Genomic DNA, 70,356 nt, shown 5'->3' with positions numbered 1-70,356 from the left:
GGCCTCCTGAGCCCTCATCAAAATCATAGAGTAGGCAGAGCATGCCTCCCAAGGACATCTGCTTGTTTGAAGAAAACCCACAGGGTGAGCAAAACACATAGCCAAAGGAAAAAATTTGCTCATGTGATTGCAGGGGTAATGATAGCTAACGCATGCTAAGCACTTATACTGGGCAGCTGACTGTTTTTTGGGTTTGGTTTTGGGTTTTTTTTTTAAGCACTTAATCCTCACAAGGGCTTTAGGAGGAAAGTACATTATTATTCCCATTTTACAAATGAGAAAATTGAGGCACCGAGTTTAAGTGACTTGCCCAAGGTCACACAGCTAGTGCTGGGCAGAACTGGGCTTGGGGAATTGAGTTTAAGTGGGCTTAACTTCAGCTGATACACATGTCACTTACTAGACCAGCTCTTCCTGCCTCTTGAGATTCAAAGCAAAAGGATATTAGGAGTGGAGCAGTTTATTGTTTGATCCAGGCTCAGCCAAAATCTCTGGCCTTACGTTTCATAGTCTGCCTCAGTTGCCATATGTGGGTCAAGAATTCTGCCTGGGCTCCTACTTCCTGCAGCCACTAAAATAAGTGGAAACAAATGACAGGGAGGGAGGAAAGTGAGCTTCTTTGGGAAAGGAAAGGGCTGATTTATGAAGGGTCATTAAAATAAGTAAGAGCATCATTATGTCCAAGAAAGGAGAAAATGCAGTGACAGTGGAGGAAAAAAGGAAGGGAATCAAAAAAGAGAGAGGCTGGGGCATACTAGGAGGAAGCCAGAGACAGAAGAATTCAGCTGGGATCTATATCTTGTGAGTCTGAGCACAGCTAAATAAGTCAGTGCCTCAACAGAGGAGCAACAGGCCCACCTCTGGAGCCGCCTTAAGGCAGCTGAAGCAAGACTCAGGGAGGAGAAGGGAGAGAGCAGGTGCCTTAGACACTGATAGTTGCTGTAGGTCCCAGTTCAAAATTGTTCATAGTCTAGATGTGTCAGATCTACAAAGATAAGGCTGGGCAAGCCATCTCTAAAGGGCTTTCCAAAAGTCGCCAAACTTCTAGCAAAAAGAAAGTACAAGTAACGAAAACATACATAATTTCTTGTGCTGGTGATTAAGCCAGTTAAGAAATCCTTGGAATCCATTGGAAGGTACTCTTGAGATACCCCTTCTCTATGTGGGCCCAGAACAGATATAGTTTCTACCTCAAGTAGCAGAAAAAGTAAACAGCGCTCAAGGCAAAGACAGCATGCTTTGTAACGTTGAGGACATGATGGGTAGCAGTATGTGGAAGGTGAAGGCTTGAAATGTACACAGCGCACTAGAATGTAGAACGATTTAGAGGGCAATAGATCATATTTATTAGGTAAGAGAAAATCTATATTGATTTTCTTTAATGTTCTTATCATCTAATCCCAATGAAAGATGCCAGATTGCCCTGAAGCTTTCAGTCTGGCTGAACAGTATGAAACCGTTGATACTCAACTGTTTTTTGCCCTATGGAGCAGCAAACAGCGGGATGACTTGCGCCCTAAGTGGGCTGTCTGAAGCTCTTACCGGAACTGGAGGTGGGGGCTGTGGGTGTGGGTATCCAGGTCTCACGCAGAGAGAGATGTCCCTTAAGGAGCTGGCACGGGCAGGTCAAGGGCAGCCTGCTGGCCTGCATAGCAAAGGGCAGCTTTTCTGCCTGCAGGGAGCGTACATTTGCATCAGCACGTCTAAATGGGAATCCATTTGGTCTCCCGCCACAGATTGGGCTGCACGGCCCTTCATTTTCTTAAAATCTGCAAACTTTTCTGCAGAGGCTGCGGCCTCCTGGCTGACTGCACGCTCCCAGGAGTCCTGCAGGGAGCAAGTTGACCAGCACGCTGCTGCCTGCCCAGAATACCAAACAGCCAACAGCAGTGCAGGCTCCCAGTCCTCTGCTGCAGCCGGCTACCCTGGCACAAGCTCCACCCTCCAAGAGCCCTTTCTCTCCCTCCATTGTCACTTTTCTACAAGCCCACTTGTTTCCAGGTGGCAGAAATACGTCTGCAATCCAGCAATATATTTCTAAAACCTTCTCCATGACAACGCAGGGCCGTGAGCAGACTGCCAGATCTGAGCAGCCAGAGAACTGCCCTGGGGGCAACGGCGTAAAGACAGCACAGGGCAGCTGGGGATGCTAAAAGCCTGCCTTAGCAGTGTTGCAGTTTGGGGTTAACACTCCCCATCTTCTGGGGAAGCAGTGAGCCCGTGTCTCCAGATGCCCAACAATGATAATTCATAAACCCTGATGTTAGCACAGAAGCCAAATAGTCCAGGGAAGCTTGGACGTCTTTTCTTCTTGAAAGATCTTTTGCAGCAGAACAAGAAGAGAGAAATGCAGCAAAGAAGGACCTGGGTTTTATAATGGGCTGCCAGTGTTTTGTGATTGTACAAAGTCTTTATATATCTCAAGTGCCATCCAGATGGTATGTCTCACAGATGTCGCCTCCGCACACCTGCCGAAATCACCCCTAGCCCCAGACAATCTCACAGTGGCCAGGGCCTAAGAACCAAAATCTCTATACTTTCCCTCTCCAATATTGAATGACATTAACCTTGGGGCAGAACGCCAGGCACAGCAGAGATGGCTCCTCGAGACCCCAGCATCCACAAAGAAGCTTCCTAGGAGCTTGCTGTCGGGAGTATGGAGGTCATCAAACAAGGGAGAAAGCCAGAGGAGCAAGGGAGGGTCATATCCGTGAGTTGGAAACAGGGGTGAAGACAGAAACCAAACCAGATGGCACCGATTCTCCTTCCCAGCTCTGCCCTTCAATCTAGCTTCTTTATGGCTAAACCAGAGGCAGGACCTCCAGACCTCAGGTTATCCTTTAGCGAGGAGCCAGGTGCTTTCCCTGCCATGCTCACACTGCACCCTTCCCCAGCCTGCACCCCACCTGTTTAAGCAAAGCCCTCACCAGTGGTGTGGTGGCTTAATAGTTTGTCCTCAAAACAAAGGGTACCAAACCTCTGCACTCCGATCTGGGTTCAGAAGGACATACTCATGTCAGAGGCATTGAAATCAGACCATTTGCCACCAGTCAGGGCATCAAGCAAACCCAAACTCAGGGAACCTTGAGCCACCTACCACCATTCTCCTGGGGTTTTCAAATAGGATCAGGACTCCCTCCACCTCCGTTCTCCTGATGGGGTCAGTGCTGAGCTCCTGCTCTGCGGTCAACACCAGCCCTCGCTGCAGGGCGGGGGAGTGGACGTCTCCTCTGGGTTGTTTCCTATGGTCACTTACTCTCCACACAGAGTGAGTTGACAAGGGGGTGCCACAGGCATGTCAGCTTTGACTCTGGGGTAGTTCACGGCTACGGCTACTCTGTGTCATTAAGTACGTTATTTTTATCTCCTAAATTACAGGACTGGCAAAAAACTCGCAGTGCCCAGTGCAAACTGAAAATGCATGGCCTTTCGTTCAAATATTATTAACAATTTCCAGACGGCTACAGCAGAACATTCAACACAGCACAGGACCCTTCTACAGGGCACCGTGAGCTGCACAAAATCTACCCCTATGGAGCCAGGTCTGCCAAATCCTTATCCTTGGTAGAAGAAGCTGTAGCCACACACCAGGAGATAACATTTCTGGAGTTTTATTTTATTTTATTTTAATTTTTGGCTGCGTTGGGTCTTCGCTGCTGCATGTGGGCTTTCTCTAGTTGCAGCGAGCAGGGGCTACTCTTCGTTGCGGTGCGCGGGCTTCTCATTCCGGTGGCTTCTCTTGTTGCAGTACGCAGGCCCTAGAGAGCGTGGGCTTCAGTAGTTGTGGCTTTAGGGCTCAGTAGTTGTGGCTTGCAGGCTCTAGGGCGCACGGGCTTCAGTAGTTGTGGTGCACGGGCTTAGTTGTTCCACAGCATGTGGGATCTTCCCGGACCAGGGATCGAACCTGTGTCCCCTGCATTGGCAGATGGATTTATAGCCACTGTGCCACCAGGGAAGTCTGTTTCGGGAGTTTTAAATTTTAAGAATGATAAGGACTTTTACAGTTGCAAAATTAGACTCAGAGAAAAGAAATTCAGACATCCTATTTTATTGTTTTCCTTTATCTAATTCCCATTCCGATCTTTCCCTACACATGAGTACAAGGGTTAGGGAGTGTTTTTCTGGACCCATCAGACGTGGGTGGTAGGACACAGCCTTTGCCAAGGTGGAAGAACCTGGTTTCTGCCCATTTCATTAACAATCCGCCTTTTTACAAAATTATGCAGTGGTTAAAACTGTAGTCAGACAACCTGGCCTTCAGATCACCTTGAGCAAATTATATAATTTCCCTGAGCCTCAGTTTCCTCATCTGTAAAGTAGAGACAGTAATGGTACCTACCTCACAGGTGGTCGTAAGAACTAAATGAGATAAAAAGTGAAGAGAGAAGAGCACAGTGCATGGCACGTTATATGAGTGCAATAAGTAGCTTTTTTGATTAATCTCATCATTATTTTTTTTAAGTAGGTGCTTCTAAAAGATGAGCTCTGTTGAAACAGAGGTAATCATGAGCTGAACTATTTCTCTTAACCTCACTCTCAGGGGGAAAGTGCTAGAAGGGATACAGAGAGACTGGCTGGAGGTGTCCATGTTCAACCCAAATTGTCTACCCTAACAGCCCATTAGGGTGGGATCATGGACCCTCAACTAACTTCCTGAGGTTTCTCCCCCAAAGCTCAATTAAGGCAGTTCTCTTGCCAATTCACAGACAAAATTAAGTCAACGCATAAAACTGCTTTAATTTTAGATTCCCACCCCCACCGTGAGGTTTTTCTTAAGACTTTGGTGCATGCTTCTGGATATCTAAACTAGAATGTAGACTAAAATGACAACCATTTAAAACCAACGTAAAGTGAGTATTTTTAAATTTAGGACCACAAAGATTCATGACTTCCACATGATTTGTCACCTGAACATGTTTAAGTAAGGTGAACATGAACTTTGGAACAGTGACCTTGCATCAACATTAGCTTATGTGAACTAATCCCAGGCCCTAGGGGATCCCCCTGCTTGATGATTTATTTGAGTGTGGCCTCCCCTCCGACCCCTCCTCACCCTGTGCTCCACTAGGGAGGAAATCTGAGCATGGCCCATCAGGGGTTGAGCCCTAGGAAGCTCAGCCCTTTGTATCCCTCCACAAACATGTGCGATTCTGGCTCAAACACCAGGAACAATTAAACCACCATCATCTCCTTGTCATGGTCAAGGACAAGTCTGAGACGAATGTGGGGTCTGAATGCCCCGCTCTGAGGCAGTACTCCCCTTTTTCTCCAAAGCTCTTTTTTAGGCTAAAAAGAGTTTGCTCTGGGGCAAACTCAACCCCTTAAAGGCTCGCTTACACCCCAGGCTGGGGCTCACTAGACCCACGGAGCCATCAGGAAAGCTGACGTTATTTCTGAGCCTCCTGGGCTGCGGGATCACAATAGTGCATGTTTGGAAGTTTGGGAATGTGGATGATGCTGTGCGTTTGGTCCCCAAATCCAAGGCTGATGGACAGTGAGACAGCCCAACTGTGCTCTTCCGAACCCTCAGGTCGCTATTAAAGCCGCTGTCCACGCAAAGCACCCCAAAGAAAGTCTGACAAAAGAGAAGGAAGCACTAATAAAAAGCAGCAGCATCTAACTGCTGCCAAGGCTCTTGGGAACTGTCTTCAAGGAAATGCTGGCGGGAGGCCAGAGCCCCGGCTTTCAGAGTCAGCTTCCAAGGCCTTGGTCCATTGGATGGTTCCCTCCATACAGTGACCAGAGAAATCCACCAGGGCTGCCCTGCCCCAGATTTGTAAACAGACCTCCCTAGCTGTCTATAAATTGAAAACAAATTACAAAAGAGTTTACATACCTTTTCCAATTAAATTTGATGTATGGATTTTTCCCCCTTTTACCAAGAGACTATTTTTGCCCAGGTTTTCAAGGCAAAAATAATCTAGTGAGACCTAATCAAAATACTCCCAGGTCTCATATTAGGGTGGAGCTTTCCTGATAACAGGGGTCTTATGGTAATGTACCCCATGGACTGGGGTCCAGCACTGGGCTGCACTTAGCCCATAGTTAACAAGCTCCCTGGGGAGCGCTTCTCTCCGGAGCCTAGAGTGGCTGACTGGAGGTGGAAGAAAGCCCTGGGTGTGTTTGGAGGAAGGGAGAGAAGAGTGGAGATTGTTTTTCAGGTTTTGCTTGGGATTAAGCAGTGGAAGTGTTTAAGATCCCTTTAGGCAAGAACCAAGGCAGTTCACAAGTGATTGGCACTACCGTTGATCCAATCAACATTCACTTAATTCTGACTGTATTCCAGATCCTGAGAACAGAGGGCAGGTGAGATCGTGGTCCCTGCCTTAAAGCTCTGCCAATCAGGTAGGGTTGGAAACAAGCCAATAAGTTGTTTTTTTTTGTTTGTTTTTTTTTTTAATTTGCGGTACGCGGGCCTCTCACTGTTGTGGCCTTTCCCGTTGCGGAGCATAGGCTCCGGACGCACAGGTCCAGCAGCCATGGCTCACGGGTCCAGCCGCTCCGCGGCATGTGGGATCTTCCCTGACCAGGGCACGAACCCGTGTCCCCTGCATCAGCAGGCGGACTCTCAACCACTGCGCCACCAGGGAAGCCCAAGCCAATAAGTTTTTACAAGACCCTGTGATGTGTATGCTCCAGTGAGGACACGGGTGAGAGCTCACAGGAAGTGCTGGTCCTGGGAGCAGCAGTAACAGCTTCCTAGAGAAGCGTTATCTAAGCTGAGACTGGAGGGATGAGTAGAAGGCTGAGAAGAGGCTTGTTTTTCTCTTGCCTGATATTCCATAGGCAGGCAGATGGTCCAGACTGGGTAGACAGCCCACAGCACGAGGTTGTCCAGGGCCTGGCTTCCTTCTATCTTACTTTGCCATCTTCTATGGCGTTTTCCTCGCTTGCATAATCAAAGCTAACTCACCAACACTGCTTCCATATTCCAGGAAAAGAGAGAACGTGGAAGACAAACAATTTCCTCTTCTGGGAGTTGCATGCATCACATTTGCTTCCATCTCACTGGCCAGAACTTAGTCATATGGTCGCTTTTTGGCTACAAAAGAGGCTGGAGAATATAATCTCTGGCTAAGTTGCCATGTCTCAAACTAAAGCTAAGAGGGAAAAAGGGGAGAATGGACACTAGTGAACAATTAGAAGTCTTTGTCACAGTGGGAGAAAGAATGGTCTATGCATGTATGCCCTTGTCAAGGGCAAGAGGTGAAAGAGAGTACAATGGACTCGGGGAGGAATGTGCCATACACTATACTAAGTACATTACCTACATGGTTTCATTTAAACCTCATAATCCTACAAATAAAAAGTGTTACCATTTTAATTTTAAAGAAGAGGGAAGTGAAGGTCAGAGAGGTTGGGTGATTTTCCCAAGGTCACACAGCTGTAAAGGTGAAGCCAAGATATTGATCTAGGTCCACCCAGCTCCAGACCTGCTGGTCTCTCCATGAGGCTACAGTGCCTCTCTGTGAAGCCACCTAGAAGGTAGAGGGGAGGCTATGGGAGACTCCAGGAGTCACTGGCTGAATGGTGCCAGTGGTGGGGCACTGCAAGGAATGAGTGAAGACCAGGAGGCAGGGAGGGGACTGGCAACAGTTGGCAAGTGAATCCAGGAAGGCACATCTGATAAAGCCAACCATGTCTGAGTCTAAGAGAATCAGTGTTTAGATTCTGCTTTGAGATCAAATTATCCCTAGTAGTTGAATTCTAGAATCTCAAGGCACTCAGATATAAGGATCTGGTTCCTCAAACCGATCAACAGGATAGTTTTGAATGATCATCCATAGACGTCTAGTCCTACCCGACTCAAAGCAGGAGCCCCTCCCTCAGCGTGCCTGGTGGTTGTTCATCATTGGCAACTCAAACACTTTCAGTGCAGGGGAGCTCACCACCTCCAGCCAGTGTCTGTGTCAGAAAACTCTGGGTACCCTGATCCCCTTCTGAATGGTCCAGCTGAGGGGGAGATGGATTCTACACAGCTGTAGAGGTTGGGTGAGGCCCAGCTATCTGCTGGTGCATTTAATCCATCAATCACTGATTGAAGAGTTCAGGGAGTCCAAGGCCAAGGTTATGTGAATCTCTACACAAGACATTTCTCTTCACTATGCTTGTCCTAGGGCCTTATGAGACAGAGACCCTGGACTATCTGATGTCTGATGGCTTTTCTGACCTCCATGAATGTTAGGCATGTTCATTAATCCTTTTACCCGTAGCCTCACAATCACAACCTTGAAGAAAAATCACTTTGAAATTTGCAACAGATTTGGCCTATGAATAATTCAGCATGGCTCTCGACTCAGGGGAAGTATTCAGTTTCTGAAGCTTCTTAACCTACAGGAGACAGTGGATAGGATGCTGCAGGGATGCATCTGCATCCCTTTGAGTGAATTTGAGTGAATGGATGGGAGGAAGGATGCAGGGAAGGAAGGATAAAAGAAAGGAGGGTGGGAGGGAGTGAAAAGGGAAGGGAAGTCAGGTATAAGACAAATTTCCTTCTTCAAGCAGTCTTAGAAGCTCCCAAGGACTTCAGCTCATGTTGGGGAACAGGCACTGGGGGAAGAATTGTGGTCAGGCTGTGGTGCCAGGCCAACCTGCCTCGAGAGCAGCTACAGGAGAGTAACCATTGAGTGTGGAGCTTGTCCACCGTGGAACCAAACTCGAACACAGGTAGGAACCCGGCACCAGCATGCAGAGCTCCTCCCTGGAATGCCCAAGCCTGTGGGACCCTCCCCCATCCTCCTGTTTTGTCTTGGCTTTGTCTCCAGACTAGAAGAGATAGAAGGAAAGAGATGGGGACTTGGCTGAGTTTCAGCCCCGGTTCTACTTTTCATGGCAGTGGGACCTCAGGCGGGTCACTAATGTGTGGTGTCATCAGGGTAACTTTGTCCGGCTAAGGATGACCGTATCTGGCCAGAGACCCTCCCACTTCCATCACAGGTAGGGTCTCAGCTTACTATCTTGGAATTCTTTTGCTTTTTAAATAAATGCATTTTTTATTATTCACCTCCCACTCCAAGGAGGTGAAGTGGATAGAATTTTTTTTTTTTTTTAAATCCTATCCTATCACAGGTCAAACAAATGCAAACTCTTTACTACTGAAGCTCATTTGCCCTGGTGGACCAGGTTGCCGCATGTAAGGGACTCCCTAATGCAGGCTGAAGGCTCACTTAAGAAGCCTATATTTTTCTCCTGTATCCCCAAACTACTTAACACTCCCATAGAAAGGAAAGGTGAGTCCCAGGAAAAGCATGCCAAGGAAACGTGAGCAAGAATTTCTGTCCAGGATCCAGACAGAGCAGGTCCAATCCACACACCTCAGGCTCACTCAGGGAGGGAAGTCCCCAGGCATGGAGAAGAGCCCAAGGAGGCACCCTTCCCCATCTTGTGGGCCTAGAGTGATGCCTCCTTCCCCAGGCCCTGGATCACCCCTGATATCATCCTGTTCCTTGGGGATGGGAGGAGAGGGTGGGCAGGGCTAGGAAGAGGGAGATTTCAAGCTTCTCTTGAAGCCAGCAGTCTCTGATCTCTGTTTCTCCATCTTTAAAATGGAAATTGTAAAAGCACTAGCCCTGTTTCTTCATGGGCTGAGGCAATGGAGGTGAAGGTATCGACAGCGAGGAGCCTCACAATACTGGCTCTCATTGTGGGGCTGCCAGTCCCTATTTCAGGAAGCCCTTGCTGGACTGGAGATAGACAACGAGCATCCTCTGGCTGCAGCAGGTTCCTTGGAGGGACGCACACTGTGTATGAAATATAGTCCCTGCCTGCAAGTTGCCTAAATGCTTGTCGGGAACAGAACATACTCCTGCAATACCCTGAGGAGCCACCCTGCAACGGTAGACAACCTGGTGCAGGTTCTTTGCTGCAGACTGATGGTTGTATGAGTTAGCGTGCTTGTTCTAGCACCTGAGTCCCCTGGCCTCCCTCCAGTCAGGCTCCTGGCATCCTCCACACCTTGGTGGAGTCACCAGGACTCCCAGCCTGGTCCTTTACTCAGTAGCTCCAAGACCCTTTCAGACACTAATCCACCCTGGGAAAGAGGTTCACGTCAGCCTGGTCCAGATGTCAGTGCATTGTTTACAATGGAAAAGCAGCCCCTCATTTGCACAGAGCCCACATCCTTCCGAGAAGGCATAAATCCATGTAAGGGACCCAGTGAGAGACCAGAAATTTTCCTCATAAAAAGAGTGAAACCAGAGGGTACTGGGCAGCCTCACAAGGCGTCATCTATTACATCATCTATTACATCATCTATTACATCATCTATTACATCACAGTCGCATCGTGGCTGCATCCTACGCCCTTCTCATCCACAGTCTCTTTCTCGCTGAGCATCTTGGGAAGCCTCACTCGCCTGACAGTCCATTGCCTCTTTTCTTTCTGTCCTCCATGAACCGTTCTGCCAAGAAAATAAGTTAAATCACAGTTTATCTGGTGCTGTTCGCACATTGGACATGGACCTCCTTAGTAAGACTCACGGTGAGCCAAACCCCCAAGAACTGCCTCACCCTCCCGGGCTGCGAGCCCCAGGGAGCAGCAGTTCCCTCTGTGACTGGCCATACTGTAGTCACTGTCCGAAGGACCAACTCTATTTTTCAGGAGAGACTTCACCCCCCAGCCAAGGAACTTAGTAGCAAACAATCTCTTAGGCCCTGATTCTCAACATTTTTAAATTCATAGTCCACAAAGATTCAAGCAAGCTTTACTACTATCTGTGGTTTGAAGGACAAAATGCTGGATGATGACAATGACGATGACGATGTTTAAATTCTATTAGAATATTGGGTGTAGCTGCCCCCAGTCCATGTGCTGACACCCTGCCCCCTCCCAGAAGGAGGTTCCCTTCTACCCCCCACATTGTTGTAAATTACTGTTTGGGGGTCACCTCTTCAAATGGACCTTCTCACTTGTGCTGCAGGAATCAATTCTACAAGCGTTGGGAGTGCCAGGCTCTACGCTGGTATCGCCAGCCTGTTTGTGGGTGGACGGGGGGTGGGGAGAGGCAGAGTTTCAGATGGAATAGCACAAAATTCAATAGTGAAAGAGTGTTGGTTTCTTTTTTTTCTGTGTTGGAGTTCTGAGAGTGGATCTGGGGGTGAGGTGTGGCATCTCACGGAATGTAGGAAGATCTTTTCAGCTGTAGAAGGAAGGATAAGGACCCTCTGCAGGGAGTCGAGGGAATACTGGAGAAGGCTGTCTGGTGCACCTGGCTGGACCTGGCGGTGCCGCAAACGGAGAGGTAAGGGTTGGGTGGGGTGACCCAAGACAAATAAAAACCCCTCTCCTTGGTTCCTTTCACACCTTTGAAAAGGTGGCTCAACCTGGCCACTCCTGGGCTCCGCCTCTACAGTCTACACAAAGAGTGGCTTTTTCCCAGTTTCCTGTGGAGGACCTAATGGTCTCTTTCCTGCGGCGCTGGGAGGGCAGGTGGAGCCTCTCTGGGAGTTTTCTCATTATTAATTATCCCATGAAGCCCCCAAGGCTTTGTCTCCGCTGCGAGTGAGAAAAATGAGTCGTGAGCATCCCCAACGCTGTGTAAGTCATGGGCAAGAGTGAGGCTATTTTCCCATGGGTTGTTTTTCTGGGTGAAGCCACACTCCTGTACCAGTGTGCGCTGTGGGGAGCTGGGAAGGCTGACTGCCGCTCATCTGGCCCGAGTAGGTGAGAAGATAAGGTCCTCAGGTGCTGCAGCAGTAGCCACGGGGAGGAGAGAAGCCAGGGAGTGGGGTTGGGTGAGGCTACCAAGGGGGCGCACAGGGAGGGGCAGCGGCAGCAACGCCCCTCATGGAGTGGATCAAAATGCGGCACGGTGGTAGGGGACCCTCACAGGGGTTCCTTCTTCTCCTGGAGGCTAGAAATCAGCGGATGATCAAAGTAAAAACTTTCAACTCTCATCTCAGATTTTTATGCTTTTTTTTTTAAACGTTGGAGGTTTGCAAGCGTTGAAAACCTCTAGGCCATGGCATAATAATCTCAGAGGACAGGCTGGGATGCAACCTTGTGAGGAGGTTAAGAAACCTGTCCCTGGGAACCTACCAGAAGTGGTCTCTAGTTCTCTGTCTCCCCTTTGTCCTCTCCTGGAACGCTGGTTCTGAGCATATCAGCCTTGTTCTCAGTCTTTCTGGCAGGTTCCTCCTCTTGTTGGGGTGCCCCAGGGTCAAACCTTTGTCCTGACCTTCACTCACTCCCTTGATGGTCTCACCTAGTTTCACGGTTTTAAATACCATCAGGATGGGATGACTCCCAAATTTATGTCTCCATCCCAGCCTCTCTCCCAACACCAGGCTTAAATATCCAATTACCTTCCTGATACATCCACTTGGATATCTAGCAGACATCTCACATGCAATATATCTAACATGGGAACACCTGATCCTTTCCCCTAAACCTCCTCTACTTGCAGCCTTCCACATCTTAACTAATGGTGACTCCATTCTTCCCACTGTCCAAGCCAAAATCTTGGTGTAATCTTGACTCCTTTCCTCTCCCACTCCATATCCAATTTGTTAGGAAATCCTGTGGATTTTCCCTTCCAAATAGATGCAGAATCTGACCGCTTCTCACTGCCTCCATTCTCATCATCCTGGTCCAAGCCACTGTTATTCCTTATCTGGATTTCTGTAAGCGTGTCCTAACAGGTCTTCCTGTTTCTACATGGTCTAGTCTCAATACAGTACCAGGTTGTCATTTAAAACATAAGTCTGATCATGCCGCCCCTCAGCTCAACCTCCTGAGATGGCTCCCATCTCTCTCCCAGGAAAAGCCAAAGTTGTCACATGGCCCACAAGGCCCTGCATGATCTGGTCCTGTCACTCCTCTAACTTCACCTCCTATTGCTACTGTCCCCTTGCTCACCCCACTCCGGCCACACTAGCCTCCTTGCGATCTCTCTAACACCTGGACACATTCCCACCCCAGGCTCTTTGCAATAGCCATTCTGTTGCCTGGAATGCTTCCCCCAGGATATTCCAATTCCCTCACCACTTTCAATCCCATCTTCAAATTTCACCTTCTCAATAAGGCTTATTTTGGACTGAATTGTGTCCCCCACCCTGCCCCTGAGTTCATATGTTGAAGCCTTAACCCCCAATGTGATGGTATTTAGAGATAAGGCCTAAAAAAGAGGCAATAAAGATTAAGTGACATGATGAGGGTGGGGCCTTCATCCAATAGGGCTGGTGTCCTTTTAAAAAGAGGAAGAGACACCAGAGCTCTCTTTCCTTGCACACACAAAGAGGTCATGTAAGCACACAGAGAGATGGCGGCCACCTACCAGGAGAAAGAAGAGGCCTCAGAATGAAACCAAACTTGCCTGCACCTTCATCATGGACTTCCCAGGGTCCGGAGCTGTGAGATATAAATTTCTGTGGTTTAAGCCACCTGATCTGTGGCATTTTGTTATGGCAGCCCTAGCAGACTGATCCTGTTTCTCTATTACTATTGCAATCTGCCCACCCTTCCTTCCTGGGGCTCCCAAACTCCCTTACCTTGTTCTACTTGTCCGATTTACCATAGCCCTTAGTGCTATGGTAAAAAATTATATAATTTATTTTTTTCTTATATTTACTGTTTACTGTCTGTCTCCCCTGCTAGAGCATAAGCTCCATGAGGGCAGGAATTTTTGTCTGTTTCATTTACCAGTGTATCCAAGTGTTTGGAACAGTGCCTAGTGAAACCGAAACGGTGCAACTCAGGTTGGGACTTGAACCCATGGCAGGGACTCGGACCCAGTCAAAACTCAGATTGGGACTTGAACCCATGGTCTTCTAAGAAATTTTTTTTATATATATATAAATTTATTTATTTATTTATTTTTGGTTGTGTTAGGTCTTCATTGCTGTGCGCGGGCTTTCTCTAGTTGTGGCGAGCAGGGGCTACTCTTGTGGTGCGCGGGCTTCTCATTGTGGTGGCTTCTCTTGTTGCGGAGCACAGGCTCTAGGTGCGCAGGCTTCAGCAGTTGTGGCTCATGGGCTCTAGAACACAGGCTCAGTAGGTGTGGCGCATGGGCTTAGTTGCTCCACGGCATGTGGGATCTTCCCAGACCTAGGGCTCAAACCCGTGTCCCCTGCACTAGGCAGGCAGATTCTTAACCACTGCGCCACCAGGGAAGCCCAACCCATGGTCTTGGTTTTTTTTTCAACCCATGGTCTTTTAACTGAGATCACACACCTGGTCTCAGGACTTAATGAAGCTCAGGTTCTTGATGTCTCATCACAGAAAGAATTCAGTGAGAGACAAAGTGATAGGTAGGAAGTGGATTTGTTTAGAGAGAAACACACTCCACAGACAAGAGTGTGGGCCATCTCAGAAGGCGAGAGCAGCGCCTGGGTGTGGGGTTGTCAGTTTTTATAGGGTGGGTAATTTCATAGGCTAATGAGTGGGAGGAATATCCCAGCTATTTCGGGGAAGGGGTGGGGATTTCCAAGAATTGGACCATCGCCCACTTTTTTTTTTTTTTTTGCAGTACACGGGCCTCTCACTGTTGTGGCCTCTCCCGTTGCGGAGCACAGGCTCCAGACGCGCAGGCTCAGCGGCCATGGCTCACGGGCCCAGCCGCTCCACGGCATGTGGGATCTTCCCGGACCAGGGCACGAACCCGCGTCCCCTGCATTGGCAGGCAGACTCTCAACCACTGCGCCACCAAGGAAGCCCCATCGCCCACTTTTTGACCTTTAGTAGTCAGCCTTGGAACTGTCATGGCACCTGTGGGTGTGTCATTTAGCTTGCTCAAGGTCTAGTGGAAGTCGATCATCCACCATCTTGGGCCTAGTTGGTTCTAACAAGTTTATGTCATGTCCTCAGGCTAAGTCATTCTTTTAAAGGTTGTGCCCTGCCCCCTTCCCTCCTGTTTCCCTAGTGCATAAGGGATATTCACTAAGTCTTGTCAAATGAAGGGATGAGTCACCTTTTTTGAAGGTGCAAAAGAAACCAAGGAACCAAGGAGAGGGTTTTTTATTTATCTTGGGTTTGCTTGTCTCTAAAGGGAAAGCAGCCCAGCCTGGCGGGGGGGTGGGGGGGCGGGGGGGCGGGGCGGGGGGGGGGGGGGGGGGGGGGGGGGCGCGTGCGCAGATGTGCTGGGCAGGTGTGGCCGTGGCCTCCAGCACCCAGAGGGACAAATGAGGCTCAAAAGGCTCAAGCACGGCCACTTGGCTGGTGCTCTCCTAGACTGAGAGTCATGTAGATGGGAGGAGCTGTCACCCACTTTGTTTAAAGAAGGAGCCAACATTCTCCAATGGAAGCAGGAAGACGGTCCAAGCACACAGCATGCGCAAAGGCACCAAGGCATGAAGCCATCTGGGAATACAGATTTGCAAGGAGTGTGAGTGGAGGAGAGTGAAAGCAAAGCAGAGAGTCCAGACAAGACGAGGTCTTGAGGACAAGGAATGTCAGGTTCAGGCACTTGAGCTTTATTCTGTCAGCAATCACGGACCACTATAGGACTTAAGGCAGAGAAGCAGCCTGATGGGATTTACTTGCTAGAAAGATCACTCCCTGAGTGCAGAACACGAGTCTTTGTTAACCGATAACAGGCAGAGCTACCGCCAAGCCTCCCTTGCAACCACAGGGAGGGAAACCTAAACCCCACTCCAACCCCCTCTACTCAGAGTGAGACAGCCCAAATAGCTGGGCTCTGTCTTTCTTTGGCTCTTAGCAAGAGAGGGACTTATCTATAGGCAAATACCATTCAAAACACTCCAGCCTCAGTCTTTTCCTTAAAACACTCCCATCAGGCTGTTGCCATGACAACCATTGCTGACCCAGCCTCCAGGAAGCTATTGGAGTCCCGAGAGGATGTGGTCCTGCTGCGGGCTGCTGCTCGTCAACTCCTCAACAATGCTCGCCCAGTGATGCAACAGTCCCGCTGGCTACAGTTCACACACACACCCACAACCCTCCCAGTCCTCTGCATCTGTCCTGTGCACATATTCTTCCCACTCACCTCTGTACTGGTGGATTTCCTGACCAATCACAGATCCAATTCTCCCCACCTACAACAATGATTCAGCCAAGAGGTGGGCATATGACCTGAATTGCAGGACCAGTTCATTCCTTGGGATGAATACAGGGAACCTCAAAAAAGGAGTTCCCCTTCCTCTAGGGTGCCAAGCTGGGGCTGGCAGCGGCCATGCCCTCTCCCAGATGTTTGCGGTGGGAAGGCGAAGTCAACACACAAATAGAAGCAAAGATAAGCAGAAAAGAGAACCAACATCCCGGCGGCCGAGTCTCCAGTTCTAGGCCCTAAGCCCTGGCTCCTGTCACTCATGCTTTGATTGAGTCCTTCCCAGCCTCCAAAGCCAATATGTTCTGTCACGGGAAGCAGAATTGTCCCAGATGGGCCCTCCCTCTTTCCAAGTGAATTCTCCTCAGGCACCGCCCATCCACCTCTATCCCCCTTCTGAAGAAATCCCCTCCCTCTCTGTGCCTTAATTTGCAAAGCTCTACAATGGAGACAATTCATCTTGTTCCCAACCTCCCTTCATTCTAAGAACTGTTAATGGAACAAGAGGAGACAGAAAAGGCTTGGAAGGCTCGGAAACTCAGGAATATGTCACAGGATTCAGGAAATGACAGAAATGGTTCATGCTGAAGAGACGTGAAGGGACAGAAAGGGCCCAACCCTGCCAAGCTGGCCTGAGCGGGGTGACAAAACTGTGGGCCCGGCACTGGGCACTGGGCGTGTGGGCTGCTCCTGGCATCCCAGCCACTGCCAGGCTGCTGCCAGCGAAGAAGGCATCTGGTTGCCACACAGGGTGAGAGGACAGCACGGCCCCCAGCTTTCCTCACCTTCCCAAGGATGTCCCGCTAACATTAGGTTTCAGTTCCTCAGCCCTGACCCAGAGGCTTTACCCTGAGTACCAAAGGGAACAAGTTCCTCTGTGTGTGTGAAGGACAGGGAGAGACTTTCAAACAAGCAGCGTAGAAATGCTGAATCCGAGGCAGAGAGCATGAGGAAGACCATCAGGCTTCACCCAAGCAGCGTTCACGTGGTCCCTCCTAAGTGCGGAGGTGGCCCTCTCACCTCAGCACAATACCTGTTTGCAAAGGTTTACGGTTCCCAAAGGTCTCCCTTACTTCAGCTCTCTGGATCCTCTGAACAGCCTCTGAGGTAGTAAGGGCAGACATTACAGCCACAGTTACTAGTGAGGAATGTACACTGACAACTGAGGAATCCAGCGCCTAGAAACGTTAAGTAATTTGCCCAAGTCACACAACTTATAATTCGTGAAACCTCAACTCTGCCATGGGACTCCATTGCTCTGTTCTCCCTCCTGGAGACTGGAGCCCTGTGTCCCGAGACACTAGCATATACGTCCCTGAGCAAAAGCGAAACTTTCCCCTCTTAGCCCTCTGGGCAGGCAGAGTGGTGGTATGGGCAGTGCTAAGTGACGGGGCTTCACAGACACTCCAGAAAAACGTCTGCCCCAAAATAGCTCAAGTAGAGATCCATGGTTTAGGATAAGCGCCACAGCCTCCATTAACCCCATCAGCTTATAGCTGGTTACCCATGGGGCTAATATTCTGAGTCATGGACACCTTCCTATTTGATAATGGGTCTGATATTCAGGACCAGCATCCCCAGACAGAATGTGGTAGGATAAGCAGGTTGGTGTTTTGTTTTGTCTCCTTTTGGGAGGCTCTGAGCTGCTGGGACTCTCCCCGATCTCCACAGTGTCGCTTACAGTAAGGGGTACCGACCGCTGGCTGCTCGTCAGCGTCCACGTTCGCCTTTTTCCTGGTGCTCAGCCAGGCTACGTTTCCCAGACTCCCCTGCAGGGGAATGTAGCCATGTGATAGTTTCAGCCAATTAAATGAGGACAGAGGAGCTCTGAGCCATTTCCAGGCCCAATGGAAAGGCATTAGGGATGGCTGGAGACTATGACACCAGGGCAACTTTGGAAGCCTTGGGTTGATAGCGAAAAATTGGCCGCTATGCAGTTTCCTGAATGACATATATAGGACACTCCACAGTCAACCTGCACAAACAACCAGGCTCTGTCTCTTGTTTCCTGTCATCTCCCCAGCACCAGAGCAGGGCTCGGCACGTAGTCCATATCATCCAACATAAGACATCATTAGATATAGGGCACACCATTATTCTATGTACCACTAAGAAATAAAGGGTGGGGACTTCCCTGGTGTTGCAGTGGGTAAGAATCCACCTGCTAATGCAGGGAACACGAATTTGATCCCTGGTCTGGGAAGATCCCACGTGCTGCCGAGCAACTAAGCCCGCGCGCCACAACTACTGAGCCCGCGCGCCTAGAGCCCGTGCTCCACAACGAGAGAAGCCACCGCAATGAGAAGCCCGCACACCGCAACAGAGTAGCCCCTGCTCACTGCTGCAACTAGAGAACGCCCGCGCGCAGCAACGAAGACCCAACGCAGCCAAAAATAAATAAAGAAATAAAAGAAATAAAGGGTGTCATCAAACTATGACACTATACTTGCACTCGGAATTTTTTTAACTAAATTTATTTATTTGGTTGCACCGGGTCTTAGTTGTGACATGCAAACTCTTAGTTGCGGCACGCGTGTGGGATCTAGTTCCCTGACCAGGGATCGAACCCGGGCCCCCTGCGTGAGGAGCGTGGAGTCTTAACCACTGCGCCACCAGGGAAGTCCCCCCAGAGTTTTTATTTTACACTTATTGAAAGAGCTTTTTTAGATTTGGTTAGTCATAGGTTTTCATCAGATATCACTCTTGTGCATAATAAAATGGGAAATAGAAGTGAAATAAGTGAGCTAAGGCATTTCTAGAACTTCTCATCCCAAATCTGACTCCTCTCTCTTTGACTAAGAGTGACGGTGACCACATTTTTTCCACACAGTGCCACCTTCTGAAGCATCAAGAGTGTCAGTGATGCAGCATTTCTCAAAAGACTCCGTAAAAGAGCTAAGTGTCATAGGTGCTGGGCTCTTAAGCCAGTTTTACAGTTGTGTGGATCAGCTCTATCTCAAGCACTGCCAAACAAGTCTGATTCGCCAGCTCCCCGGCAACCATCTGATTATTATCTGTTAAGTGCACCTCCGTGAGTATTTCGGGGGTTTTTTTTTTTCACCAAACTGTTGATGCCCGTTCAGCACATTTTGATGCTGGGACTTCTGATGCCCGCAAAGGCAAGGACAACCTCATCAAGGCTGCTGTACGGCCAGCAGCAATCAGAAGCTGCCATCGACTTAAGATACATCCCAATTTCGGAGATTTTGAGTTGGGGTGCGTGTGTCATAGAATTTTAAAGAATATGATTGTAGACTCTCAATAAATATTTGTTGAATGAATGAGTAGATGAATTCTAGTTCCCAGTCTGACTGAAAAAACGCCTTGACTTTCTTAGGAAAAGGTCTTCAGGGGCTTCCCTGGTGGCGCAGTGGTTGACAGTCCGCCTGCCGATGCAGGGGACACGGGTTCGTGCCCCGGTCCGGGAGGATCCCACATGCCGCGGAGCGGCTGGGCCCGTGAGCCATGGCCGCTGAGCCTGCGCGTCCGGAGCCTGTGCTCCGCAACGGGAGAGGCCACAACAGTGAGAGGCCCGCGTATCGCAGAAAAAAAAAAAAGGTCTTCAGACTTTGGGATCACACAACAAGTCTGGTAAAGCTAAGGTGATTATGCTCCTTTTTCGCAAATAACAGAAAACCCAAGCAAAATGACCTAAACTATAAGGAAAGATACATCAGCTCACGTAACAAGGAGTCCTGAATAGGCAGATCTAGTGTCAGTTAACTCAGTGACAACTCAGCAGGGACCAAGGCTCCTTGCCATTGTTCTGCTCAGTTACCCTAGGCACGCTGGCTTGGGCCTCAGGTCAGCTACCCCCATGGTCACAAGTTGGCTGCATTAGTTCTAGGTGTCATATCCAGACATGAAATGTCCAGTGGAGGAAAAGGGACTGTATCTTCACCATGACTCTCTTTGAAAGTGAGAAAACCTGTCCCCCAGCAGACTTCTCATCTCATTGGCCAGCCTGGCCCACACCTAAAACAGTCTCCAGCAGAGAAGTGGGGTCACCAGAATTCAAGAAGGCGTTTTAAAAATTTTTTTATTTTATGAAGGAGTATAGCTGATTTACAATGTCGTGTTAGTTTCAGGTGAACAGCAAAGTGATTCAGTTATACATATACAAGTATCTATCCCTTTTTCAAATTATTTTCCCAGTCAGGTTATTACAGAATATTGAGCAGAATTCCCTGTGCTATGCAGTAGGTCCTTGTTGGCTATCTTTTTTTTAAAAAAATAAATTTATTTATTTATTTTTGGCTGTGTGTTGGGTCTTCGTTGCTGCGCGCCTACTTTCTCTAGCTGCGGTGAGCGGGGGCTACTCTTCGTTGCGGTGCGCGGGCTTCTCATTGCGGTGGCTTCTCTTGTTGTGGAGCACGGACTTTAGGCACGTGGGCTTCAGTAGCTGTAGCTCGCAGGCTTAGCTGCTCCACGGCATGTGGGATCTTCCCGGACCAGTGCTTGAACACGTGTCCCCTGCATTGGCAGGCAGATTCTTAACCACTGCACCACCAGGGAAGTCTCGGATATCTATTTTGAATATAGCAATGTGTACATGTCAATCCCAAACTCTAAATCTATCCCTCTCCCACAAGGAGGATTTTGAGAGCGTCTAATTTCACATCCTCATTTAATCAAGGGGAGGTCAGATGGCTTGCCCCTCTCTCAGGGTTAATCACTGGCTTTACAGGAACACACGGGCCTCTAGATTCCCAGCCCAGGGCCTTCCCATGGGCTGCTTACTTCCACCCTGAGAGGATTCTTCTGTTCCAGAGGACACTGGGCTGGGGAGGGGGAAGGGCAAAGGAAGGTGAAGGTCAGGACACTGCCAGCCTGGAAGTGGTTGGAGACAGTGAGAAAAGGCCTCACTGCTTTGCAAAGCCCTTAGGATGAGAAGCTCTGACCCACAGGACCTCCTATACTGGACTAGCCACACTTTCAGAAAGGAAGAGTTCTAGGGAGACTGTCAGTTACCAAGCCCCTGAATCAATCCCTTAAGAACCCTAGATAGAAAATATCTGTGTGGAGACTCTGGGCCTAGAACATAGAGGAGCTCAGTATATTTGTTGAAGGAAGGAAGGGAAGGAGGAAGCTCACTGAAAATAATTTATATGTAACAATTTACATCTTTACATATAATATTTTACATACTAATATTCCACATTAATATTACATATGCTAGAAAGAACACTGGCCATGAACTCAAATACCTGAAACTCCATTTAGAAGCTGTGTGACCTTGGGGTTCATTTTTCTGTAAATCAAGGAGAGGGATGTTGTGAGGACAAAAGAGAGAAATCAGTGTGAAAGTGCATGGTTCACAATAGACTGAATACATGTTGGCTGTAGCAGAGACTTTTGTTTCATGTCTTAAAGGGGAGAACAGCTGGGAGACTCACACCAATAATGCGGAACCTCGGCCTTGTCACAAAGCCCTCCCTTTTCTTTGAGAGCCTCAGTTCACTTTCCCACTGGAATTTGCTGGCCCAGCTCAGAGCATGCTGCCATCTGCTGGGGACAAGGAGGAGGTGAACACCAAAGCATCCCTTGACATGAAGCCATCACAAGGAGCAACCTGGAAAAAGGGAAGCATAGGGACCCAACTTCCGCTCAGCTGTGACTCTCTTACCCTTTAAGAAGGGCAGGGCCCTCACCCCTGGACAGCAATTTATGAGAAAAATAAGATGTCTACCCATTTTTCTTTTTAAAAGTAAGTGATAGGATATTATTCAGGCTTAAAAGGGAAGAAAATTCCTACGCATGCTACAACATGGATGAATCTTGAGGACATTATGCTAAGTGAAATAAGCCATCACAAAAAAGACAAATATTGTACCATTCAACTTACACGAGGTAACTAAAGTCCTCACATTCATAGAAACAGGAAGTAGAATGGTGGTTGCCAGAGGCTGCGGGGGAGGGGAAATGGAGAGTTGTTAATGGGTGTAGAGGACTTCCCTAGCGGCCCAGTGATTAAGACTCTAGGCTTCCACTGCGGGGACCACGGTTCGACCCCTGGTCAGGGAACTAAGATCCCACATACTCCATGACACAGCCAAAAAAAAAAGTGGTGTAGAGTTTCAGTTTTGCAAGATGAAAAGTTCTGGAGATTCATTGTACAACAATGTGAATATACTTAACACCATTGAACTATACACTTAAAATGGTAACTTTCATATATATACATGTTTTTAAATTTATTGATTTTTGGCTGCATGTGTCTTCGTTGCTGCGTGCGGGCTTCTCATCGCAGTGGCTTCTCTTGTTGCGGAGCACGGGCTGTAGGCGCGCAGGCTTCAGTAGTTGTGGCGCAGGGGCTTAGTTGCTCCATGGCGTGTGGGATCTTCCCAGACCAGGGATCGAACCCATGTTCCCTGCACTGGGAGGTGGATTCTTAACCACTGCGCCACTAAGAAGGTTCCCAAAATGGAAACTTTTATGTTATGTATACTTTACCACAATAATAATAAAAAAAAGTGATAGGGATAATAAGCACATAGTAGGTGCTTGACTTCATGCAATAGAATCATAATAAATATTTGTTGACGGAAGATGGGAAGAAGTGATGCTGACAGGTGATCTCAGACGCCAGGGTGAACATGAGAACGGACATCTTCCCTTTCCCAGGACAGCCTTCCAAGTGACCTTCTCCTTGGGGTGATAAATCAGTTACCCTTCCTGTTCTCATCTCAACCCTAAACTTTCCTCTTCTCATCCCTTCTGACAACAGCATGGCTCCAAGTTCAACCTAAACTGGAACATCAACTTCCTGGAACTGTATCTTCCTGGTCAGTGCTGTCGGTGGTGGCCATGTCTTTGTTGATTCCATGGCTGCAAGTTCTCAGATCATAGAACTTCAAAACTGCAAGGGCTCTGAGCAGCCTCGTGAGATTTAAGAGATTTATGTCCTATCTAATAAAAATATATAAGTACAAAAAACATTTAAAACAGTGGCTTATCAAAAGCTCCAGAACAGGAAGCAGTGAGACAACGCTAACCAGCCCCACCCCCTGGGGAGCAGCAGGCAGAGTGTGGGACAAGTTCCTCCCCTCAGCACCTTGTGATGGGGTCACTGCCCTGCAAGAGGAAAGGCTCTCATGTGGTGTCACTCCAAGGCCCATCGGTCCTAGTTTTTGCCAGGATAACAGGGCAGGTTGAGTCTGTTCATAGCAGGACTCTCAGCCCAGAGGTAGGTGTCAGATCCTCCAGGGCAAGCAAGGCAGAGAACCTGAGCCCCCAACTCGCTGGCTGGCTCCGCAACTGCCCGGACAGCTCCTGGAGCCCCTGTGGCTGAGAACTGGCCTTTGAGCAGCCCTGACTCACAACAACTTCGCTGCCTGATTGTCAAGGGTCGCACAGAGGGAAAGCCAAAGGACACACAGAATGCCGGACTGCATTGAAACATTGGTGGCAGTTGCAGGTAGAATTCATCACAAGCGGATGGAGTTTATTAAGACCCTCCCGCCCCCAGGATTTCTGGGCTTGGAGTGCTTCCTGAACTTCCCCTGAACAACTTTAACCCAGCAGGATGGAGAGGGAAGCTCATTTTTGGGCCAGAGGAGTTGGTAGCAATGAGTGGAAGCCCAAGTCTAGGGAAGAGAAGGGGAGATGAGATGTGCAAAGAGTCAGGAGGACCAAACCTGGGGCGCTACACCGCACCCGTCCACAGCCACGTGGATGTTTGAACAACCAGTTTCTCCCAGCTGCTTTGGATGTCTGGGACCACTCTGGACCTCTATTTCTAAGTGGCAAGAACAAAAGGATACCACTGTACCCTCTCCCAAAGCCTTGCAAAGGACACCCCTTCACCTCTGCTCCCAGGTGTGGGATGAGATAAGAGACGTCAGCATCTTTCCCCCCCAAGAGTCAAAGCCATAGGGTTTCTGATCTTGGAGAGCCCTTGCTGCATCCTGGGGGTCTGAGTGGCTTCATCCTGGCTTAACGCAGAAGCAAAAGGGTCCCCACGGACTGGTGGCCTTTATCCGAGGGCTCCTTTGTTTGATGGGTTTAATAACTACCTTCCAATTAGACCAAATCTGACCCACCCTGGGCTCGAGCAAGTTTCAGTTTCACCTTCATCATTCATTGTAGGCTCCAAATCTCACGTGGATGGTACCCAAGCACACACAGGCTGCCCAGATCATGCTGGGCTGGGTGAGATAGGATGGATGGGGGCAAGAATCACATCCCTCCAGAGACAAATACAGGCAGTAGGTCCTTCCCAGGGGCTGGGAGCTGGAGAGTAGATCAGAACACAAGTGTTTTACACTTTACAGATCTCTTGCCTCACCCATTAACATTTCACTGGAGAAAAGCACTAAAGCTAAGATGACCACGGAAATACCATCCAAACTGGGACCCTTGTGATAGCAAAAGGGGGAGTCATTAATAATTATGCTGGGAAACAACATATAAAGGGCTATGATAGAGATCATCCATTCCCCAGTGAAGGAACAGATCAAATAGGAGGAGAACCCAGTCATCACCATTTCTCTCCCTCCCTTACATGATCAAAACAAAAGCATAAGCCTCTCCTCATCAGAGCAGCTAGAACTGTCAGTTTCCAATAGGGACACCAAAACTAGCAAGCCATCAAACTAGGTACCCTTTGCCTGCCTGAGGCTATTCCCATGGGCGCAGTCAGCTCTGTCCCTTTTGGTCCGTGCTCAAATCAGAAGAAAATCTGGCTGGTAGTCCTTGTTACAAGGGGACAGCCAGGACCTCAGGGCGGGAACACAGATTTTTCAGTTATTAAGAAGCTACTCCCTGGAGGTGCAGCAATGGGGAGTACTTCCTCATAGGGAGGGAAACGTGTGTGCAAGTGAGCACAAGCAGCCAATTCCATAATTCCACATTCAGCCTGCAGGGGGCAACATCTCTCTAGCAATGACCACAGAGCAAGCGAGCGGCAGGAAACCCTTTTAATCGGCCAAGGAATAGGGTTTTGTTTCTGTAAAAAATCAGATCCATATATTTCCAGTAAGTAATTTTCACCCCTACATATTTTCACATAGGGATGTTACTCTTTTTCTATTTACAGTGCTAGGTACAGAGTAAGTTTTTAACAAATAAATACTTATGGATTGATCAGTTGGTTGACGATAACACAGCCTTGCCTGAGGCGTGGAAAGTACAGGGTGAGATAGGAGGGAAGAAATTAGAGATTGGTGAATGTGCATGAGAAAGCACCTTCCTCTCTGGTTAATAGCTTGCCCAGGCCGGGAAGTGCGTTTGAAAATTTCGGAAAGATCTCTCTCCAAGAACAAACCATTATTAATTTAATTCTTTAAAAACAGAAAATAAAATAGTAATCTTGGTTTCTAAAGCTTCCTCATTTTAAAGTCCATCCTACATACACGTTAGATCAATGAGTTCAGGTTTATGCAGGTTTCTACACGTTTAAAGCTTTTACATTGAGACTCATGCCTTTCAGATGCATTGATTCTGAAGCACCTCCACCCCTATTCCCACCTAGGCTCGTAAGAGACTGGCTGAGGCCATCCAAGTCCACCCACCGCTGAGAAGGGACTGATGAGGTTCATTTCACCAGGCAGTCCTGACCGCAGAGCAGGGCAGCCTGCCTGGCCTTGGCTGGCCCAGCCGTAGACACGCCCATGTTTTGAGTCAGTAACATTCCTTTTCCCACAGAACAGGCTGCAGGCCCCTGCCCTGCAGCCATCTGTCCACCTCTCAGACTGGGCTCCATTGTCCAAGCAGCAGACGATCAGCACCTTTAATACTACCCGTGCCCCTGAGCACCCTGACCCCAGGGAGACCCCTTTTCTGGAGAGACCAACAGACTCAGGCAGTTTCGGAGGGAAGGCCTGGAGGGAGAGGAGCCAGACAGACAGTCTTTCCATGGGAGAGGGACACACAGTCCTTAGCACCCTGTAGGGCAGTGTCTCCCACAAAAGCTGCGAACAGATGTTTCAGCTTCGCCTCTGATGACCCCGGGCCAACCAGTGGCCCCCCATCTTCCAGGGCTCGTGGTCACATTGTTTCACTGGGTAAAGCCTCTACAGGAGAGGAGGCAGCAAGGTGACCGAAGGAAGGGCAGCTGGGAGGGAGACCTCTGGGGTCCCGCAGCCCAGCAGGGCCATGGCAGCCAGAGGGAGCAGCCTCCCTGCCGGGCCAGGAGTGGATATGCAGGAGCCCGCCGCCTTCTTCCACTCGCTGACTTGCTGCCTGTCCTCTGGGAGAGACCTCAGTTTCGCTGCTGGCCACAGCTCCCTCCCGCCCAGGGCCCTCGGTACATGCACAGGAGGAATGTCAGGGCCACATCTTCCCCGGAGGGCATGGAGGCTGCAGGTGGGCGAGTCACCCTGAGTAGGGAAGGGAGCGGGTGGCCCCACAGCCAGGGCCCGGCCCCGGGAACGGTGTGTCTGGCGAGGGTGGTAGGCCACCGGCCCAGAAGCGGCTGTGCCAGCTCCCTTTCTTCCCTGCCCCGCGGTGTGGTCAAAGAGGGGCCTTGACGAGGGACGCCTGTGGATCTCAGAAGCAAAGAGGGTTGGGAAGCCCTGGGAAGCAAGGGTCAAGGTGGGGAGGGCGGCAGAGTCACAGAGAAGTACAGCGGGCATGGCAGAAGGTGGTGGGCCCTGCCCTGCCCATCGCCCTCCCCGGCCAGAAAAGTCTCCGTGCCGCCAGGCCCCATCCTTGCTTCACCATGACAACCAGGCGGCACCCAGCTTGGCCTGAGCTGACCCAAGGGTAGGGTCTGGGGTGAGGGTAAGGGAGGTGGCGCCCCTGTCCTTTGCGGGTAAGGCCGGCCCCCACGTGGAGCGCTGGCAGAGAGGAGCCGCGGAGAGTCAGGCCTCCCCCTCCCCCTCCCTCCTGCCCCCAGTGAGGAAGGACCTGGGCGGCGGGGAGGGGCGCCCATCACTTTCCCACCGGGGGAAGCGCAGAGGGGGCTCCAGGCTGGGTCGCCATGATGTGGTAGATGGATTCGCGGAAGCGCTGGTCCCGGCTGAGCCGCTTGGCCACCTCCTTCAGCTCCTCCATGTTGTTAGCTTCCAGCTGGGATGTCATGAAGGACTGGGACGGCTTCACTGGGGATACGGTGGCCCCACGGGCCGGCCGTGAACAGCCCTCCCTCCACTGGGGCACAGCCCTGTCCCCAACCCCAGCCCCCCTCCCTCACACCCCATCCTCCAGCCCCTCCCGGCCCATGGGCTCCCATGACCCTGGGAGAAGCCCAAGGCTGGGGAAGCCGGGCTCGGGCCACACTCGGGGCTGGGCCAGCCCCTCTCCCTCCCCGCCCTGCCCTCTTCCTGCCTGGTCACCGACAGCCCGGACCGTCCCACCCGCCAGGGCCCGGGGTGGGGGACAGCCACACCCACCGTCATTCCAGGAGGTGCTGGACCGGCGCCGGTGGAAGCGGCAGCTCTTGATGCGGCGAGTGGCCGCCTTGTGGATGTACACGGAGTTCTTCATGATGACCGGCATCTTGGCCTCCAGCTCCGCATTCCGGATGCACTCTTCAAAGAACCCTGCGGCCGCAGTTCCACTGCACCCTCCCCTCCTGCCCGCCCCTCCCCTCCCCAGGATCCTGGTTGGGTGGAGAGGGAAATACGCTGACCCCCATCCCTTTGGAGACCTAAGTCACCTGCCAAAGGGGGCAGAACTTCAGGCTTTTCCCCCACCCCGGATCCAAGAGCCAAAGGCAGCCACGCCCAGGAGATGCCCATCAACACCTATGGGTCACCTAGTGTACACCAGGCCCCGAGTGGCGCTCCGGCCCCAGGCCGGGCTCCGCAGGGCCTGGACGGCTGGGCAGAGCTCGAGGGCTGGGCCGGCGGCGGGGGCAGGGCTTACTCTTCAGGTGGCTCACGTCAGCCCGCATCCTCTCCTCCTTCTGCTTGTTCCGCACCCTGGAGTTGAGCCCTTGTTCCAGGCTCCGCAAGGCCCCCTCTGCCTCCCGCAGACGCCTCTCCAGGTCCACGCGGACCTTCACCTCAGCCTGAGGGGAGAGGCGAGGAGAGGGAAATGGGTCCTGGCGGGGCAGCTACCATCCCTTGGAGGCCTTCCCTGATCACCCGTGGCTCAGCGGGCTTTCTCGCCTCCAGACTGGGATGGAAGTTACCGCATCCTGCTTCTTGTCTTACGCCCTCCACCCGATGGCCGGGACTCAGCCCCTGCACGGGACAGGTGTCTCCAATGACGCCCCACCGCAGGTGAGGCTCAGGGCTTCCCCTCGTGGTGGCTGCACTGCCCGCACCTGGCTGGTCAGGGGCTCATTCAGGAAGTTGCCCGGTGAGGGGAGGGATGTGAGGGAAGTAAGCCTCCAGGTGAGGGGAGGGCCCCGAGCACCACACGCTCCCAGTGGCCCAGCACCTTGAGCTCGCGCTCCGCCTGCTGCTTCTCCGCCGTCAGCTCCTGCAGGGAGTTCTGCAGCGCCTGGGACTGGCTGGAATAGAACTCCCGCTCCTCCTCCAGGGCCCGCGAGCGTTCCTCGTTCTCCTTCATCCTGCCCCGGGGAGAGGTGTTCACTCAGGGCCCACTCACCAACGGGGCTTCCAGTGGGAGGGCGGCCCCTCATAGGGACCTGGCTGGAGAAACCTGAGACCCTGCTTCGTGAGCCCCAGAACTGGCTGGGTCCTGTCTCCCAGGTGGTGATGGGGGTAACGTGGTCAGTGAGGGGAGTCCTGGGTCCACGTCTCGCTAGTTCTGTGAGCTCGGGGAGGTCCTCCAACCCCTCCAAGGCTCAGTTTCCTCATCTGTAAAATGGGGCTGAGAGGACCTGCCCAGCCCGTCACAAAGCTCTGTTAGACAGGCCTAGTGACTGTCTGTATGGGTCACACCGTTGCAAGAGACAATTACCAAGTCTGCTTAGGACAGCGAAGGATTGCTTCCCATTTGCCTGGTGGGGAAACTGAGTCCTAGCCAAAAGGAAGTGAGTGACCCATTTGATCGAGGACAACTAGAACCCAAGAGCCCAGGTGTCCAGTTCACGGAGAGTTTCCTCTATGGACTTAGGGGTTTAGGGCTCCCTCACCGCTTCTCCGCCAGGAGCTTCTCCTCTAAGAGCTGCTGCATCTTCTCCTCTATCTGCCTCAGGTTGCTATGGAGACCCCCACTGGGAGGGGGCTGCTCGCTCTGATTGGCCAGTGTCTGCAGCTGGTTCTCATTCTCCTCCAGCATTTCCAGGGTTTTCTTCTTCTCTATGGAGAGTTCCTGGCATGGAGGGAGGCGAAGAAGAGAAAGAGCCTAAGTCAGGTTCTCCGCCATGGCTGCCCTCACCTGGATTTCAATTCTGGGAAGTGAGGCTCTCCTCGCTCAGTCCTCTGAGGGACACCTGAAATGTCTTCATTCTTCCCTGAGGTAAAAGGCCAGCGAGGATCTCCTTCCTCCCACTGAGGCAAGGCTACTCCTCCATCGAGGAAGTCAGGGAGGAGCCCAGCTCGTGGCAGTGGACGCGGACGGGGCACCTACTACAATGGGGACCAAAGGCTCAAGGGCATCGTGAGCTTCTGGGGCCCTTGTTCCTCCAGGAACAAGTGAGGGAGTGTGCTGGGCTTGTGTGAAGAACACCCAACAGGAACCAGCCCAAGAGCAGACTTAGACATTCTCCCCACTTATCAGACTGGGATCTTGCACTACTAAGAAATTCTGGAGTTGAAACTACCCATGAGAATGACTTCCTGTGGTAAGACAGGGAAAGATAAACAAATAAAGGCACCACAAAGCCTCAGTCAGTCAAGGGGGAATAGAAACCTTGCAATCCGCAAGGCAGTTCATGAATCTGGTAACCATCACGGATCTCCCACGACATGCCAGGCTCACTCGACGTGCTGGGCTTGGAGAGAACTTAAGATGCAATCTAGTGAAGCTCACTGTTTGGAAAACACAACCTCATGTGTCAAGTGCATTAACAGATGTACAAAGTGCCATGGGGACCCAGAGCTCGGAGCAAATCCCTCCTTCGAAGAGTCAGGGAACCTTGACTACAGTGATATTTGAGCTGAGCTTTAGAAGGATGAAAGTGTTCTCTAGGCAGAGAAGAGGTGAGAGCACGTTCTGGGGAGAAGGAGCAGTGTGGGCAAAGGTGTGGAGGATGGAGGTCACGGCTTCCTTGGGGCACTTGTGTTCAGTGGTTTGAACCAGATGTGGGGATGTCATTGTGCCGGGTGTGGAGGGGCAGCAGAGGGAGAGGGGACGGGAAGGTAGCAGAGGCTGGGGCCAGAGTGTGCACCTGGACGCCCTGCTAAAGAGTTGGCACCTTGTCCTTGACACATGCCCCCTCCTTCTCCTCCCTCGCTGTTTCCGTATCAAGTGGAGGTGATCTGGCAGTGGATTTTCCCTCATGCTCAATTTCACCGGGGAACAGCTAAGTGAATGAGCTGCAAGAAGGAAGTGGTGGGTGGCCGTGCAGCCCACCCTAATCGATCCTCCATCGAGTATAAAAATATAAGCACTGGGGCTTCTCTGGTGGCGCAGTGGTTGAGGGTCCACCTGCCGATGCAGGGGACACGGGAAGATCCCACGTGCCGCAGGGCAGCTGGGCCCGTGAGCCATGGCCGCTGAGCCTGCGCGTCTGGAGCCTGTGCTCCGCAACGGGAGAGGCCACAACAGTGAGAGGCCCGCGTACCGCAAAAAAAAAAAAAAAAAGTAAAAAAGAAATATATATATATATATATAAAAGCACTGAAGAAGGTGGATTTCCTAAGGCCACGGTCATAGCCAGGGCAAACTTGAATTTGCCCTTCTGGGATCTGCTTTGAGCCTCAAGTGTCAGCTGGAGTTCCCAGTGGTCCACAGAGAAGAAACCCTTTAGATCAGCTCCCCTTCGTGCCCCGTTTCCCTTGCAGATAACTCTCTGGGGCAACACTGTTGGAAAAAACTGTATCACGTGGCCCAACCAACCCTGGCTCCCTCCAGGCAGCCAGCCCGCCAGTGACCCCTCACCTCCAGCATCCGCTGTAAGGACTCTGTGAGGCACCTCAGCTCCTTTTTCTCTTGCTCCACACCCTTGAGGCATCTTGCAGTCAGTTCTAGCTCCCTGCAGGGACAGAGGGCTGGGTATGGCAGTGCCCACCCCTCCCAGGCCCCTTTGTGGCTTCCGCTTCACAGAAGCCTATACGGCTTCCCTATACAGCTCAGAGGGCTCTTTGGAAGGCCAGCCCCTCTCATGGCTGGGTGCTGCCACCAGCTGTAGGAGCCCAGGGCTGAACGGAGGAGATCCCGGCCAAGTGGGGCTGAAGTCACTTGCTCCAGGTGTACATGAATCTGTCAAAATAAATCCAGGGCCACCCCAAGGGCAAAGAGGAGTACTGGAGAAACAATGGCCTCACCCTGTCTTCCCTGGACACCCTTGCTACAATCTGCTCACTCTGACATGGGACATGGCTGAGGCCCTTCTCTGGGGTGACAAACTCCTTGCTGCTGTCTTAACAAGCCTGGGTCCCCTTGGGCCTTTACACCCGGTTTCCCTTCCTCCTGCTTGTGATGCCTTTTCCTTCTCCCACCCATTTTCCAACTCCTACCACCCTTCAAGGCTCAGCACAATCTAACCTCTGTTGAAACCCACAGGGATCACACATATATCTTAATTCCTATAAAACAGGGGGTCTGTGCTGTGCCCTTGAGCACCCGTTTGTACATTATTGTAAACATTGTTGATGTTTCCTGGGTGTGAGTCTGGTTTTCCCAACCAGATCCTCAAGGGAGAGAGGGCTTATCTTCCATTCCAGGGTCTGGCACAATTCTGGAAGTGAGCAGGTGCTTGGCTATTAGTTGATGAGAGTCTCTGAGCTTCTCCCTCCCCAAAACACATGTCTAATGACTTTCTTTTACAAAGTTGTTTCAAGAACACTCTTTCTGGGCTATCACTGATAATCAGTAGTGATGATGGTGCCGGTGATGATAATGATGGTGATGGTGACAACAACCAGCACCATTAACAGTAACCAGAGCAGTTGTCTCCAAATTCATGGATAGGCTACATAGAATGACCTGCAGGGACTTCCCTCGTGGCGCAGTGGTTAAGAATGCGCCTGTCAATGCAGGGGACACGGGTTTGATCCCCGGTCCGGGAAGACCCCACATGCCGTGGAGCACCTAAGCCCGTGCTCCTCAACGAGAGAAGCCACCGCAATGAGAAGCCCGTGCACCGCAATGAAGAGTAGCCTCCGCTCGCCACAACTAGAGAAAGCCCGCGAGCAGCAATGAATAACCAACGCAGAAAAGAATAAAAAAGAAAAAGTAACGACCTGGAGAACTTTTTAAAGTACAGTAAGTCCCCTACATACGAACCCTCAAGTTGCAAACTTTCAAAGACGTGAACAGGCATTCGCATGTCCAATCACGTAAGTCAGTTTACGTGTCTGGCGTACATTGTCACGTGCGTGCGTCCTCTACAAATGGTTGTGCTTTTGTGCGCTTTACTGTACAGCACTGTATAGAGTACAGAGTACAGTATCTTTATCTCAAGCCCAGGAAAGAGCTACTACCCACACATCACTGGATCGGCTTTTCAAGAGGGTAGATAGAATTGAATCCAGCAAGGAACCAGAACCTGTGCCACCAACGTCAGGTGTGAGTGAAATTGCAGCTTGTCCTCCATCTCCTGTTGCTGACGATCCTTCAGCTCTACCATCTCCCACCTCCTCTCCCTCCTCCAGTCAGTAACTCTTCTTGCCTGTTCACTCGATGCCAGCCCCTGGATGCCAGTTGTACTGGACTACTTTACTTTTCAAGGTACTGTGCTGTAAGATCGAAAAAGTTTTCTTTATCTTCTGTGTTTGTTTTTTATGTATTATTTGTGTGAAAAGTATGATAAACCTATTACAGAACAGTACTATACAGCCGATTGGGTCAGCTGGGTACCTAGGCTAAATCTGTTGGACTTACAAATTGGACTTAGGAACAAGCTATTGGAAAGGAACTCGTTCATGTGTAGGGGACTTAATGTATAGATTTCTGGGTCCTAACTTCAGCAGATTCTAATCCTCTTAGATGATTATAATATGCAACTGGGTTTGCAAACCATACACAGACTAAAGATCCCAAGGGACAGACATCATTAGCCGGAATGTGAAGAGACTGTGCAGGAAAGACAGGGAATGTTGGGGATTTTGGCCAAGGGCACCTCCAGACCAGCCTGACCTGTCTGCCCCGGGTAAGGGAGGTTTGCCCGAGGCAGGAGGGGGTCGTTGCTCATGGGGATTTCTGATTGCACCTGCCCATGCCTCATGCTCCAGGGTGCAGAAGTGGCCCATCAGTGTGGGGTCTGCAGCTTTTTCTGGGCACACTCCAAGGCCCGGAGCATTGGGAGGACAGATCTAAACCAAGTCATCAAGCAGTGAGGATCTCCTGGGGGGAGGCCTCTCCAGCCTAACGGGAAACATGGGTCCTATGTGTCCTAGCCTGGGTGCACCTTGCCCCCGCCCCCTTCCCCCAGGCACCACCACCACCTCTTTTTTTTTTGCGGTACGCGGGCCTCTCACTGCTGTGGCCTCTCCCGTTGCGGAGCACAGGCTCCGGACGCGCAGGCTCAGCGGCCATGGCTCACGGGCCCAGCCGCTCCACGGCATGTGGGATCTTCCCGGACCGGGGCACGAACGCGCGTCCCCTGCATCGGCAGGCGGACTCTCAACCACTGCGCCACCAGGGAAGCCCCACCACCACCTCTTGATCTGCTCCTGTTCCATCTTCAGCTCCTGTACCACCTCCTCAAACTGCTGCTTCTCGGCCTCCAGCACCTGGTTCAGGCGCTCAAGCTCCTAAAGAGAATCAGAGAGGAAGAAAAGCGTCACAGGCAGCAAAGGGCTCCTGAGGCCAGGAAGCCCCGCTCTAGCCCAGGGGACCCTCTGCGGTTCAGCGCCGTCTGCACCAGACCTGGAATTAAGCCCGAGGAGCCCTGGTCCCATTCAGTGACACACAGTCTCAATGAAACCGAGATCTGTGATGAACTGGGCTCACTTAAAACACACTTAGAATATATATACATACGTGTGTGTGTGTGTATAGAAATGAATCACTTTGCTGTACACCTGAAACTAACACAACATTGTAAATCAACCATACTACAATAAAAATTTCAAAAATAAATAAATAAAAAATAAAGCAAAACAAGAACACACTTAGCGTGCTGAGCTAGGGTTTAGAAAGGATCCCAACATTATCTCCTGTGACAGGATGTGATGATAATTCTAGATGTCTGCTCCACTGGGCAACTCCAGTCACTCACACCCTAAGGCGTGTTGGCTGGCCCCGAAGCCCTGGAGGGAAACGTGTGTGTGTGTGTGTGTGTGTGTGTGTGTGTGTGTGTGTGTGTAGATTTCCATTAAAGATCCCTGGAGTGGCATCTGTTAGAAGCGGCAAAGGAAAGCTATTCCCAATCCCAGAGTCAGAGAGTAAAGCCCTTTTCCTCAAGGCATCTGGGAAACAATGAGCACGGGTGGCTGCAGCCTCCCCTGGACTCACCCCCAAGGGAACAGTATAGCCAGAAAGCCCAGGACAAGCTGGCCCGGGGAACCAGACCAGTCCCTTCAGGATTGCCGGCGAGCTCATGTGTTTTCCCAGCAAGCAGGTGCCCCCCAGGGGTTCTGTTTTCCTGGGGTTCAGTGGCAGGTGGTATTGAGGGGTGCACTTCAAGCGAAGGGTGGTTAGAAGCATTTTGTGACAACTGTTTTGTTCTTCCACATTTTACGCTGTGGGAGGATATTATTTCTAGATCCACTTTCTCTCTCATCTTCTAGCTCCAAATTACGCCCTCATTCTTCACCCAGGGGCTTTGTTCTCAAGGAATGGAAACCCCACCAGGGAGTGGGGCTGCCTGTAGGGAGAAGTTGCCCTTGGCTTTGAGGAGAATCAGAGAAGGAATAAAACCCAAAGGAAAGGGAAGAGTCCGACTAGTGACCCTAGAGTCACTGAAACTAATGTTTTCAAAGAACGTTCAATGACATGGAAGACTGCTGAAGGTACAGTGTTAATGAAGGTAAAATGAAAGGTATCATGAAAAAGGCCATAAAACTGAATATCTGATGTGATCCTATTATGTTTAAGATATATATAAGAATATTATATAGGAAAAAAGACCAAGGAAAAACACCAAAAAGTTGACAGTAGGGGCTTCCCTGGTGGTGCAGTGGTTAGGAATCCACCTGTCAATGCAGGGGACACGGGTTCGAGCCCTGGTCCAGGAAGATCCCACATGCTGTGGAGCACCTAAGCCCGTGCGCCACAACTACTGAGCCTGCGCTCTGGAGCCCACGAGCCACAACTACTGAGCCTGCACTCTGGAGCCTGCGAGCCACAACTACTGAAGCCCGTGGGCCTAGAGCCCGTGCTCCGCAACAAGAGAAGCCACCACAGTGAGAAGCCCGCGCACCGCAATGAAGAGCAGCCCCCGCTCAACGCAACTAGAGAAAGCCCATGCGCAGCAACGAAGACCCAACACAGCCAAAACTAAATAAATAAAATAAGTTAAAAAAAAAAAGTTAACAGTAATTACTGATCAGTTGTGGGGTTAAGGATAAAATATGTTTTCTTCTTCATGTTTTCCAAATTTTCTACAAAGAGCACGATTTCTACCATTAGGGGTTAAAGTTCTATATTAAAGAGGAAAAAGAAAGAAAATCTCCCTCCTGGTTGCTCCCTTCCTTTCCACCTTCCATTTCATCTGGGTGATTCTTAAATGAAGCTGATGTCCAGGTAGAGCCTAAGAATGCTGATGGGAGTGGAACACACAACCTATAAAGCTGAAGCAGCCAGAACTTTCTGTTCACGCGGCCCAAGGCGGCATGAGTGTTTGCGGCACCGCTGCCATGACTGGGGTGAGCTAAGACCCCCTGCAGCTGAAGACTTTCTCCACCACATCATGCTTGTGCTTCTGACTTTTTTTTTTTTGCTTCTGACTCTTGCACCTGACTTAAGTTGCCAAAGTATGAGGTTGGAAAGAAGGCACTAGACGGCAAATTCCAGCTCCACGGAAGGAAGAGCTTCCAGATAGTGGAGCAATAGTGCAAAGGATACCTCCGGAGGTAGTGAGCTGCCCATGCCAGAATCAGGATCAGTATCCATCAGGGAGGTCGGCAGAGAGCCTCACCTTGAAAGGGGCCATCCTTTCCAGCTCCAAGAGTCTGAGTTCTGACTGGGAGCACCCCGCATGGCAGGAACCCTGCCTGACTCGGCCCTGGGCATTTCTGATTTCCCATGTGCCGGCCCACATGCAAGGCTGAGCTCTCACAGTTCAACCAGAAAAGGGAAGGTAGGCAGGCTGCCCTCCTCCAGGGGATAAGAGTGATGATAAGGGAGCCAGGGACAACTGAGGGACCTGCACCCAAGGAACGGCATTGTCTTCTGACCCCAGGGCAGAAGAGCCCAGGATGGCTCCCTTTGAACTCTCAGCTCGTACCCCAAGAGTTCCCCGCCCTTTCTGCCAAGTGGAGGATGTCAGAGCTGCACCGTCACACAGCGTGTATCTGCACAGGCCTTACCGGCCCACAAAGCACTCCCTGGCTTCTATTTCACTGAGCCCCTCAGCAACCTGGGAGCCAGCCAGGCACAGCCATCACTCTTACTGGAGCATCACAGAGCCGAATTTGTCCAAGGTCACACAGTCAGTGATAGACTGGTACCAGACCCTGAGTCTCCTTTTAAACCAGACTCCCTCTTGGAGACCAGAGAATCTTCAGCTTCTCACTGGGCCATTGTACCAAATGCCTTTCTAAGTGGCCCAAGCAAGGTACTCCCAGACCATCTCTGTGACCTGGAGTGGAAATGGGAAAGGTGAAGGAGGCAGGTGGATCCATAATATAGATGAACAAGTTAAGGAAGGAAAACCCTTGACAGAATGACTCCGTGAGTTCTATTCCCAATCTAGAGCACACAGCTGACACTGGAATGAGAACCTGAGCGCGTCCTCTCCCTCCTGCCAGCCCAGAGCAGCCTTCACCAAGGTGGACCCAAGCTGGACCCAAGTGAGTCTTGTTCACATTTTGTACCCAAAACCCAGGACGTTCACAGCTGGCAGGTCTCCTTCCTTCAGCGTGCTATGGCTTTAAGCAATGTCTGTGAGCAGTGGGTCTCTGCTGGCCTCATTTCCTGGCTAAAGACCTAGATAGAGTGTCTAAATTTTCCTCGGGCTGACTGCTGTCCCAGATTTAGTCTCTCTGATGGATAAGTCTGTCTCTCTCTGCCAGCGGCTGTGTCTGTCACTCCATCCCATCCCCTGGCTTCCTAAATCACCTGCTTTTAAGTTGCTGACAATCCACCAGAAGTCTCACTTTTCAAAATGTACAGAACTGTATAAAGAAAATGCCAAAATGCTAATGTGGGAAGAGCCCAGATGACAGCCCGGACCCAGAGGCCCACACACTGCTGGGGGGGAGAAGGCTCAATGCCATCATGATGCCAATCCTCAGATCCATGCAATCCTAATACAAATCTTCAATAGATTTTCTTTTCTGTTTGTTTGGGTTTGGGTTTTTTGTTCGTCTGTTTGTTTTGTAATTGACAAAATGATACTGAAGTCCAGCTGGAAGAAAAAGTGGGCAAGAATATCTGATAAATTTTTAGAAGAAGAAAAATGAGGGTGGATTGTCCTACTGGATTAAAATCAAGATGTAATGTAAAATTATAAGAATCAAAAATATTCATTCATCGAGTCATTCCACAACATTTATCATGCACCCATCCTGGGCCAGGTGCTCTGCCAGGCCCCGGGAGTGTTTGGGGTGCTACAGGGCCATGATGCTTCTTGACTGTCCGGCCCGTTTCCGAGCCCAGTGACGGGTGGTTGGAAAGGGTGAGGAGTTTGCAAAAGTCAAGTCAGAGAGGCAGGCACTGAGCCCAGGCTGATGGGCCCAGCCCTGGACTTGCCTGGGAGAGACAAGGAACAGGCACCAGGCAAAGAGAAGCGGACCAAATCAGGCCCTCCCTCTGCAGGCACCTCAGGGTATGCCACTCTGGGGCTTGGGGCCCAGGCAGTTCAAGTGCAGGATGGGCTAATTAATGATCGTAACACTAACAAATGTAGATATTCATTAAGCACGTACTATGTGCTAAGCACTTTCTATGTAACACCTCACTGAATCCTCAAAACATCCCTGATAAGATGGGTTCTATTATTATCCCCATTTTTCACATGAGACTATTAATGTTCAGAGAGGTTAGGTAACTTGCCCAAGGTCACACAGCCAGAAGCAGTGAAGGTCCAATCCAGACACAGGCAGCCTGACTCCAAGTCAGCACCGCTAACCACTACCCTACCCTGCCCTTCAGGGGTGGTCATGATTTCTCACAACAGGCAAGGCCCAGTGCTGCATGGAGATCCCAAACGGCGTGGACTTCAGCAGCCCCCGTCTTCAAATGAGGCAAGGGTCTCCTTCACACCACAGCCTGCCTCCAGCCAATGCTTGGCTTCCTTAGAACTTGTATGTTGACATTTAGAGGATGAAGGAACCTCTGATATCATCCAACCCAATCACCTTTATGGTGCCAGAAGCCCCGCTATGGATGAGAAAGGCCACCGCAGCCTCCTGTGAATATCACCAGTGACAAGCAGCTCATTACCTCCTGACACAGCTTATAAAATTTTTGAATGGCTCTTTCTCTAGAAAGTGATCACCCACCCTTTTTATTTTCCTCCCCCGCGACTGGCAAGGAGAAATACACTTCTTGCCAAGAAGCAACAGCAAGTCCCAAGCACTGTCATCTCATTGGCCTCCCTGCTCTGCCCGTCTGATTTCCCAGTGAGTTGTCTGGGTGCCCATCTCCCCTACACCACTCCCTAATGCCAGGAACACAAGTCAGTACACTGTGGCTGTGAAAGGGCCCACAGAGCGGGAGGCGGCGGGGAGCAGCCTCGATGCGCCCCTACCTCTCTCTGTTCCCTCTGAAGGCAGAGTTCTTCAGTCTCTTCCATCAGTTTGTCTGCCAAAGCAAGTACACACGCTGTCACGAAAAGCTCACTCCAGATCCAGTCCTGAGGGGTCAGTGCCTGCGATCACCTCCGTCACCCCCAGCTCCTCCCAAGGAAGAGGTCGGCACTGCCCTGCCCAGGCCAGAGGGGGTGGGGCAGCTCCCGGGGACGGACGCTCCATGCTGGCCTGAGCTGCTACACTCCCGTCCCAGCACTGTCCCTGCTTCATGCATTCATAAGACAATGACAGCTCATCTTTGGAAGCTCAGGTGGGTCTCTGCACCCCCGGGTTAACCTCTGTGCTGGTGTCTGGCTAGTGAGGCAGGGCAGGTCCTGGGGGCAGAGGGTGTCTGGAGCAGGCAGAGGGGAACCAGTGCTGGGGCCCCACTTGTCTAAGCCGGGGAGAGGGTCCCAGGCAAAGGACCGACCTCCCAGGCTCACCTGCTTCTTTCTCAAACAGAGCATGCCTACCAGCCAGTCAGGAACACAGGGGCCTAGAACCTTAAAGTGGGCTGGGGGTCATAACTGGGACCAAGTCCAGACCTTTGGGGCCCTGGGCAGGATAACGTCAATTCCATTAGTGGGACCCTTACCGCATGCCTGACACAAGAGCTTCCAGGCGTTTTCTTATTTAACCTGATCCTCATACCACCTCTAAAAGCTAGGAACAAAAATGTCTCCATTTTAAGGACGAGGAAACTGAAACTTAGGCTGAGCTGCGTAAAGATACACACAGCTGATGAATAAATGACAAAGCTGGGTCCAGAGGCCAGGCTCCTAACCACCAGGCTCTCCTGCCTCCTGTCACGCTGGCCCAGAGGACATGTATCACGCCATACAGCCCTCCAGGCTCCGAGCCAGTCTCTGGCTCCTCATAGCCTGCTAAGCCCCACCCAAGACACGCTCTCTCAGTGCTGCATCAAGCCCTGGGCTGCAGCCCCCGGCCCTGAAATGCTACCGTCAGGCAGCCTCAGTTTCCAGCCCATCCCTCAGCCAACCTAAATACTCCTGCTTCTCCTTGGCCAGCTGCAGCCCCTGGGCCTCTAGGCTTTTGATCATGGCTTCTCCCAGCTGGGCATTCTTCCAAGTCCTGGGGAGGGAGGGCAGATGGGACAGGAGAGAAGAGGAAGAAACACAAAATCGTTAAAACAGAAGGGTGGAGGAGGAAGAGAATGTGCATGGTGTGTACTCGCCATTCTTTCTCCTCCAGAATCCCAGCTCGCATTCACCTCGGCACCCGCGGCTCTGGGCACGCCACCAGCATCGATCAGTTACAGTCCCCGGAGGCTGGCCCAGGCTGCAAAGTGGGCCACCGTGGGCTGGGCCAACAGAACTTTGGGAGCAGGGAAGAGATTGCTTCCTGGACTGCTTGCTACACCATTGAATGTCCACCACCTGGCACAAGGCCTGGCACGGGGCAGGCACTCAGCATTATTTGTGGAACTAAAAGCACGACCCAGCATGAATAGGCAGGGGCTGGGACAGGGGTTTGTGTGCAAATGGATAGCGCTGGGCTGGAGGTTTCTGTGATCTGGACTCTGATGTACAAAGCACCAGCTCTGGTCTGAGCTAGGGTTAATTATGGGCCTGGGGAGATGAGACAGGTGTCAGGAGGCAGCCAAATCCTCCTAGCGATGCTGGGTTTGGTCCTGAGAGTTGGAGACAAACGGTGCCCACGTCTGCCACCTGTGACGCTAGACAAGCAAACTCACTTTGCTCAAAGCTCACTTAGGAGACCCCCCAAAGATGCTCGAAACCTGGTCTGTCTCCTCTTCCCACAATAACCAGCTCCCACAGCCCTGTCCTCCCCACCCTGCCCTCTCCTAGAATGCTCAGTGCCCACCGGGATCCCAGCAGAGAGGCAGGGAGATCCGGGTCGGCACAGCCCACACCCTTTTCCCTTCTGGACCCTCAGGCTGACCCCTCCTGCCCGTGTGCACTTACACCTTCCCAGACTCCTGCAGCATCTCCAGCCACTGGGTCTGCTCGAACTCCGACTCGGCAGCCAGCAAGATGTTCCCCTGCCAGGAAGAGGAGCCATGGTTGTGCCTGAGAGGAGGCCAGCTTGAGGACCATGGAGGCCACAGCCAGGCCTCTGCAGGCCCTGTTCTGCTCTCCCTCCCGACATCCGCAAGTCACTGACACTCTTCCCAGGCCAGCCCACTGGAGGGGTTGCCCCTAGGGAGCCTGGGGTCCCAGAGAAGCTGCTCTGCCCCTGCTGAGCCCAGGCCAAGGGGAGAGCCTTACTCACGTGGAAATCCTGGTGGGAGATTTTCATGGCGTAGGGCATGCTGGGCTCTTCCTTAGCCTCCACCAGGCAGCCCCCCAGAGGGATGACACCCTGAGAAAGAATCAGAAGAGGCGCCCACCCCCCCACCCCCGCCCAGCCCAGGTCACTCAAGTCCTCTGGGAGCCCTCAGCCATAGCCAGGTGTTGCCCAGGGCCCGAGAGGAAGCCAGACCCGAACTTTCCCAGAGGGGGCACTGGAGGGCGGGGACCCAGGTCAGGAGGGGGCCAGGGTGGCTTGTGCCCCCAGAAGGACTTGTTTTCCAGGCTCCCTGACCAGAGCAGGACAACAGATGGTACCCTACCCTCAGAGGATACCAGCCCCCGTTGTCCCCACTGGGACCTCCCCCGCTGTGGCCCTGGGGAGAGGCCCCCTCACCTTAGGATGTATATTGAAGTATTTGTTGGTTTCAAAGCTCTTTTTTTCACTCTCAGAGTAGTAAAGAAGAAAGCTCTCTTTGATGATGAAAAACCTATAGCAGGCAGTGGGGAAGGAGGGGCAACCAGGAGAGAGAAGGGGTGAGGTTTCTTGGGACGACAAGAGTGACCTTGAGGGGCCCACGCTGACATGGGGAGCCCCTGGGGACACCAGCTCAGACTCATCCTCACCAACTCATGTGCCACATCCGGGCAAAGGCCTCAGCTGGTCAGTCACCCACCAGCAGGCAGCCCAACCCTTGCACCAGTGGAAGTGAACACAAGAGGCCTTCAGTGGCTTCCACAACCGGCTCCTCCAGCCCCCTGAGCCGCCACACAGGGGGTATCTGTGGTCCTTCCCCTCAGGTACCTTCAGCCTCGTGAGCCATCATCTTGGTCCCTTAGGGTCTACCCCAGGAGAGGCAGAAGGAGGGCAAGAAGACACAGGATCCCGAGGTGGGTCTTTTGACACGTGGTCCTGAAGACTGGCAGCCAAATGGGGTGTGGGTACCAGGCTGGTGAGGCCAGGCCTGCCGCCTACACGTGACACCCGCATTGCCTCTGGGCTCAGCTGCTCCACAGCCTCCTTCTGGGATGTGGGTCTAACTTAGGATCTCTGGGCCCTTGGTGCTTTCTGACTGATGCCCACAGCTGGAGCATGGCCTAGGGACTCTCACAGACCTCGTGCTTGGAGCTGACTAGGATAAGACACCAGGTGCCCTCCAGGGGAAGATCCAATTGGAACTGAGAGCCCCGAGGCTCTGGGACACTCAGAGTGGCTGGCTCCTTCCTCCCAGGGCCCCTGCTAATGTCCCTGTTGGAGCCATGGGACTTGGGGGAGCCAGAAACAGCGCTCACATGGGCTCATGACAGCCAACAGCATGACTCTCCCCGGCTCTGTGTTCAGTGACACCGTACTGGTAGCTGATATCAGTCATACTGTGAGTATTTACACCATGAAAATCATCAAATGTTACAAAGCAGTGCTGCACCCCACCCCCCTCCCAAGAGAGCCAGTTATTAAATATTTATCAGCACATCACTGGTTGGACACACCCTCTTGGGAGGGGCTTGAAAAGTTGCTGGCGAATCTCTGAAGGTGCCACCAGCCCTGGGACCCTTCCTGAGGCTGCGGCTACAGCGGGAGGGTCGCTGGCATGGCTGACAGCTACCGTCTCACCTCCCCTAGGAAAGGAGCTCAGCTCTGTCCTCTGCTGTGTGCCTCACCCCAACCACGTTCTTTATTTGCACCAACCCTCTCTGCCCAGCCAGATACTGAGGGGAGCTGTGGACCTCAGAGGTGACATACTGCTAATGCCAACTCTTCCCCCAGTGGAGGAAGAACACACGAATACCACCCTCTGCGGAACTGCAGGCACCTCCTGGGCCCCCCAGCACCTGACCCCTGCCCACCTTCTTGGCCTTCCCACCACTTCTGCCCTTCAGCCTCTCTGCTCGAGGCGAACACCGAGCTCACTGCCGACTGCCTTACTCTGTTTTGCATGATCCTGCGAAGGAAATTGTGCAGCTCTCCCAGGAGTGCCCACTGGTTGAACCTGCCTCACCCTTGGTGACCAGCCCAGCCCACACTGCCGTCGGAGTTCCTCCCGCACTTGCTGACTGGCCATGAGCTTGGCACTTAGCTCCATAGCCACACCCCGCGTGCTCATCTTGTCTGGAGGGGACACTGGGCTCCTAGAGGGCGGGCCATGGTCCCTCAGTCCTGTGGGATGAGAGAGATGTCCCCAGAGAGTTGCAAGGGAAATTCACAGAGTAGTTAAGGACACAGACCTGCCACTTCTCAGCTGCGGGGCCTTGGGCAAGTAAGCTCACCTCTCTGAGCGTCAGTGTATTCACCTGTAGGATGAGGGTGATAATACCGACCTCGTCTGGTTACTGCGAGGATCAAGTGAGATTGTGCTCATCACTCTGCCGATTCACAGAAGACCCGTTTAATTCATTTAATACTCGCTATTACCCTATGAGGCAGGTGTCTGCGTGTCTATGGGCAGAAATGAAGCAGAAAGGTGACACAACCCGCTGAAAGTCAGACTATTAGTTGTTAGAGGCTGGTTTTTCCTCTGAGAGGGACGGCCACTGAGGGTTCTGAGAGGGGTGACATGATCTGACTCACACTGCAAAAGGTTCAGCCTGGCTGCTGGGCTGAGAACAGATTGTTGGCGGGGAGTGTCCGGGAGGCGGGGAGGCACAGGGATCCATTAGTGGCCACAAAAGGGGCAAGAAAGGATCCGGTGCATAAAGGCCCATAAAGTCCTCTGCACTTGTCTGCCACGCAGGATGTGTCCCCAGATGTCACGGCCCTCCTCCCCTTGCCCTCTGAAGGAGGGCACAGAGAGGCAGGGGAAGACGGATGTCCAGGGTAGCCTTTGTTCCACGCCAGCCAGACTTCAGCAGGCCTCAGGGCCCCCATGGCTGCAGGGGCTGTGAAGGGCCCATGCGCCATGCATGCCAAGACTGGCTCTGTTGCAGCTACTGTCGGTTTGGTTTGGGTAGGGGTGAGGGTCACAGGGAGGGGAGCCGGCACGGACCTGGAGGAGGAGAGCGACTCCCTGGCTGGCAAGGAAGAGGGTGGCCCAAGAAAGGGCATATTTGGCAAGCAAACTTCGAGGACCCAAAGGGCTGGCTTTGCTTATAACTCCGCCTCGGTGCCTGCCCACTGCTCCAGCTGATGACTCAGGCTTCACCTCAGCAGGTGGGGGCCCAGGGCCTGAGTGCCCCTGCACAGGCCACTTCCTCTTCCTGCCCCTTTCTCCGAAGTCCCCTTACTCCCAGGCCTCTCATTCTGACTGCAAGCCAGGGGCCGCCTCCTTCTGGGCCCTGCAGAGTTGGGCTGGCTGAGTAAGGGCCGGAGATAGTCACTGATTACTTAGCTGTTCTCATGTACTGGCTTCCATGCAGAACGTACGTTATCAGTATTTGATCCATGTAACAATCCTGGAAGGTAGGGCTTTTTGTTCCCATTTTACAGATGAGGAAACTGAGGCTTAGAGGTGAAGTAACACATGCAAGGTCACACAGCCAGGGCAGAGGTGGAGCTGGGACTGCAACCCAAAGACAACAGCCCCTGCTTCTACACCCACACCACACTGTCTTGGGAGCTACTCTGGTCTTCGTGCCAGCACCTGGGCAGGAAACAGATGGGCCAAAGGCAGTAGGTGTTAAGGCTGGGGTAGCCAAGGGTCAGAGCTCTGCTACTTACCAGCAGTGTGACCAGGGCAAGTCCCCTGATCTCTCTGGGTCTCAGGTCCCCCAGAGTAACTTGAGGATAATAATAGTACGTACATCTCTTAGGGTTGTCAGGATAATGAAGTGAGTTTGTTCACATAAAGACTTCGAACATTGTGAGACACCTGGTAAATATTCCGTAAGTGTTTACTTTTATTACTACTATTTTATTTATTATTATTAGGTTCAATGTCTGCCACAGCCTCCCCTGACCTCCTTTCCCATTTGTGCTCACAAAAGCTCCTCCTGGCGGGAGCTCTTGGCTCCAGCCCAGCTGGCCAGCTCGCTATCCTCCAAACACACAGCACTTTCCTGCATTTGCCCCTCCCTCCTGTCCAAGGCCCACCCTTCTATCCAGGCCAACTTCAGTCCTGGGCGGAGCTTTGCCTCCAGCCCTAGCCCTCAGGGCCTCCCTGTCCAGCCCACTGTGCTGTGGTGAAGCCCAGAGAGTGTGCGTGAGTCTGTGTCCGGGGGGTCAGTGTCTACCCTGGCTGCCTCTTCTCTCTGGTTTTAAAGAATTTAAGTGTTTTCACCTCTAGATTAAGGAGCATTTATGAGGTACCAAGATACTCATTTTTCTAAGTGTTTTATTGACATTATCTCATTTAAATCTCTCATAGCAATTCTAAGAGACGGGGGTGTTTGTTTTTCCATTTCACTGGTGAGGAAACTGAGGCACAGAAAGATTCAGCAACTAGCAAAGGGCAAACTGGGAACTCAGCTCTGTCTGCCTGTTACTGAACCAGGTTCGTTTGCCTGACACGCAGCAAGCCAAATGCTGAGAGGCCGAGGTTTGCAGCAGAGACAGGGGCATATGTGGAGTGGCCGGTAGCTCCTGTTATGTGTATATTAATACCACATTGGAAGTTAAAACCTACTGAGAGAACATTAGACAACTTGGCTCCAACAAGGGTCATCACGAGAGCCTGGATTGATCTCTTGGGAAATATCTTCTTATGGATCCCATCAGGAATAAGGTCGATAATTGAGGGATTACTTAAACCGTCACTTTTGGTGTGCTTGCTACAACCTATACTCCTTCTTGCTCAAACTCTGTACTTGCTCTCTGCCACGCACGCTTAAGCCCCAAGTTCTAATCCATATGATGACCAATCAACATAAAGACCCAGACTACCACCCCACCCCCCCCCCCCCCCCCCCCGCCAAAAAAAAAAAAAAGACCCAGACCCAAAGCCTTGGTCCCATATTTGCAATCAAAGGCAAAACAATTCCATTCCTCAAATCCTCTGTAGGCCTTCCCCCCTTAACAGCAGAAAGTAGGCCTCTTCCCTCAAGACTGAGGAATTGGATCAAAAGATAGGGGAGGACTGAAACTGTGCCCCACAGGGTTAAAAACCCATAACAGAAACAGGTGACTCACAGAAACTCTTGAGCTTGTCTTACAGAACTGCAGATAAGGGAACCGGCTTCTTTAAAACCCCTCTGCTTGTAACACAACGAAACCTGCTGAAACCGGAGGGACCCAACCCGGCGGATCCCAGTCTGCACAGAATAGACTTGCTTGCCCCATAGGTGACCTTTTGACGTCACAGCCCCAAATTCCCCCACGGTTCATACCAAACTCACCTGGAATTTGCGCATGGGTCCCATGAAGAAGTCTGTAACTCAGATACACCTGCGCAGAACGCCTCTTTCCTCACCTCCTTCCCTCCAATCACCTCTCCCCAAGCCTCAGACCACCCGGTTGTTTATACCATAAATACCCCAAGCTCCTCGCCTTCGGGGAGACGAATTTGAGATTTATTCTCCCGTCTCCTCACTTGGCTGCCTTGTGAATAAACCTTTCCTCTGCTGTAAACCTGGGTGGCTCAGTGCTTGGCTTGCTGTGCGTCGGGCAAACAAACCTGGTTGCGTAACATGCTGACAGAGCTCAGGTTCTCAAGTGCTGTGCTCTCTGATGCCTGCCCTTCATCGCTGCACTTGTCTCTCCTCATGGCTTCAGACCTGGCATTGTTGTTTGCCTTCTTACAGCTTCTCTCTGCAAAGTGACTGTAAGCTCCTGGCCGGCTCAGGTCAGACAGCGTGAATGAATCACCTGGTACAGCCTGGGCCCTGGGGCTTGATGATTTCCTGCCCTCAGGGAGCAAATGCAGGAGCGAGAGTTGTATAAATCAATAATTTGAGAACTACTCAATGCTTATCAAGCTCCTCGTTTGTGCCAGGCACTGTTTTAGTAACATCAGAATGTTTGTTAACTACTCATTCCTCACGTGAGCTAGATGAGGTAAGTGGAGAACAGAGAGGTTAAGTAACGTGCCCCAGCTTACACAGCTGGTAAGTGGGGAGCTGGGATCATTACAAAGCACCAGGGTACCCTGTGACATTGTAAGTTTGTATGAGACACTGGAAGAGTACAGACCAGTGAGCAACAAATGGTTTGGGTGGCCAGCCAAGGGAGTGGCAAGTGAGAGGAGGTGACAACTGAGCAGGGTTTGGAAGAATGAATAGGAGTATCTAGGAAACTGAGAGGAAGAGGAAAGGAGAGATGCATTCCACACAGAAGGAACAGCAGATGCAACGAATAGTGTGTTCGAGGTTATCGGAATATGTCTGGCATTACTGGCAGGTAGGTGCCAAAGGGGTGGGCAGTGGTGTGGGGGGAGGGAGAGTAGGGGGTGAGTCAAGGTCAAAGAGACAAGTGGGGACCGGACCAGGGTGGGGCGTGTGGTCCTTGTGAGAAGGTGGGGCTGCTTCTTGCAGATGAAGGCAGCTGCCAGTGGGTTTCAAACAGGGCACTTGTGAGGTCAAATTGCAGTCGTAGACATGGTGACAGTGGCTTTGAGGGCTCCACACCCCGGCAAAGGCGCAAATTAGAGTTAGTTATTGGTTATTGCTGGTAAGAATCAGCAGGGCTTGTTGAATAGACAAGAGTGGGGAGAGCACAGTCTGGGATGACGTGAGGGCCAGGAACTTGCTTAGGTGACAAGGTGGACACAGGTGCAATCCAAGCTGAACTAGGGAACCTTCCTAAGCTATGCCTCCACCTTTACTCCCCTCCTCAGTGCTCTGAAGGTTGACAAGGGCTCAGGCAGAGCTTGAGAGCTAACATAGGCCTCACAGTCGATCCAGCTGGAAGTGAGGGAAAAAATGGTACTTAGACCCACAGGTACCTTCTAGGCTGGGTGGGTCCTGGCAAAGAAAGGCCCATCTACTCTGCCCGAGCTCCTTAATGTTTGGAGATGCAAAAGCCAACTGTGGGCGTACGGGCTGGAAAGGGCTTTGCATCACAGAGTGAGAGAAACTTGGAGTTGGGGGAAATCCTGGAGGGCGGTGGGGAGGAGGGGTGATGGGAGAATGCAGAGGAGAGAGGATGCAGGGAAGTTGCACGAGCCCCAGTCCTACAGGGTCAAGAGATAGCAGTGAACAATCCCAGCTCTGATGCTAGTGAGATGCGGTGCCTGGAAAGCTCGAGAAACTAGGGAGCTGACCCTCAACTAGGTGCTTGCACCTCTGGGATTTAAATGCCTCCTCCACCCTGCTCTTTGCCAAACCTTCCCCTCAGCACAGTCTACTAGACCCCCAAAGACCTTGTGTGGAGGCTGGTGAATCTGTGTGGCGGGGGTGGGGTGGGCGCGAAGACGGAGGAACGAGCCGGGGTCCATATCTGCTAGTGCAACAAGGAGCGACTACCCTGGGCAGCCAGTTCATCCAAAAACAAGGAAACAAGAGTTTAGAGCCCCTCGGGGATTAGCAGAAACCCTGCGCAGGCTTCACACTTCCTCAAGTCTTCCTGTGGGATGAGACCTTGGGCCAGACGTCTCGCTCTCAAGAGGGCAGCCGGAGCCCAGCGGACGTGCAAGCTGCCCATGGGTTACGTTTCACGGGAAGGCGGGATACGCAGCCTGGCTGCCCCTCCTTCCCTGGGCACAAACGTCCAGCACAGAACCAGCACACAGGCTCCCCCATCCCTGAGCCCCTCAGGCACTGAGAACGGGGGTGTGGGGTTTGAAGCCAGGTAAACCCTAGAGCCAGGGAAGGACAGCTTATCAGAAGTGTCCCTTTCAGAAGTGACAGAAGGAAGGTAGAAATGACACAGCCCTCAGTGCGTGTCCCTTTTCATTCTTTCCGGGTGGCCTTGTATGCTCAGGGGATGCTCATCCTGGCCTCTGCCACTTGCCTGGCTCTAGGTCTGAGATGACAGGACAGGAGGAATCCTGCCTGTGACGTATTGATACATGGGTGATGACAAGTTAGGGTTTATGAAGAGATCATCAAGTCCAAGGGGCTCCAAAAAATGTGAGGATTCTTCAAATAACACAGTCAAGATGCGCTTACTAGGTCAAGCAGATAACCGTGCAGAGGCACTGGGTGAAATGGGAGGGGCCTTGGAGCCCCGCCTTCTCTCCCCACCCCCCTGTGGTGGAGTCGAGGCACTTGTAGAATCACCATGGAACAGAGTTTAAAAGCCACAATTTGATCCATTTCCATTCTGTGGATGTGACACAGCCATGCCTCAGCCTGAGTCATGCGGCTGGTCACCGGCAGAGCTGGGACTGGAACTCAGAGGTCCTGCCTCTAAGCATGGGTTCACCTGCCACCAACGGCCACAGCTGCTCTCAAAAGAAACGGCTTTATATTTCCAAGTCTTGGACATAAGGAAGTTGAATTGCCTGAAAGGGTTCTGGCCCCCATTTTCAAACAGCCTCCACTGCCAGCTCCCTGGGAGGGCGGGGAGAGGAAGAAGTGTGTCTTGTCTGCACAACCAACTCCTTTAACTTCGGTGCAGGCGAATCAGCACAGGACCACAGTGAAGCCTGAAATAATGGGTGTTAATTTCACCTTACAGCTGTGCTGCGATCCGGAGAGCGCACCCATCTCCTTAAGCTAAGGACTCCGTGTAACCTCGATGCCACCACCTCAGAAGGGGCAGGGTGCGATGGACACAGGGATCTGGGGACATCCCTCCGCTGCCACCTAGCCACTGCCTACCACCAAATGCTGTCCTTCTAAAAGAAGTTTGGAGAACACAAGCTGATTAGAAAAAGAGGGGCCTGCGGGCACCCTCCAGCTGGGACAGAACAAGCAGAAATGCTGCAGCTGTGCTGGGGGGACACCTCCCAGTCAGCTGTGAGAAACGCTACATAAGCCAGAAAGTGAGACCAAATCCCAGTGTCACTAGCGTGAGGCAGAGCCTAGTGCATGGAGGTGATATGCTAGCTCTTCCCCTCAGCCCTTTGGGACAGCTCAGTACCGCAGTGTCACCTTTAGGAAGCGGTGCTCAGAGCCAAAGATGAAACTCCCGGACCCAAATCTCTGTGTGAAGAAAGTCTCCCCAAGTCTTTTTGGTATGATGACCACTAACTGCGCAGATCACCTTTCCACACCTGCGCAGGTTGTGGCCTGAGATTTGGGAAATCAGGCCACTGTCTCCACGGTTTCCCTGGCACTTCGTGGACACCGTGAGTCTCAGCTCCCTGAGGCAGGACCCACCGGTGTTCCCCAAGAGTGAGCTGCTGCTGGGCTAGGCTCAGGGCCCACTAGTCACCTTACACCTGGGGGGCTGGGGGAGGAGGGACGGGAGTGTGGACGCTCCTGCTGCAGGAAGGAATGGGCTGGGCCCGCCTCATCAGGGGCTCCAGCCTTGGGAGGTGTTGGGAGGGATTTGGGAGAGGGACTGGAATGCCGGGGAAAGTATGAAGCCCTGAGAGAGAGCTGGCCTGTCTGCTGGACCAGCCCTACCACGGGGCTGACACCAGCCAAGGCAGAGATGCTCTACTCCCTCCTCCTTGTCTCTAAGCACCCGCATCTCCACTGCTCACAGGTTAGGGGGAGGACAGAGTCATCCACCTTGTCCTCTAGACACCTCTTCCAGATCCTCTTATCTCTGCTAAGGAATGTTTTTGATTCCTTTCTCTTTTTGTTGTTCATGGAAAAAAAGCTGACCCTTCAGCTCAAAGGCACCTTCCCACCCCAGGAAGAGCAGGACTGCTGGGGCACCAGGAGCTGGAGGCACAGCCCTGAAACACACCCTGAGCGGAAGAGGTTTTACAGAACCCAGCTGGCCACAGACGCCGCCATCCTGCCCGTTCGTTATTTATGTGGCTTGGGAGCCTTTCCAGGGGCCCTCCTCTTGGCTGTCCCCCTCCCAGGGCATCGATCGCCCTAATGGCAAGGCTCTGCAGTGGCGGGCCTGAGCTGCCCCTTCCCAGGCCTTCCTGCGGCTGCTAATTAGCTGGAGTCCACAGACTGCACTTCACAAATGGGGAACTGGGACCCAGGGGCCCCTGCTGGGCATTGAAAGGGAGCTAAGCTTAGCATCATGCCTCCCCCATCCCAGACCCTCTCTGGCTGGCTGTTGCTGATCCAAGGCTAAATCGTGTGTGTGTGTGTGTGTGTGTGTATGTGTGTGTGTGTGTGTGTCTGGTGTGTTCCCAGAACTGTGAACATGGACAGAGGCCTAGAGTGGGCAGGGGGAGTCTTTTCACAGTGGCAACTCCAGAATTCCCACAAAGGAAGGGAACAGAAGTGACAGTCTCCTTTGAAGGGGGCTGGAGGGCTTGACTTTGCAGGGCATGTACGCTGCTCTGACTTGGATTGGACGGTTTCTGAGCGGCTGTAGGGGTTACTGGTGGAGATCCTTGGGGTGGGGGCACTACAGCTCTCCAAGGCCCCCTTGGCTCCATCACTGTGCTTTTAGCTGGAGCTTTTGTCCCCAACACCTCCCAGCCCTGGAATCAACTGTAGCTGCAGGGGCCAGGTCCCCACACCTGAGGGTTGCAGACCCCTAGCATTTACTAGGGATGCAATCAGGTGAAAATACCTGGAAAGAGACATCTTGGATGTCCAGAGGTAATACCAAGGACAGCAGCCAGACCCAGTGGAGGAGTGTGGGCTGCCTGGAGCAGCTGAGGTAGAAGTGATGATGGGGCACTCTGCTAATGGTTCTTAAAGTTATAAGCAGCCTTCCCACCACCACTCGGACGCCCTGGTAGAGACAAGCTTGCTCCTGGCGCTCGGGAACTGCAGCTCAGACAGCACAGCCCTGGAAACCCCTCACAAGATGCTCTCCACACTGCCCCAGGCCTCCATTCAGGGGATCAGAGATAAGCTGAACTTTGGAGGAACTCAAGGAGCCTACATCCCATTAAACCCTAGAATGAAATCCAGCAGAACTAACAAAAGTATGCGAAACCAGGCATGTAAAATGTGAAACACCATCTACAGCTCCGTTTGTTCTGTGGTCTTGCAGACATATTAAATTATTCATCAAAACAGAACATCAGAACCAACCACTACCATGTCTCCATGAACTGTGTTCCTGGGAACATATGAAGCCCCCCCCTGCTCAGGGGCAGACTCATAGTGTGGGTTGGGAAGGGGCATCTAGACACAATCCTAGTTTCCTGGGCAGGATCATGCCTCCAGGGAGGGGCCAATCAGGGTCTGAGTTCACTAGGCCATTCCATAGAAAACCTCAGAACTGAGATGGGCTTGTCCAGACGGTGTCCCATTGCTCCTGAAACCAGCATTGGGAGCTTCCTGCAAATTCAGGGCTGTGAACTCCCCCTTCCTCCAATACCTTCCAGGCTCATTTATGAGTGGAAAGTAGCTACTGATGTCTGGGGAGTGTGGCCTCTGAGCTGGGACCAGGGAGCTGATGCTGAAAGACCCAGGCTGCTCTGACCTTGCCAACCACTCCTTCCAAGGGATCCATCCTTCTAACAGGACCAGTCCATCCTTTCCCCCACTTTCCTCAGTCTCTGCCCCATCTCCCTTGAAATATATGCATTTCAAGGGACAGTTGGAGGGGCTCCTAGCATCACTCCTCCAGGGGTGGGCACAGAGCCTTCTAGGCCCTTCTCCTGGCCGGTGCCTTTCAGAAGCTCTCTCAGTGTATGTACCAGTTGGGGGTAGGCGGAAGTGGGGGGTGGGATGTAGGACACCCATGTCCCACCTTAAGTGCACTTCTAGAAGCCTGGAGCAGGGGAGCTGTGAAGATGATGGAACCACAGTGGGGCCCCCAGGAGGCTATCTTTGGCTGGAGACAGGGCTTCTTCCTCCGCAGCAGAGTATGGCCCAATCTGACCCAGCTGGGCTCCTACCACGGCCACGATCTCTTCAGCCCACACCCACTCTCCCCAACCCGACTTAAATCCATTCCGCAGAGAACTCCGCGGTCCCACCCCAGCTCGACCAGCCTCGGGCAGAGATAACCCAGCCCAGGCTAGGATCCACATCTTCCAGGAGGAGCCAGTGTAGAGTGAAATGGGGCGAGGCCAAGGTCACAAAGGCAGGCAGAGGTAGGACGGTAATGAAGGGTTTGGTAGGGGGTCCTTCGGCCCTGGCTCCCTCCCCCGGCGGTCCTCACCGGGCGCGGCAGGGGCACTCACCGTCGGGACCACTTGGCCGACGGCCTCCCGAAGGGCCGCTTCCACAGCACACCATAGAGCTGCACTTTGGTGCTGATGTCCAGCGCGTCCGAGTCAGCCTGCTCCAAAGACGGCGAGGGCGACACCGAGTTGGATTTGGACGTGAACATCCTGCTTCAGCGGGGCTGCCCCAGCCGGGCCCACCCGCTCCCCGGGGCCGGCACGGATGCGGGGCTCCGGGCGAGGGCGGGCGCGGCGGGAGGCTGCGGGCTGTCGGCGTCGGCAGGCGCCTCCGGGCGCCGTCGGGGCGCGTCGCAGCCGGCGGAGACGCGAGGCGGCTCCGACCGAGAGCTGCTGCGTTAAAGCGCGCGGAGCCCGGAGCGCCGCGGCAACTGGCGAGGGGCACGCAGCCCGCGGCTAGGGCTCGGGGCTGCGCCGGGCCAGGCGGGAGCTCGGCGGGGAGGGAGGCTCAGCCTCCAGCCAGAAGCATCGCCCACCCACCTCCCTGAGACAGCCCCAATTCTGGTGGCCCCGATTGGCTGGGCGGGGCAGGTGAGCTGGCTGGAGGCCGGCCGCGAGCGCCAATCAGTGCGGGCGCCGGCGGTAGGGCCCGGCTCCGTGCGTCCGGAAGGTCCCGGCGGGTCGCGCGGCCCCGAGACTAGGCCCCAGCACTTCCCCACCCCCACCCCGCGTACCCATTTCTCCCCCGGGTTTCCGCTTGGTTGCAGCGCCCGCATCGAAACCGGGAACACGTCTGCTTTGTGACGGGCGTGGAGTCACTGCTGCAGATCCCTACTCGCTCTGGGTGGGGGAGAGCAGATGATCGGGCTTGGAATCCCACTTCAGTCCTTACGTGACTCCGTGAAGCTGCGGTGAGCCTCAGTTTTCTCTCCTGTAGAGCGGAGACGCCTGTACCTTCTCAGGCAGGGCGGGGACCAGGTAAGACTTCAGCCAGTGCCCGAGCGCCCGCCCCGAGAGGAGGCTCCCTCGGGGCTGTCAGCCCCTCCCCGCCTGCTCTGCTGGGTCTCACTTTGTACCACCGCTGCCGCGCCCGGATCGGATTTCTTTTCCCAGAACTTGGCTGCCTGCGTCGGCATTTGGCACTCAGTGCCAATCCCGAACGGTCAGAGCAGCTACTGTCAGTGATTTATCTGCACGCCTGGCCCGTGCTCCCTGGGGCCTGGCGCTCCATCCACTTCCGCTCCTCTCGGCGCCTCGAGATGACCGTCTCACTTTCCGGCGGGTGCAGACGTCTGTCCTGCCTCTGGGGACCACCCGCGGAGAGGCTCTGTTAGCATCGCTGCGTGCAGGCACCGCTCCAAAGGCTGGGAAGTGAGTCTGCTCGGAGAGGCAGCCGGCTGGACCACGCGGCAGTCATCCTACTCTTGGCCGCGGAGTTGCAGGCCATCTTTGGACAGTCAGGATTCTTCCGCGCACTTGGGAAAACCACTTACCCCCTCAGGGGCTCTGATGCCTCAGCTGTAAGATAAAGACGTCAGATTGGAGCAGAAGTTTGCAAATAGGTAGCCTGAGTGCCAAATCACTTTATAGATAGACGTTATTAATTTGCCCAAGCAAAAGTAAAAACTTGAGGTATAATTAAAATATGACAAAACGCACAGATCTCAGGTATTTATTTGATGAAGTTAATTTGATGAATGTATACACCAAGCCACCAGCACCCAAAGCAAGATGCAGAACATTTCCATCGCCCCAGGAAGTTCCCTTACGCTCCTACTGGCCAACTTCCTATCCTCACTCCGACCCAGGCAAACCACTTTCAGACTCTTATCAACACTGGCACGCCTTTTTAAAAGTTTAAAATGTTAATGTCTAAAATGGCATTCTCTACAGAGCAACCATCCCCTGGAGTCCTTTGCTAAGCCTGCTTCACTCATTATTACCTGCCTGGCTTCTCGTTTCAGGCATTTGAATTTGTGATCCTCACTAGATGCTCCTCCAAGGCCTTCCCAGGCCTAACACGTCATGAGTCTCGTTAAGAAGGGGCTTAATAAAGGGCTTCCGCACCCTGGCACCCTTACCCTAACCAAGTCTTGGGTTCCCAAGCCCAGGCAACATCCTCTTGTTTCTCACTGTCCAAAGGGGCCCATCTGAATCCCCTTGTGCCCCTCGGGGCTCACGTTTCCCTGCAGAACATCTCAGGTACAGCTTTAACACAGGGTCCAGGGCCTGGGTCCACCAGGTGGGAAGAGACAGGACTAGAAAGATGATGAGAGCCCATGGAGAGCATACAAAGTGGACATTTCACACTTTGGGAGGTTATTTTTGACACGTTTTCATGCTTGGAAAACTTGCCACTTTAGGAGTTTTGTTTTTTTCCAGATGGAAGCTAGAAAACTTGGGTCACAAGCTTGTGGTGTGGAGTTCACTGGTTGGGGCACCAGGACAGGACTAAGTTGCAGGGGACAAACATGAGGAAAGAGAATGCACCGCCACCAGTTCCTCAAGGGTAAGTACCGGAGGCATCTGACTTGCTTTGGGGGTCAGCTGTGGCGGTAAGTTTGCGTGCCCAACGCAACCAGCAGCATTTGACCGGCCACACGGACAGTCACAGGCAGGTGGGCTCCTGGCAGCACACACATGGCAGCATCAACAGCCTCCCCATCAGGCTGCTTCTGCCGCATGGTTCTGGATAGCATTCCTGGAAGCTTCGCCCCAGGTCAGCCCCTGGTTCCTTAGCCCTGCCAATGTCCTTTTAATAAATTAATTCCTCTTCTGCTTAATCAGGTCAGTACCAGTTTTAGCTGCTTGTGATGGAGGACTGGGGATGAGCCATAGGTGGGAGAAAGGCAGGATGCCTGGAATCATTTTTAAGGGAGTCCTTCCCAAGGAGAAGGGCTGGGTGAGCCCAGATGGTTCCTGGGAAAGAACCATCTTCATTCTGTTTCTTCTGTGGAAGAAATAGAGCACAAGTTCCTTCAGCAGCAAAGAGAAAGCAATCTTTGCCCATTCCCTCTGCAGACAGGACATCTGAAGAGACCTTAGCTACTGGTAGTTAAGGAGAGGTGGAAAGACTGCCCTGAGACAAACAGCATGAGTTTGATGGTCCACTAGGCACTTGAGTGGCTTCTGCTTCCCTCAGCTAACCAGTCCAGATCATGCTAAGTCAGCCTTGGGAGACGCCGTTTCTGCTTCCGTTCTCTGCTCCAGCTGGTGGCAGTGCTGAATGCCTGGCAGATGCTTCTGCATGAGACAAAACAAGCTGGGTGCCAATCCACTGCCCCAGCCCAAGTGTGGGCCGGGGCTGCCCAATCTTATCGGGAAGCAAGTCGGGGTGGAAACTCAGGGACCTAGTGCTCTACAGGCTCAAATACAGAGATGATGTTCTGAATATATGATTTACATCTTATCTATTTCGTTTCATTTTTGAAACAGCCCCGATGAGGTGTGTGTTACTTTTAGTTTTCCTGATGAAAAAAATAAAGTTCAAAAAAGTTGTCTAGGGCTTCCCTGGTGGAGCAATGGTTGAGAGTCCGCCTGCTGACGCAGGGGACACAGGTTCGTGCCCCAGTCCGGGAAGATCCCACATGCCGTGGAGCGGCTGGGCCCGTGAGCCATGGCCGCTGAGCCTGCGTGTCCGGAGCCTGTGCTCCGCAACGGGAGAGGTCACAACAGTGAGAGGTCCACGTACCGCAAAAAAAATAAATAAATAAATAAATAAATAAATAAATAAATAAGTTATCTACCTAAGGTCACCCAGCTAGTCATTTCCTGGAACATGATAGACCCTCAGATACCGTGTTGAATGAGGGAAAGGCAGGATGGAGATACTTGATTTGGTCTGAATCCTAAGCCCATACCTGTCACACCACAGCACACTGCCGAGTGAGGTGCAGTCTGGGAAAGTGCTGGACCTTTCTTTCAGTCTCTCCACTTTTTTCTAGTAATTTCTCTCAATTGCCAACTCACCAAGTTCCCGCAGAATTGAAGAGAAAACTCCTCTTACACTGTAAAATTCCAGCCTCTCAGCTGTGTTCAGGGATAGACTCCTAATAATGAACACACATTTTCTGAGAGTTTTTATTTTCTCGCCAGCTTTCCTGAGATATGATTGACAAATAAAAATTGTATATATTTAGTATATAATATGATTTTTTAAAGACGTACAATATGATAGTTTAATATACATATGCATTGGGAAGTGCTTACCACAATCAAGTTAGTTAATACATCCATCACCTCACAGAGTTACTGTTTTTGTGTGTGTGTGGTGAGAACATTTAAGATCTACTCTATTGGAAACAGACTCACAGACATAGAGAACAGACTTATCGTTGCCAAGGGGGCAGGGGGATGAGAGACGGATGGAATGGGAGTTCGGGATTAGCAGATGCAAACTATTATATGTAGGATGTGTAAACAACAAGGTCCTACTGTACAGCACAGGGAACTATATTCAATATGCTGTGATAAACCATAATGGAAGAGAATATGCAAAAGAATGTACATATATGTATAACTGAATCACTTTGCTGTACAGCAGAAATTAACACAACACTGTAAATCAACTATACATCAATAAAATAAATTTTTAAAAAAAGATCTACTCTGTTGGCAAATTTCAAGTATACAATACAGTATTATTAAGTGTACATTATATCTCCAGGACTTATTCATCTTATAACTGAAAGTTTTACCCCTTGACCAACATCTCCCCATTTCTCCCACCTTCCAGCCCCTGGCAACCACTGTTCTACTGTCTGGTTCTATGAATTTGACTTTTTTAGATTCCACAGATAAGTGAAATCATACAGTATTTGTCTTTCTGTGTCTGACTTATTTCACTTAGCATAATGTCCTCCAGGTTCATCCACGTTGCTGCAAATGGCAGAATTTCCTTCTTTTTTATGGTAAAATAATATTCCAGTGTGTGTGTGTGTGTGTGTGTGGGTGTGTGTATGAAATGTTCTTTCTCCATTCAGCCATCAACAGACACTTTCAGTTGTTTCCATATCTTGGCTATTGTAAATAATGCTGCAATGAACATGGGAATGCAGATAGCTCTTTAATACACTGATTTCATTTCCTTTGGATATATATTCCAGAAGTGGAATTGCTGGATCATATGGTAGTTCTATTTTTAATTTTTTGAGGAACCTCCATACTGTGTTCCACAGTGACTGTACCAATTTACATTCCCACCAACAGTGTACAAGTGTTCCCTTTTCTCTACATCCTCACAAATACTCATCTGTTGTCTTAATGAGAATAGCCATCCTAACAGGTGTGAAGTACTATCTCATTGTGGTTTTGATTTGCATTTCCCTGATGATTAGCGATGCTGAACACCTTTTCATGTATCTGTTGGCCATTTGTATTTCTTCTTTAGAAATATGTCTATTCAGGTCCCTTGCCCTTTTTTTTTTTTTTTTTGCGGTACGCGGGCCTCTCACTGTTGTGGCCTCTCCCGTTGCGGAGCACAGGCTCCGGACGCGCAGGCTCAGCAGCCATGGCTCACGGGCCCAGCCACTCCACAGCATGTGGGATCTTCCCGGACCGGGACACAAACCCGTGTCCCCTGCATCGGCAGGCGGACTCTCAACCACTGCGCCACCAGGGAAGCCCCTTGCCCACTTTTTAATCAGGTTGCTTTTTTGCTATTGAGTTGTATGAGTTCCTTACATATTTTGGATGTTAACCCTTTATCAGATAAATGGTTTGCAAATCATTTCTCCCATTCCATAGTTGTTTTTTTTTTTTTCCATTTTGTTGATTGTTTCCTTTACTGTGAAAAAGAACATACATTTTCATAATGTTGCTTTTATCCATCATATGCAGGCCCATGTGATGGTCACCATTGTTCCATGAAACAGGTATTAGCACGGCTGTTGTATATGACCAGCCCATGGTAGTTAAATGTGTGAGTACTGACAGGGATCCAGCTCTCTGATCTTACACTTCAGCCAGAGCGAGCCAGACACAGAGTCTTACTTAACCCGCTCCGGCCAGGGATGGGCAGGAAGACATTCTCAGACAGGGAACAGTGACAAGGGTCTTCCTGGAGTCACATCCTGATTGGGCCTCAAAAGCTCCCAGCAACTTGGACAGAAGTAGCTCTTCCCATAGTGCCATCTCCTCAGCCCTCAGCCCTCTCTGACCCTGACCCCACCCTCAGGCAAGCAGGCCAGGCTGATGCCAAGTGAAGGACCCAGGAACACTTCTACTCCAGGTTCCCTGAGCTGTCCCGGTGCCCGTGTCAGTCTGATGGCTGGGCCCAGCACAAGTATGCCTATAGGGCCAAGAAGCAGAAGAAACAGAAAAGATCTGGGCTCCAGGCCAGGCCTCGCTATAGTATCAAATCTCTTCCACAGAAGCTCTTTTCCTCCTCCAACCCTAATTCCATCATTCAGGCTCCTGTCCTGGATTCCACAGGGTATGGAACCAATTCAGCTGAAACTACACTCTCCTCTTGGTTCCTGTGGACCTTTGCCCATCCTTCCATCCTAGCACGTGTCTCTCTGCCTTGTTTGGAGTTTTTCTCTCTGTGTATGTCCCTTCCAGACTGTGAGCTCCTTGAAGAGAGGGTCCAGGGCGTGTAGTAGGTGCTCAGCAAATGCTTACTGATTTGTCTTCTCTTGGCCCCTGTTCAGACGCCACAGTTTCTTGTTTCAATTTGCCACCCGAGTGGAGACTGACTTCTCAGGCCCTCAGCTGACCTTCATCTACAAAACAGAATCTGTGGGGTGGCTGAGAATGGCCATGAAACAATCTTTAGATGGCAGGCTTGTCGCCTGCTTTTAGCGTTAAAGTGGGTTTAATTCCAGGTTCTGCCGTTAGCTGTGTGGACTGAGAACAATCATTGGACTTCTCTGGGCTTCCCAGCTTGCTTCATGTAGTCAGTCCTCTTCCACTGAAAAGCCTTTTCAAATGACTCCCCACCTACAGCAGGATCCCCGAAGGAATCTCAGCTTGTCACCCTCACTCACATGATCTTGTCAAGACTCAAAGGTGATCATATGAGCCTCCTGTTTAAAACCCTTGAATGGGTCTCCATTCCTTCAACTTCAGCTGCCAGCTCCTGACCTTTGACTAATACCTTCCACAGTCTGGTCCCAACTTATTGTCACGGTCACCCCTTGTCACCTTATCCCACATTCTCTTCTCCAGCCACACCGGTTCTAATATTCTGAGGAGCTACCACGCTCTTTCACATCTTCTTTTCACTTGTTCTCTCAGTCTAGAATGTCTTTCTTAACTTCCCCAAATCCTACTTCAAGATTCAGCTCAAATGACTCTTCTTTTGTGAAGCCCTTTCTGATGCCACCCCTTCTGAGGACTGAAACACTTACCTCTTTTTATCGAATTGTATTCCACTTTGACTGCATTTCCTATGACCAAGGGTAGGTCTCAGACGCCTATACTAAGGGGCAGGGCTTGGCTGCCCGCAGGGGAACCCGAGGGGTAAGGGAAGGGGGTAAATGGCACCACGGGTAAGGTCAAAGCCAGCAGCCGAAGGACGAAGGGGATGGGAGATCAAAGGAGAGCAAATCCCCATTCTAAACGTCTTGAGACCAAGAGGCCATTGCACCGAACTGACAGCTCTGTTCTCGTCAGCAGGGTCAGCCTCTTGCTAGGCTTCTACCCTCTCTGCCAAACACCTGCTCACACTCAAGGTTGCCAATGTGATGTATCTCTGGGGGTGGCCAAGGATCTCCTGCCCTGCCAGCCTTTTCACTGCACTGACGTGGGCTCTTGGTACCCAACGGCATTGCTGAGGACAGCACGCTGCTCAGAAACACTGAAGGTACAAAGGGCTCCCCCTCGTGGGTGATGTGTGGACTCAAATGTAAACATTAATTTGGCTTCTAAGAACAAGTACTGAATATAATATTTTATTAGGGGACGGGGGGGGCAGTGTTCAATCTGACCAGAAAGCCCATAGCCATTTGTTGTCACAATCTCACACACTCCCAGAACGTCTGAGGGAGAGCCAGGATGCTGGTTCCTCCTCTAGAACAGAGTCAGCAGTTCATGGGACCAGGTGCCAGGGGCTTGGGTACCAGTGGTAGCTCCATCTTGACTCAGTGAAAAGACCTTGGGCAAGTTACTTTGAAACGTTTGTGACTTCATATATATCACATGTGATATTTGATATATGAAGGGCCCCTTCATATATCAAAAGGGGCCCTTCCAACTCTCAGCATCACGTCATCCTTGGACTCTTTCTTCTAGGTCCAATAGCACGTTCTTTTCTGATTTCTCAAAGTACTGAGCAGGGGAAGGGCAGAGACAGAAGAGGAGAAGGTAACACAGGTTCTCCTCACATTCCCAGTCCCACCCCACCGTCAGCGCAGGGGAAGACCCATTTCACACAGGGGCTGGAGCGGGGGAGGAAACAAGAGGTGGAGGGTGGAGGCTCTGGTGAGACAGTGGTAACAAAGGAAGATGGTAGGCAGGACACTTCCTGACCCAGGGCAAGTCCCCTTAAGTAAACCAGAGTTGGGGAGGGAGAAGCGAAGAGAGAAGGAAGATGGGGCACCCCTCCCAGGCCGGGTCAGGTCCTCTGAATATAACTAACACCAATGTTCAGAAGTGGAAGGAGGGAGTCCTTGGGCCCCAGCCAGGAAGTGGGGAAGGCAAGCAGGGATGAGGGAGGGAAAGTCACCAAGCCCCACCTTGAGGTGCAGCAGAGCCACCAGAGTGCAGACTTCTACCTCCACAAGTCGTCGTGTTGTGACAGGAGGTGAGGCCAGCCGGACTGCACCCGGGAGTGGCAGTTGACGCAGGAATTACAAAGACCCTGGCTGGGCCCGATTACCTGTAGGACTTCAAATCTGGAAGCTTCGAAGTCACCTAGGGAGCCAGCATGTCTTGCACACCAGCTCTCACCTCACCTGTCCTCCAGCCGTGGCACCTCCTAGGCGGAGTCCGTCTTCTTGTGCCACCAGGCCTCTGCCCTCGTGGGTCCTCTCTCTCCCACCTTCACTAGCTCATTCTGCTCTGCCTCTGAGTTCAGCACAGGTGCTATCTCCCTCTGATGTTCCCCCTTGCCCCCAGGTGTTCTCTGAGCGCCCAGCATTGCCTTGGCTCTCAGCATTGCCAACTGCTTCCTTGTTCGAATGCCTCACTGAAGCATGAGCTCTTTAAGGACTGGAACTGACCCTTATTGCCTTCTGTACACTCAGCTCTGAGGAGTGCCTGGTCCATAGGAAGGGCTGTTAACCCTGCTGAATGAAGAGGTGGGTTAGTGGAGGAGAGGTGGGGGGCTCAGTCTACTTCCTGTTCCACCCACTGGAGAATATGGTATCTATACCCTCCTGCACCTGACAGCCCTTGAAGTATCTGGTGATGGTTATCAAATTCTGTCCCCAAGAGCATTCCAGACATAAGTAAACAATCCAGTCCCTTCTACACCGCCTCCAAGGCCCTGGCTTCCCATCCCCTCTCCACTGGGCTCCCTCCTCTGACGGCTCTAGAATTTGTCAGGATCCCTTTATGAATGAGGCAACCAGATTGGGACACATGCTTTCACTCACATCCTTATCCAAAATTTACAGAAATGGGCAATGGCTATCATTGCAACAGAAATCAGTAGCTAAGCCAGAAAGGAGAACCAGGTTTTCTGATCCCTAAATCAGTCACATAGTACCTTACTAACATTAGTTAGTACTGGATTAGTAACCTGAACCCAGTTAATTGCCCACGTATATGCTCAGTCTCCTGCCCTGACTCCCCGCCCCTTTGCTAACTCCCAAGCAGCCCTGGCTTCAGTGTGAGACAAAGGCGGAGCTACACATAAGGCCAGCAGCTGATTCTGCCACGAATCAGGGCAGAAGCTGGTGGGGGAAAAGGAGGGGAGAGCACATATCAGGAAAAAATTGCTCCCTCAGGGCAGACCAATTCATTTAATAGCATATTTTTTAAGAACCTAGCTCCCCGGAGCTTATATTTCAGCAGGGAAGAGGGACAAAGCAAAGACATATATTATAAAGCAGATTAAAAGGTGATCAGTGCTACAGAAAAAGAAATAGGGTATGCGCTACCCTGGTGGCGCAGTGGTTGAGAGCCCGCCTGCCAATGCAGGGGACGCGGGTTCGTGGCGAGGATCCCACCTGCTGCGGAGCGGCTGGGCCCGTGAGCCATGGACACTGAGCCTGCGCATCCGGAGCCTGTGCTCCGCAACAAGAGAGGCCACAGCAGTGAGAGGCCCGCGTACCGCAAAAAAAAAAAAAAAAGAAAGAAAGAAATAGGGTAAAGAACACTGAGGCGGGGGTGAGCAGATTACAGTTTTAAATACGGTGGTCACAGGAGGCCTAATTGAAGGAGACTCTGGACCAAGACCTGGAGGGCGTGAGGGAGCTAGAGGAGGGGCGCTCTCGACACGGGGCGACCAGAGTGGGACACAAAGCAGGCTCATTTCCTACATCATAAAAAGTACACTGCAGGATGCAGCTCTAGCTTGTAAGAATTAGAAATTAAACAGAATAAGGATTGTTGGCTATTTTGGCTAAAACTGTATATAGACACACATGTATAAATATGTATATGTATACACATATATCTATATACATTTTGATCTCAGGGCAGTAGGATGAAAGGGCTGTTACTTAATAATGCTGGCTTCTGAAGATTTCACAACCACTGCTTAAGGCAAAAGAGGGATGAGGCACTTCACCTGAAAGCTTCCATAAGAGATGGCAGGAATCATAAATACCGTGTCCTTTTGGCCTATTTTCTTATTTATGAGGAAAGGTTTTCAGGCAACATGTAACACCCTGGGCACAATCTTTGTAACTAGCTGTAGCACACGTGACACATATAGAAAGTCAGCACAAAGTAGACCAGTAATAATGAAATCTAATGAATAAACATAAGCTATACATTTAACTGATCCATTGCTATACAGAGCGTTTATCGGTATATCAGTTAAAAAATGAGATCTAGTACTAAAGTCTACAGAGGGAGAAAACACTTATAAAATTCACAAATTGCACTTCTTTTGAAATCTCTATTTCCAGAGTCAGTTGTTCATAGCATCTACACACTCATATTAGTAACTGTGCCCTTTGAAATGCACCCACTGTGACTGGGATCTATTGGCCTGCTTCTCTTTTCTGGGATTAAATGGCTACCTTCACAAATAATATTTGCTAACAACAATGGCCATGGAAAAAAACTGTCAATAAATTGCTATCTTTTGGGGCAGATGGTGTATGGAGTGCTTAATCTCCCCTCCTCCTTTCCTTCCCTCCTTCCCTAAAGGACGTACATATAGACACATCTTTCCACTGTCCCTCAAAACTTTTCATTACCTTTTCTGATGTTCGAATGTGGGTCCAGTCTGGTCATCAAACAGAAAAAGAAAACTGCCGAGAGGATAAGTAATGAACCACTCACATAAGGTATGCACTAATAAAAATTTAATATCATAAAATAAACCAGAAAACAGCAAAAACATTTTTTTAAACCATTCACAATTAAAGTGGAAAGAGACAAAATTATAAGGCAGCCATCCATGGAATGATTTCATGTTTACAAAGGATCCAGAAAAGGGGACATTTAAAATCACCGTTCAGGCTACTGAACCAGGGGAACTGCAGTGTTGTCCCACGAGACTTCCAACTTGGTAGAAGATGCTATGAGAAAACAGATCAAAGCCAACTTCCCTGTGTTAGGCTGGGCATATCTAGAAAATTCCTAATGGTTGTCTAGCCCTTTTATGCAAGTCATACATTTCCCTCAGGTCTCCTCAGGTGAATCTAGATGTCTCAGGTACAAAGGAGCTACATCACTGGTTTTAATTTCATAGCATCTCCAACAGTGCTCTTGGGGTTATGTGGACCATTGTGTATCGAGCAGAAGTTTTGTAATGTAAGGAAGGTACCCCTGTGGAACGCCTACAGAGAGTTCTCGCCTTGCCCTACAGCAGTTTTGGATGAATCCGGTCATTATTCTCAGTCTCCCAAGGGGGCCCCATAGACAGGAACGTTCTTTGGGGGCTTGTGCTGTTGACATACATACAGTTCCCACGTTCAGTACCTAGCTACCATGTGTCTGAGAGGCTGGCATGTCCTCCGAGTTCTAATCCTTGGAAAAGAGAAAAACCAGGCAATGACACTTAGAAATAGGCCGGTAAAAACCACAATTACATTTTCTCCTTTCTACAAAGAACTGACCACTCAAAACAGCCACCTCTCTCATTTTTCTAATGATTCCAAATACAGGAACAGACTTGGCTGTCTTGAATAGGGAAATAAAAAGGTGATGAGGGAAGAGAGAACAACATAGCCTCTGTAGATGGTCCTGTTTCCACTCTCTACACTCCAGTGCAGAACCTTTGCCTAAAAAATGAAATCTGGCAATAGCATGCACAGGAAAGCCATCAGACCTGGAACATCGCTACTTTGGGGATATGGGGACTGACAAGCAATTCACTGGCGAACAAGTGATGGGAATGCATCAGTAGTGTTTTTCAACTTAATTTGCCATTTAAGAGAGCACTTGAGATCTGAAGAAAGTCTGTCCCTACCGAGGAAAGGGAGTGAAACTGCGATTCAGGTTAACTTTGGTTATGAGGAAGGAAGGGCCATGCTTTCCATCATCAATTGCATCTCTCTGGTAGCGACAACCCCACCTGTAACCATGGCAGCAACTTAAGTATTGCCAAGGTTTTCAAATGTGTGAGAGCATTAAGGCATCCACATCGAAGGAGGCAGTTTTAAACAAGAGGAAAATGGAACTGAAATGTGCCAATAAGTGACCATCAGTGTGACCTCTCCTGGGACACTGCCCACCATGAACAAGTCCTTCCCCCCGTGAAGGAGGCCTCTGCCACGCTGCTCGGTTCCTTGCTGCCTGGAGATGCATTTGAGCCCTGTAAGATTAGTATGGCTATTTCTGCCTGCTGACCAGGAGGGAAATAAGTGCTTCCGAGGCAGCAGCTTTAAAATCTGGGAAAGCCCATAGCTCTTGAGAGCTGATAGGCCGTGAAAGGTTTGCTTGTTAATGTGAGGTCCAGAGGGGAAGGCAAATTTGGAAGTTAGATGGTCTGATCCTTGCCAGAGTTCAAGGCCCTACCCAGCAAGATATTGTAGCCAAACTTTTAAGTGTGATGGCAAGGCACTGCTGAAAGAGGCTTCGGCCAGCAGAACAAACTTCTGATCATTGCACACAACAATATGATAGAAAGTGCCACTATCCAAACCGAACCAGACACTAAAATGAGCTATTTACTTAACTAAGTAAATTTCCGGGGAGAATCAAGGCAACTGTGTTATTTTGAAGGACCAGATGAAACCCTATGACTCTCTCCTAAGTCAGAGCTGTTATCAGGAAAGTCACTTAGACTTTCATACTGTACCTTCTGTTGGTTTTAATGTCGTACACAATGGCTGCCAGCCACTATCCAGAACCAGATCCTGTTTATGCTACTTTGGTCTACAGCCAGCAGAGGGCTCTCAAGTTCTTTTTCCCCAGCTGCTGACCCAGTAACAAATCTAGGAAGGAAATAAAGATATCCTGGGCATGCTGGCTTATGTGTCATATAAAATGTTTTACAAACTCCTAAATCCAATGCCCTGACGAAAACAGTCTTGGTTCCCCCTTTCTGTAACGTGGTTTGAAATGGTACAGAAAATCAAAATAAATTAACAATATATCATATACTTATTTGATAACATAAGGTTTACAGGGATTTTGGCAAATATGGAAAAATTATCCTAGTTTGCTTAACACTTTTACTATCTCAATTGTTTAAATTACCAGAATATTAGTGATTGTGTCATCTCACATATGAGGAAGTGATATTTTAAGGGCTTAATAAAGCTGCATTTGACACAAAGGTAACTTCACTGAAAGGAATAAAGAACAGACACGAGACTATCTTCATCATCACAGTTCAAGAAGTGGTTGTCCTGATGAGAGAACTCAACTCACAAATATTAACATCACCACCAGCAGTAAGCAGCAAATTGTAGCGAGGAAGGGCTGGAGGGAAAAGTTAGGAGAAAAGCATGGAAAAGATGAAGAGACAAAAGACATGATTTTAATAAGCTTTAAATCAACAGGCAAACAATTCCCATTATGATACATCTTGACTTTCTTCACTGCTACAGGTGCTTATGTGACACTGACCTAGCAGTCCCCAAGGGGCACCAAGTATTTTGCCAGAGGGACTGCTGGTCTGCTAAGATAAATACTTAAAGAGACAAAAAAAGGACAACATAGGTTTTGGTAATCTTACTTTTAAAAAGGTTACTACAAAGATGTCAGTAACTATCCGAATTCACTTATAATTGAATCCCCTTTAATTTCCAAAGATACTTTGGGACCTGACTGTTCCTGAAGGAAAGCCTATGCCTAAGGAAAGCCCACCTACTAGAACCTGGCTCCTCTATAAAGAATGTGCTGTACAGGCAGCTACTCTACACAAAGGAGAACTTGAAAAGAAATGCTTTATAAAACACTAGTTACCTCTTTAAAAGCTAGTCCACCTCTGTTGCTCCATTGGATGGAATGGCAGGCTCTCTTTAAAGAGACAAGTGCAGAAGGAGGTGTTTAAAAGACTCTCCAGACATACCCTCTTCAGTGGATCTCTCTCTCAAGTATAAAGTCAGCTTTCAATGTGTCTTGCCGTCCTTTTCCTGACTCTAGCCCCAAATGAACTACTTATCTTTAGCATCTAAGACAGTGGGCATTATGACCTTCATTCAAGGCATAGATGTGGCATAGATGCGGCATAGATGCTAAAGCACCAGACTTACACGGCGAGAACCATGTTAAAAATCAATGGATTAAAGTGGCAGAGCCTCGAAACTAAGAAAGAGATTTAGCTTAATTACAGAACACTGTACTTTCATAATTATTTCATTATGAGTATGAAGGTCTCCACTTTTCCTTAAAACTAAATTCCATCTTCCCTGAGAATAGGGTTAAGGGAAACAAGAAAACTCAAAATGCCAAGGGCCCTTGAAAAGACAACACATGGAATGTCTGTATCCTTCGCAGTGTGTTGTTTCTACTCGAAAAGCTTTCCATTGCTCCAGGTTTTCATCTCACCTCCCTCCAGAATCTTTAGGGTTACGGGTGGAGATGGGCAAGGCGAGACAAGAGACTGAGGAAGTGAGCAGCTGTCACGTGCTGGCTGTTCTCACTGGATGGAAAACGGCCATGGCCTGAGGCTGGACCCTCAACAGTCAGTGCTGGTGTCCTACTGACAGAGCGAGCGGGATGAGGCAGCCCAGAACCAGGGCTGCTACCTCCAGGCGGCTGAGGCCTCTCCCTCCAGCGGGGTCGGGTTTGTGGCTGTGCCCCATTCCGCCTACCTCAGGGAGGACATGCACCGTGGCAACATAAAGAAATGTCCCAGCAGAGAAAAGCATGGCCACTCCAGTGGCATTGACCTCTGAAAGGGCTTCTTTACTGCTCTGTGAAGTAAGGTAGAGAAGAAAAATTAAGTCAAGTAAAATCCAGAGGCAGGAAGAAGTCCCAACAAAAAAATACCCAATATTCATAACTCGTGTTATCTGGGGCACCGGGGACATCCTGAGATCAGAACGATCTTGTTATTTATGGGAAGCTTCCAAACAAGGGTTTAAGACTATTGGTGATGTACACGATTACTTTTTCAAACAAACTTCAAGTCTGGTTGAACAGGTTTGGCCTATATTATTAAGATGGAATCAACAGCATTAATGCAGATATCAAAGTTCATACATTCATTCATTTATTCTACTAATATTAGCAAATATGCCATATGCACCAGGCTCTAGGCCAGTGCCTGAGATACAGTGGGAATCGAGACACAGTACTTGCCCTCACAGAGCCTAGAAATATCTCGTAAGCTAATCTTTATACAATTCATTTCAATTTTTTTTTTTTTTTTTTTTTGCTGTACGCAGGCCTCTCACTGTTGTGGCCTCTCCCATTGCGGAGCACAGGCTCCGGACGCGCAGGCTCAGCGGCCATGGCTCACGGGCCCAGCCGCTCCGCGGCATGTGGGATCTTCCCGGACCGGGGCACGAACCTGTGTCCCCTGCATCGGCAGGCGGACTCTCAACTACTGTGCCACCAGGGAAGCCCTCATTTCAATTTTTTTAATGAAAAAAGTGGACCTACTAAGACAATTAATTGAAAATTTAAGAACATGCCATAAATGTAATATGTAACTTCATGCCTCCAAAATTATCATACCTTCCTCTCAAAAGTTCTAAAAACTTATATTGATCAATGCAGTAATAAATAGGGTAATATTTATTTATTTAGGCTGCACTGGGTCTTAGTTGCAGCATGTGAGATCTTTTAGTCGCAGCATGCATGCAGGATCTAGTCCCCTGACCAGGGATTGACCCCGGGCCCCCTGCCTTGCCAGCGTGGAGTCTTACTCACTGGACCACCAGGGAAGTCCCAATAGGGTAATATTTAAAAGGGAACTATGTATTGCTCAGTGACTAAAAGACGATAAAGCTCACAATCAGGGGTTAGCAATCCAGATCAACTAACCCTTGATTAACAGGAATTAACCATTCTTTAACCATCTCATTTCTCATATGTTCCTTTCAATACAAATTTTACTATATCAAATACGAATTGAATGATGCTCAGAAGAATCAGTGACCTTCAGAGACAGTGGGGGAAAGTGGTTTCCAGGAACTAGCCCTGACTTGGCTTGGTTCTAAGATTTTCCTCCTGTTGCCTGCCAATTGATATTTAAGTAAAATGGGTAAGGCTGCTGCTAAGAACTGCGGCCCTAGTGGACAAAATTATAAAGCGTGGAAAGGTCCAACTGGAGCAACAGAGCAGAATGCCCGGGCTCTGAGGTGACAAGCGACACATGCCACTTCAGGTGGGGAGCTACATTGAGTGCAATGACGAAGCCCTGGGTACTTAACATGCAGTGATATGAGAGCTGGGAGTAGAAGAATCTGAGTCTTAGCTGAATACAGAGATCTCTGCTCATCCCTTACTGCTCTCAAAGCTGCTGCAACCTTGTCCCTCCCTCTTCCTGTGCCTACTGAAACATTAAATACATTCTGTTGTGACTTATTATGTATCTGTCAAATAAAATTAGCATGTCTGATAAGGTTTAAGTTGTATTATTTTAAAGATCATATATTTGTGCAAGTATTTTTGGAACTGACGGGGAAGAAGTTTTCGAATTAAATGAATAAGAAAATGCTCCAAATTTATGAAGCGGATTGACTTGGAATTAAGATGTACACTTTGTGCAGGTTTTTAATTCGAATTTTATCTTTAGTTTG

General features: G+C 50.8%; 2 protein-coding genes across 5 annotated transcripts in view; both read right to left on the bottom strand.

Moving 5' to 3' along the window:
* Positions 1-24,909: 24,909 nt before the first annotated feature.
* On the bottom strand, positions 24,910-54,571 carry PLEKHD1 (pleckstrin homology and coiled-coil domain containing D1). Of its 3 annotated transcripts, XM_029239621.1 has the most exons (14): positions 53,833-54,571; positions 53,159-53,256; positions 41,524-41,617; positions 41,110-41,199; positions 40,803-40,879; positions 39,857-39,948; positions 38,817-38,869; positions 33,620-33,714; positions 30,899-30,992; positions 28,989-29,167; positions 28,328-28,460; positions 27,809-27,953; positions 27,334-27,483; positions 24,910-27,042 (listed from the first exon to the last, which is right to left on the bottom strand). In XM_029239621.1, exons 1-14 carry the CDS (start codon positions 53,872-53,874, stop codon positions 26,873-26,875), a joined length of 1,512 nt encoding a protein of 503 aa, XP_029095454.1. In that variant the 5' UTR covers positions 53,875-54,571; the 3' UTR covers positions 24,910-26,872. The 3 variants fall into 3 exon arrangements, with proteins under 3 accessions (XP_029095454.1, XP_029095452.1, XP_029095455.1); XM_029239619.1 differs by lacking the exon at positions 53,833-54,571 and having other exon boundaries at positions 53,159-53,343; XM_029239622.1 differs by lacking the exons at positions 53,159-53,256; positions 53,833-54,571 and adding an exon at positions 46,395-46,959.
* A 9,937-nt stretch (positions 54,572-64,508) lies between these two features.
* Positions 64,509-70,356, bottom strand: part of SLC39A9 (solute carrier family 39 member 9) — a 49,258-nt gene continuing 43,410 nt past the window's right edge. The window contains exons 7-8 of one of the 2 annotated variants that reach the window (XM_029238414.1): positions 68,422-68,523; positions 64,509-67,624 (exon numbers count right to left, since the gene is read on the bottom strand). In XM_029238414.1, the coding sequence (XP_029094247.1) occupies positions 67,553-67,624; positions 68,422-68,523 (174 nt within the window). In that variant the 3' untranslated portion in view covers positions 64,509-67,552. Of the gene's footprint in view, positions 67,625-67,930; positions 68,524-70,356 lie in introns of those variants that run through there. The other variant, XM_029238412.1, reaches the window with a different exon arrangement.

This window comes from Monodon monoceros, unplaced genomic scaffold (assembly GCF_005190385.1).
Source record: "Monodon monoceros isolate NGI ecotype Baffin Bay Population unplaced genomic scaffold, NGI_Narwhal_1 Super_Scaffold_21, whole genome shotgun sequence".
In the NCBI taxonomy this organism is placed as follows: domain Eukaryota; kingdom Metazoa; phylum Chordata; class Mammalia; order Artiodactyla; family Monodontidae; genus Monodon; species Monodon monoceros.
The sequence above is the reverse complement of the archived record's forward strand: the minus strand, read 5'-3'. Positions and strand labels throughout refer to the sequence as shown.

What these genes read in the sequence shown, in the direction of transcription:
- PLEKHD1 (XM_029239619.1), bottom strand. Translation starts at nt 53,307, where the DNA reads ATGTTCACGTCCAAATCCAACTCGGTGTCGCCCTCGCCGTCTTTGGAG. An exon ending in GGAGAAGCAGGAGTATTTAG is followed by an intron (nt 38,870 to 39,856) that starts GTTGGCTGAGGG and finishes TTGCTTTGGCAG; the next exon opens with ACAAACTGATGGAAGAGACT. An exon ending in TGACGTGAGCCACCTGAAGA is followed by an intron (nt 27,484 to 27,808) that starts GTAAGCCCTGCC and finishes CTGCGGCCGCAG; the next exon opens with GGTTCTTTGAAGAGTGCATC.